A 51,208-nucleotide genomic window follows, 5' to 3' on the forward strand; every position below is an offset into this window, starting at 1 on the left:
CATGAATTAGAAAAACTATTAGTATTCAGAATTACATGTAGTAAAATTGATTTATACAGGAAGCCTCTAGATCAGCCTCGACCATCATGACCATGGTGTCAACAAACGTATATAGGCACTCGATGTAATTGGCGTTCTACGAAAGTAACCTCTAGAGCGATCATATCGTTTCATGCAACCATAAGAACTACTGGCAGTTTTCAGGAGTCATTTTCGTTTAATAATTAATCCGAAAATGTTATTCTGAGAAGGTGCGTGCTTAACGAACGTTCAAAATTACGAACCATTCGTTTTCGGATTAACAAACCTTCGGAATAACGAACACATTTTTTTTTTATTCGAATTAATGAACTTTCAAAATAACGAACAGTATAAATGTATTCTTTATACAGCATGTACAGTGTATTAATCATGTACACTAGTTGATTAGGTTGTAATTATGATAGATCGTAAAGTCATAACGAACAGGCCAATGATGCTGACTCAAAATTTGAAGAGATCATTCATCACAAAAGTGTCTGTTGTATTACACAAGATTTAGTGTGTAATCGTATTCATTGTATTGGATGCACAGATGCTTTATTATGAGACAAATAGCATACAGTGGATTCCCGTTATAACGAAGTCCTCGGGACCGGCTGTTTTCTTTCCTTATATCGAAATTTCGTTATAGATGCCGAACAAATAAACAGTAAATAAAAACATGGATTGTGTTGCGGCCTGAATTTTCTCTTCGTTGTAACCGGAATTTCGTTATAACTGTGTTCGGGAGTGCACTGTATATACCTCAATAAGGAGAGGAAAGGTGTGAGTATGCCTCTCTATAAAGAAGAAATTATGTCAACTGTGAGAACAGTGTTTCTTACTGAATGACGACCTGGTCAGATACTTCATCTTGTCAAGTCGACTTGATGTTCATATGTCGACTTGTCAAGATATGTGATCACCGTGTCGACTTATCAACATTTGAAAAGTCAACATAGCGATACAGATTATCACGCCTAGTCGACTTTTCAAAAAGTGTATGTCGATATGTCAGAATATGTAGGCCTAACTCACCATGTTAACTCATCAACTTTAACAAGTTGGCATGGTGACATACATTATCTTGCCAAGTAGACTTCCTAAAAGTGTATGTCAACATGCCGATATACATTATCTCGCCAAGTCTACGCTAAACAAAATATGTCGGGTCGACATAGCGACAACAAGTCAGCTTCCCCAAAAGTATGTCGACACAGTATGTCGACATAGCGATTGTACATTTATGGGCTTGCGGAAGCTTCTACATTACCGTATGCCCCCCCCCCCTAAAAAAAAAAAAGAAAAGAAATACTAACGGACCCTCCGCCATGATATCTGTAAAAAATCTGAATCAATCTAAATACAAATTCAGGATATGAAACTAACTCATTGTCCACATCTCACAGAAAACCCCATTCGATTTACTTCAGTGGTCAAAGAGAAATGTGGAATTTTGAAGAGGATGTCGGGAATCTCGTCCCTCCAAAAGTGCTAAACTTGGAAGAATCAGACTCATGACATGCTTTACAATTAAATATCCATATTTCTCTGTGACTGCTTGCCCAAATCGAATGGGGTTTTCTGCAAAATAGAGCTAAAATGTTATATCTTAAGACCCTGAAATAGCATTTACACAATATAATCATATTGGGTGTTATCAATGCGAAAATCTGATTGTAATTCTTTTGGGACATACTGTATAGTAGTAAGTGCCATTCGGCTTCAGGCCCGAAACTAGGATTTTTTTCTCTCCTTTGGGTGGGGGGGGGGGGGGGGGGTGGGGTCAGAATTAGAAAAAGTGAACCACTTCCCGGTTTAATCACCTGACAAGCATAAAAAGAAAAAAAAAAAAAAGGTGGAACCCCTGAACACGCCCCCCCCCCCCCCCCCCCCCCGTAGTTACAGGCTTGTTCGATGGTTCGATGTTCCGAAGGTTCGTTATCCGAATAGATCCTACACGACTTTTTGATTCGGATTATATTACATTTTCGATGGTAGGATATCACAGGTCGAGATCACTGGGGTGACAAAGCATACCACCGTGATAAAAACAACGTCTGGGACAGCCCTGGGATCGAGGGCCCTAATAAGAGTAGTAGAGGGGGGGGGGGGGGTGCGTGCGTGGTGGGGTGGTACCGGAACAGTTGTGCCTTTTTAACAGGAAACAGGCGCTGGTCGCTACTTTCCAGCTGATCCAAGCCGGTGTACATCTCACGCCCACCAAATTGGTAAGTCGAAAATATGGCATAATATTGAACCCTCATATACGCAGAGATCTTTTGTAATCACTTGCATCGTGTCACAAACGGTGGCAATTCTATGACTAGCTGAACAGACTTGAAAATTTTGAGACGTGTAGTCCCATACCTAGCAAAAAGTAGATGTATAGTCCCATACCTAGCGATTAGTGTAGGGTAACCAAAAACCCACGAGTCTCGTCTCGATAGTCTCATAATATAAAACCATGATCAAAGTTGTAAATAGTTGATCGTTAATGAAAAGAGTATAAATATCAAAAATATGTGGGGAACACTGAGTTCAACCTGTGATGACAATGTCAATGAATCGGCAATAAGTTCAATACTGCTGGATAGGTAGCCCGACCTGACGGCACGTGACGCTATATGTATGGAAATTTATATGCTGTACGAACAGACTAGATCTACTAGGCTACATACAGCGACTGGGCTGTGTATAGTTAGGCAATAGGTAGATCTAATTTACTACTAGGCCTCTGCAATCTATGTTAGGAATAGGTCCTATTAACCCCGGCGCGGGGCGCTGTATCGACTATCGTTCGGGTTGGGGTCGCTGTATAAGTGTAACTATACACAGCCCAGTCGCTGTATTCGCACAGCGTAATAACACTGACAGCGTCTGGTCGGGCTAGGGTCACTGGTGCGGTTAAGGTCCTATGAAAGTTGGGAAAGAGATTCTTTTGCTCCTGCTAAGTGCTAGGGTGCATATATGTATATTTTTTGTGTGTGTTATGATTTATTTGTAAAATATATATTTGTGTGCATACGTACATGTCGCATGAAATCTATCGTAACCTCTATTCTACATAAATACACACCCACATTGTAATTACATATGTACAGTGTGAAGGAGCACCCCGGGGTTAGTTATCCCAGGCTCGGGATGCTCCTTGTACCAGTATACAGTTTTATGGAATGCTTTGTGTTAGGGCTGGTCGCAGTTAGTATTTATTATGTTTGATTTGTCTTATCATCCCACAACAGTCATTAGACCACAGCACTCTTTAGAAGTCATCACAGCCATGGAGAGATGGGTAGGTAAAGTCGCCTTGGTGACAGGTGCTTCGGTGGGCATCGGAGCAGCAACAGCTAGAGCTCTTGTCAGGCAGGGTATGACAGTCGTTGGATGTGCCCGCAATGTGGACCAGATCAAGGTATGACTTGTTATTTTGCAACAAAGACACAGTGACAACCAAAGCAACCACAAAACCATTAACAACTGCTATAATGCAACCACAGTCAACAAAACAATATTGTAACAACATCATATAATTCTTGGTTTACCAGTTAGCTGGATTCTAAAACCAAAACTTATAGTTTTGAAATGATGTGTAACTTATCAAATTTGGGTGATCCAAACCAAGTGAAAGAAGTGATATAAAGTGTAGATTCTGTAACCCTTGAATGTTTCTTCAGACAAAAAGGGGTTTTGATGTGTCGGGACCAGTTGTTGAACTGCACAGACTAACTCTTTATCTTTGATACAAACTCACACACACTCAAAAGTCATATGAAGCTGTGAATAGCGACTAATGCTGAGAGATTATTAGCTTTGCATAGCCATCGGTGAAAGCTACATTGTTTTTTTATACGACACCTTTGTCGCAATCAGGAAATTGTAGGTGCAAATCCCACCCCATTGCATATGCCCATGGTTTTTGTCATGGCATTTACTGTAAACACTGAATAATTGGTGATTATTTATGCTGATGAAGGGCTATTTGTCAATCAGTTGCAATAAAGGGAACTCAATGCAAAAATGATTATTTTTCAAATTGACACAATTGAATCATATTGAAAGTTTTTTTTTATCATTGTGATTATTATTATTACTTTTATTTTCAAATTAGACAAGTACAACAGACCAAAGAAATTACATAAGCATAAAGGACATTATCTTGGGCATGAAAATAGAATGATACACAACTGTTTAAGATGGTGAATTTTTCTTTTTGGGTGATGTTTTTTCTAGGGGTATCTCAGACATACTTTTTAAGGTTAATATTACGTAAGTGAGTACAGTGCACTCCCGTTACAACGAACATGGTAATAACGAAATTTCGTTATAACGAAGTAAAACTTCTGGTCCAAAAATTATCGCCATTAAAGTTGATGGTTCAAAATTCGCTTATAACGAACACGGTTATATTGTAACAAAGTCTTTTCCGAGCCCCACTGACAAAGAAAAAGAAAAGAAATGCACTTCGTTATAATGAAATGCCGATCGCTTTAGAAAATATGTAGTGGAACAACCATTTTTATAGCGTCTCTGCATGGGAGAACACTTCACATCACCGTGTGTTTGCTCCGTGTGTCACGCACAGTTTTAAATGTAATATTTAAACAAAACTAAAAAGGTACCATGCCATTTCACATTGTTTTCCAGTGTATGATGAGTATTCAACAGACGGAATATACTATGCGTGGTTTCCTTGTTTTTGTTACATATTGTATTTGTTCGGTTATAGCGAAATTTCGTTATAGCGAAAGAACACTGCCGGTCCCGAGCATTTCGTTATAACGGGAGTGCACTGTACTGTAAAACCAGCAACATTTGCGGCATGAAAATTTCGCAAATTGGAGCTGACAGCCTTTTTCGCGTCACAAAACTTTCACAAATTGGCAACTAGAATTCAATGCACTGTGAAGACAAAAACTTTTGCGTACATTGCATTTTCGTGAATATTTGATCCTTGCAAAATTGTGAATATTTTGTGCGCCCGAACATTTCTAGTTTTGCAGTGAAGGCAAATAAATGAGTGTTGAATGTGTCACACTGTCATTCTTTTTGTGCAAACAGGCGATCCAGAAAGAACTGGAGGCGGAGTCTGCCACGGGCCGGTTGCATCCCATCCAATGTGACCTCACCAAAAGGGATCAGATCTCTGCCATGTTTGAGGAAATTCGGCGGGAGCACAAGCTCGTTCATGTTTGCATCAACAATGCTGGTCTGAGTTTTGATGGTTCCCTCATCAGTGGAAGCCCTGAAGATTGGCAGACCATGCTAGATGTATGTCATCTGATCTTGATAGATCCCAAAGCTATTGTCATTGCTAATAGTGTCATTTCACATGCATGTTTTATTTTTTTTATACCAGAGGAAGACTCTGCATCGATTTTTCCCTTTTTAATTTAGCCCTGATTTACCATTTTGCATTAAAAAAGTACTTATTCTCGAGATTGTACATATTTATCATAGAACTTCTTTATTTTTAACTTTAATATTTGGCACATGCAAGTATGTATTATTTTGAAGTGTTTTTGAGCAAACTCAAGCTTACAAGTGAGGTTCGATGATTATCCTTTTCCTGTTGGTTTCATTACAGTACAAAATATATACTAGCATACAAAAAAAATAATCAGTACAAAAGAGTATAACATAGAGGATGGAATAATGACTCCATTCCGTTAATATGCTAGGCACTACAATCGTCCAACAGACAAACATTGACTTGTTTCCTCTTACCACATAAAGTCACACCAGAAATCCTTTCTTTTTCAGGTGTTTATACTTTCTGTGCATGAAGAACTTTGTCAAAGTTGTCTGAAGCATGAACATAATCAAATGAATTAATGTCTATGTGGCTTTGTAGCTGCTCGTTAAAATGAAACCAGAACAGAATTCTAAGTATGTGTGTAAAGACTTGAATGCCTCGTTTGGTTATCTCCCCCTCCCCCTTTTCTTTATGTTAGTGAATAGTCTGTGATCCAAATCGGGTTGTTGCTTTAATACTTAGGTCAATGTCATGGCTCTCTGCATCTGTACTCAAGAATCAATCAAGATGATGAAAGAAAACGGATTCGATGAAGGACACATCATACACCTCAGCAGGTAGAAGTCTTGCCTCATATTTAAGAATTATATTGTCTCCCGAATTAACATGATTTTTAGAAGACACATTTACATGCCACAGCCATCAGTAAATTAGGTGAATGCTCACTTGTTCTTTCGTAGAGTCATTCTCATGAAATTAATACATATCTCAGCTTTCAGGGGTTGTTGTAAACAAAACCTCATATAGCCTGAAAGATTGTTATACACTCAAGTCACATTGTTTTGTTTCTCTTTACGTTGGCATTCATGTTTGAGTCTTTCACAGTGAGACATTTCTGAAATCTCAAACAGACTGATGTCCTGTGAGCAATTAACCATCAAGACTTTCAACCTTATTATGCTGACAGAGTTTAATGGAAATTGACTTCTTTTATGAATGAAACATGATTACAGTCTTTGCCATGCGTTTTCTGAATTACATGTTTATCCTGATGCTAAAGAAATGCATTCAACCAAAAGTAACCTGCCTCTTATATTAACTTGCCTTGATTTCACTCAGTATGTCAGGTCACAGAGTGTCCGGCCAACACTTCTACTCTGGCACCAAGTTCATGGTGAGGGCGTTGACAGAAGGGCTTCGAAAAGATCTGCGAGCGATGAAGAGCAACATTCGTGTCACTGTAAGTGGTGATATGTATTGCGTTTGACATTGCAGAACTACATGTATTTCAAATTGCTACTCAAGATTGTTTTACCAGTGTATTACAGGATCCACAGTATATCACCCTAACACTATTGTTTTTGTATCAGAAGTGCAAAGCAAAATCATCTGAAAAAATAGATAAAAGGGGGGCTAAATAGGCCCCCCTCACATTTTCATAGTACTTTTAAAATGCAAAGTCTTTTGCTGAAATTTCACGATTTTTTTCTTTCACATCTTGTGCATATTTGAGACCCTATTTGCAAAAATCGAGGAATGCTTGCCAACATACAACACATTTTGGTTACCAATTTCACCAAAAATGACAGTTCCAATGATCTGATCATACAATGTATAGGTTTTACAAAAAGTGTTGTCAGATGAATGTTTTCTCCTGGTTTTTCTCAGATACCATCCCTTTTAGTTATTACATGTACAGTCAAACCTGTCTATAGCGGCCACCCAAGGGATATGGAAAAAGTGGCCGTTATAGACAGGTGGCCGCTATAGACACTTAATCCAACTTTGTGTGCATTGCCTACATGTACGTGTACATGTATCATCGTTGTGTACATCTATAAATACTTACATGTACATGTATGTGTGTACGTATGCACACGTATGTATCATGCATAGAACAATGCCGGTGTTTATGAAATTGTTGCACAGTATAGCATGTGCACAGTCATGAAGAAAGCTTAACACTAGTGCATTATTATGACTGAATGAGTGATGAATACAACGGTGGCGATCACTGAACGTTGCCCAGGAATGACTGGCACGGCTAAAAAGCAGAAAAACATGCTGAATTATCGGCTCGGCTACGGCTCCATCGGGTTTTTATCCGCTATAGACAGGTTAAAATCTACCGCGGGAAACAAAATTTGTAGCCGCTGGCCGCGTTAGACAGGTGGCCGCTGCTAAGGCAGGTTTGACTGTATTAGCTTTTCTAGATAAAAAGAAACAATGAAACAACAATACACCAAGAAATATGCAACGAATAATCATGCAAGGATCGAGATCTGTTGGGGTGTGGCTATACAATTTTACAATAGCATGGGCTAATTGCAACCTTATCGATCATTTTATGTGGCATGACATTTCTATTGCAGTCACTGCAGACTGTTTTTCATACATTTAGGAACCAGACACCTTGCTTTGATTGTATGAGATTTTGAATGATTCTGTAATGTCGTCACAGAAAGAGAGAGGGATGAGGCTTCCCTCAACCAAGGACAGGCCTTCTGTCTTTTGAGTGATGAGATTAACATAAAAATTATGTTGAATTGTATCTGACATGACATTCTTCTGACGTGTCAGCCCTGATTTAAAGAATTTAAAGCTCAGTATCAACAGAAGCATTTCAAATGTTATTTTTTTGTGTGTGTGTTAGCTATCTCCTTTGTAGTTTGTGTTAGATGCCTCATCCTTTGTATTTTCCTTGTGCAGGAGATTTCCCCAGGTCTTGTGGAAACGGAATTCAGCCCCCGACTTAGGAGGGAGGACCCGGCAACCGATGACTTTTACAAGAAGTATCCGGTAAAATGTTCAAACAAACACCTGCAATAGTCAGCCTTAGAAAGCACAGTTCATGTGGTGTTAATGTCAGTCAAAGTAAAATAAGTCAGAATATGTTCAACTGTGACAAAATTTTGAACTTGGCATGATTGGCCTATGCTCTTCAGCATCCAGCAAACCACTCTTTATTGATCGTATATTATGTTTTAATGTAGATGGTTTTGTAACTCAAAAATGTTTGTGTTGTCTGGCACATTTGAGTGAGAATGTCTGTGCATCTGACAGGACAGGAAGTGGTCTCAGTATGTGGAGGGTATTGAAAGGAAGAGTTCTTCTCTTCACAGATATGATTGTAATTGTCCTAGAGAACAAAACCAACCATTTAATTGTGCTTAAAGTAATGATACTTGTCTCAGATAGATACTGGTAGTTTCCTTAACCTTTGTTGTTGATGAATACAAGTTGTATTTCAAAGGTACTGGTCATCAAATTGGTTGACAGCATTCATGTTGTACTTGACTGATGACAGTGAAATAGAATTCTTAATTAAAAGGGGTTCAAGAATGTAGCCAATTGGAAGCGCTGAAATGAGTCACGTGTGCGTGCATTAATTTCTTAGTAAATGCACGGCCGGGGCCTGACGTACGTCACAATGTTTACACTAGCAGTGGGCACTCAATCAGTTGTTACAAGTGCGTCACACGCTACTATACGCGCTGTCAATCCTGTAAACAACTTCTAGTTCGGGCTGCCACAACAGCCGGCGGCCTTTCTTGTGCGTAACACGTGGCGTACGTATACTCTTATACGTACGTACAGTACTTATGTGCGGGATTTCCGAGTGCTACGTGCGTAAATGTTTGGGACGAACATCTTCGGACATCTTGACTTTTGAGCGAGTGCTACATGTAGCTGACTGGTATTGACCCACAAAGGTACGTGAATAATGCTGTTAGTTTTCGACCCATTTTATAAAACAAATGATGCACAGGATTATTTCGTGGCGTTAGTGAAGGTGCGGCTCACTCTCGAGTATTGACAACGGTTGCAAACATGCACTCGGCTGCGCCTCGTGCATGTCGCACCATTGTCAATACTCTCGAGCGCGCCGCACCTTCACTAACACACTCTATCCTGTGCATCATTTGTATAACATCAAATGAGAAAAATGAAAATTGAAAGAACTTTGATCTGTCAAAAATATCTTCAGTGCCAATCAAAATAAAATCATAATTTCATTGCTATTGAAAGGCCATTGAAGTTAAGTCATCACTTTGCACTCACTGTAACTTGCAAGTTAATGTTGGTTGAATGTTTTTATTTTTATTTTTCAGTCATTGAAAGCTGAGGACATTGCCGATGAAGTGGTTCATGTCTTGCAGCGACCTCAAAATGTTGAGGTTAGTCACACCAAGGAGGCATTCCTTTTGAATCTACTAATACCCATGACAATCAATCGTCACTCCATGTTCAGTCTGACTGTTTTTGATAATGGTAAAATTAAGCTGACACAATAATGAATTTCTTTATCAAAGAAATATCAAAGAAGTGAGATGGTTTGGAAGCTTCACATTTGTCGCAAAACAGATATTTGCCTTGTACAGATCAGATGCGGTGATATTATTTCCTCATTAGTCCCCATCCACTTATCCACAAATCTCCATCATTTTTATGTCTCCGTCACAAAGTGTTGCTGGAGGCATTTTGTTTTGGGATTATCGGTCTGTCCACCTTGAATTGATTTTGTGGATGCCCGTAACTATGTCTACAAGGAGCAAGATTGCATGCCATGATTATTGTAGGCTACATATTTTGTATCCCTGTATTGATTGATTTTCCCCCTCTTATAGCTTAGTGTAGCGATTTGTTCATGGTGTTTGTTTCGGGTTAGATAAGTTATAGGTATCCATGTCTTAGTGTCTTTTGTTTGTTTTTTTCACTCTTTATGGATATTAGTCAATCAATCATTTAATTTGTTGTATTATGTGTGGGGAGAATGCACCCTACAATCACTGTTTTTTAGCATTCCTCCCCATTTCCAGCATTTCTGTATAGATGTACTTACAATATTGTGTAAACTTATCCTTTATTTTGTATTATGATGAAATTTATGCAATCAATTTCTGTAAAATATTTATATGTTTCTGTTGGAAATGTAAAAATGAATGAATGAATCTTCCTCTTCTCTTCTCTTTCTGTTTTATACTCAGATTCATGATATCCTGATCCGTCCCACCACACAAGTTATGTAACCTGGCTGAGGAGAAAACACCAAAAAGCTCAAATTCCACTTGCCTTAATGTTAATAGCTTCAGCCCCTCATTTGCAGTTGCGATGTTAATGTGGACATTGTCATTTAGACAAAAGGAAGAAATTGCCAAAGCAGCATGACATTATGATGATTAGAATCCTATCAAGCAGGAATATGCTGTGTTTCCTACACAATCCTATATAAGTGCATTATCATCAAACAAGGAATGAAATAGGTGTCTGGGTATTAACCAAAGAGATTATACCACAAGAGGGCGTAGTCCAGTGGCGAAGGCGGCCGCGCAGGAGAGCTGCCATTGCAGGGATCCTGTTTGTTTATTGAACAGTAGATGGCAGCACACTGTTGAAATGCACTCAACCTGAATATTCGACGCTGTAACCTTGCGCTGTTTTATAGTTACATCACAATGGTCAAGTAATCATAATATTCAAACATCATAATGTGAATGATGTTGTTTGATTTTATGGCGTGAGTTGGTATGCACGCGAAACAAAATGTCATAATGCTCAAACTGCTCTTTAGTCTACACTCAAGTTCCCATTGTTTATTTTGTGAATAACAAATAGGTCTGGACTCTATGAAATGGTTCAAATGATATGATATCATCGTAGAAACTTATATCTAAACAATTAACCACATTGCTTTTCTGAAAATTAAGATATGTTATGAAGAATAAATAATAAGTCCAGATATAATATGAGAAGATATGACTTGAACGTAGACTGATTTACATATGCCTGGATGTGAGGGTGTGCTCCCTATTCAATTTTGGATGCCTCATTTGTATGCACGCATACGGCCACTGCCAACTCTATAATAAAAATCTCTTTGATATTAACCAATAAGTCTTCAGAGTGGAATCAAGTAAAAGTAATTTCCAGAATATGATCAATAAAGTTGATGAATTCTATAAGACTGTATTGCTATTCTATGTTATGGTAATTTCAGTTCTATGTGTAATGGATTCTCACCATATACTGTATAACACTGATATATCAAATCTAGTCATAGCAGAGTATATTTGCAGAGTAGTCATAGCAGATTCCATAATTTCACTGTTTTATGCATTTTATTGTTATGCCACCATGATGTAACAAATCGGAACACCATGAACGAAGATTTTCCTCTCATGTTGTTTGTTCCAACAAACTTCCAATGTATAATACTTCATGTATGTATAGTTTTATGCAGGCTTTTCTTTTTGGTAGACTTTTTCAGTAACCCCTTTCATGGATTTTTGTAATGGGTAAGAATTGAGGCGATGCCTGTAAGGAAAACATAGAGTAGATAATATGCTCCGAGTCATCAATTTTCCACATCTGTTGAAAGACTAATTTTTCTTTTCATATGAATAAGCAATAATTTGAGGCGATGGAATGAATATATTAGTTGTTGGATAAGCAGATGAATTAAAGTATCATGGTGATAGTCATACAATAATACCAGTACTGATTCTGATGAAAAATCTAAAGAAATCGTTCATTGCAAAAGTGGATGTCCTATAAAGCAGATTGAGTAAGTGACAATTGTATTTGAATGGACAGATCACTATATCATGTAATATCCAATAGTTATGATTATGTTGACATGGATTTCCAAGAAAATACAATTAACACCCTATGGTACTTGAATCAGCAACAAATAAACATAATCCCTCCCAGAAAAAAAAAAAAAATGCTGCAAGAATATGATGGCAGATAGCACAAAATGCATAGTTGTGTTGGATGTCCCATTTGTGAATTACATCATTTCAAATATCTTATGAAATGACATTCAAGATACAATGTGATTTTTTTAAATGAATTGTCCAAACTTTTTGAACTTTAATATGTGTAAGGAGATTCATCTTTTGAAAAAAAAAACAGTAGATGAAAGTAAGACTGTTTTAAAAATGATTTGTGTACATGTATGTTTTGTGATACAGCTGTCATAGTATTTTCTCATAAAAGGCTTTAAAATAAAACACTTCAAAAGGAAGGAAAAGAAATAAGTATGACTCTAAAGAAAAATTATTTCATTTGTGAGTACAGTGTTTCTGCATTATTTTTGGACAACAATTTAAAATACACAACTTTTAATACAGTGTACATTATGCAGTATAGCCCCTGTAAACTATAAATGCATTGAAGACAATATTATGTCAGGCTACTTTGAAGCACGTCTGTTGGACACAAAACTGTAGGCCATTTCATTTAAGTACCAGAATTGATATGCACATTGTGTTTTATTTTGATTGTGCTTTTATCGTTTTCAGTACATATACAAACCCACACTTGCTTTAACAAAATAATATGAAATCATTAACAAATCACAAACATTGTTGCATATGGAATGAAAACAATAATGTATTGCATTGCATACATTTACAGAGTGCTAAAATATATTTGAAGCAAGCACGTCTTTGAAAAAGTATCATAAATCAGTAGTCAAAACCTTGACGTTCAAAATCAAATAGAGTTGAAAATTAAGTATCAGAAAGGATGAAATTAATTTGAGAGAAGAATGTATGTATGTCTATGCATTGTTCTATTTATGAATCACATGCACACACATAAAACAAATACAGTTCAAACTATTTTTGTTGTTTTTTGTATGTTGTACCTAGCGGTATACAATGTTGCCAACATAACGTGTTTGTGTGATGTGTCTTTACATAAGTCTGTGTTTGTGTATGTGCACAGGCTTGTCTGCGTAACATCTTTTTTTAATGATTTCAACAGCTTACACATGCCTTGTACTGGACGGTTCACATAAATCTCTGTTAAAGGGGATGGCCCCGTCACTGTACACGCATGCTAACCTGGAAACATCAAACTGGACATTACTTGAATATGAGACCATTCTGAAGCAAACAATTTTCACACAACAATAGTTATATAATGTACTCTTGAATGAATCCAACAAGGATTGGAACAATCATCCTCCAGCATTCCCACTGATTCCCACTGATCAGTTACTAGCCATCCCCTTTAAAAGTCTCGGTCGTATGAGGGCACCATGTAAAAGAAAATCAATTCAACCTTCTCTCCTCGTACTGCAATATGTTTTGACAACATAATTCAAAATTTAATTATGATATTATCTTTAGTATGAAGAACTTTGATAGAAGAATGAATACACGCCTGCGGCCTGCATCAATATTGCAACAATATCTTTTTCAAGAAATGACGTACTTGCGATTCAGCTCCTTTGTTTCTACATTGTATTTATTTTTCTTGTTGCCCAATTCCTCTTACACTCGCCCAGTTATTATAATATTATATGAAAATTCATATTCCCCGAGTCCTCAGCAAGCTGCAGCAGGTTATCGTGATTCGTTACCATGGCATCCATTATTCCACGGTGCCCAGGTGACAAACTTGACTGTGACCCGTTGGCACGCTTTCGTGGAGAATAGCTGGCGGAAATCCCGAGGTTATACGGAAGCAGATGCCCTACTGCATTCAGATGAACTTAATATGAAAGCGAGCAGGAGTAAACTGAAAGAGATTTCCTTTTAACAAAAGAGAGAGAGCGAGAGAGAGAAATAATGTATATATATATATATATATATATATATATATATATATATATATATATACGTATATATACATACATACATACATATATATGCATTGACATACATATACATCATTATACCAATTCTAGATGAGCAAGAAGAAGAATTTTAATTCTTATACAAATACAAAGGTCCCTCGCTTGGGAGAGGGATCCCCCTGACACACCCTCCCCTCGCTTGCCTGTTACCTAAAATGTTGAACGTATTCTTGCACTCCCATGAAAACATTTCTGTATAAAAATTGACATAAAAGCGTCTCTCCCCTCCTTCACATTCATGGCCAGGTATAGTGATCAACCTGAAAGATGTGGTTGACATCTCCAGCAACACAAATTCGAGAAGGATGATGCTGAACTGCTATAGATAACATTTAAAAATAATACCGCAGATGCGCGAAGAAGAATAGAAACTGTTTTTGCTTGGCTAGCCTATTTCTATAGCCTAAGTCAGACTAAACTATCAAAGGTTAAAGAAAAGAAATCAATTGATTTCTACATTTGAAAATATAACACTACCAGACCGCACCCCGCAGTGGGGTGGGGTCTGGGAACGGTATGTTTTCACAGAAAGGTCCACTTAATTTCTTTATTTCCAATTTTGACCAACAACAACAACAAATCCTACTACGAGTTTTTGATGTATTACCTGGGCCTTGTGCGCGTGTACGTCTGATATCGACTTAAATGTACATCGACATCTAGCTATGCCACTGTATATACTCGTCTCTTATTATGCAAGGGGGAAAATCGATACAGCCATTTGATGAACTGAATAGCGCTACCCGTGCTTTCCATTAAGCGACCTCGAAACTGAGTGGTCGTTACTAGAGATCAACGCAAATTAAGAGAAACTCGTCATTTTTCGTTAGATCTGGAAAGAATTATTTTGCAGCAACTTTGTATGTCACGTCACTACACACACCCAATCTGCATTTTTCATTAACATGTAGCTGATGAGTAAAAGTTGCAGCCTAAATCAACGGGCCTAAAAATGTATGTCTTTTGGGGGTCTTGGTTTAATGCGTCATTGAGATGGTACTCATTAGGAGGCAGAATTAAGCGATGTGTTTCAGTTTGAGCTCAAAATACGAGATATAATTTTCATATTATGTTATTTTGTTGCCCGTGCATATCGGCGGCACCGCGAGTTGTACGAAAAAGAGACCCTGGCGTCTGTTGCTATGGGAACACGTCAAGCGGACTCGCCGTTTCCTCTCGATCTCCACTATTTTTCCGTGCGCGCACGCACCGACGGTGCTGGCGTACATAGCACGTAACGTACAGCGTCAAGTGTGCGTTCTGTATGTGCTATATGTATGGCCTTTATCACCACAATGCAATGAATGAATCAATACATGCATGCAAAACGTACACAAGTTGTATGCGGAATGCGATGCATGCTAACGAAAATACGGCGATCGATTCAAGATTAACGACCAAAAACTGCTCCGTAATTCCGGCAAGTACTTTGCAAGTGTCATGTTATTTCCTGTAATCAAATAGGCGGCACGAAGATGTAAACTAAGGTGAGTTAACGCATTGCAGACGCGACGGTTAGCGTTAGGTACAACAAATGCAATAATTTTCTAACGTCAAGAGTCGAGTCGCCGGCCGGCTAGCGGCTGTATACACACTACATAGTGTCAATAACTGTCATTGTCGGTGATAACAACTCTAGCCGGCCCACTCTAACGTTGCTAGCTGTTAGATCTAGCTATGTAGTCTTTAATAGTATTCATCTCATAGACTGTGACTGTTGCTGTCACTGTTGAGTGTTGCCTGTTGGCAATCTGTGTGTCTGTTCCTGTCTACTAGCGACTGGTTGCTGTCTAATTTTACCCAAAGTCCCAATATTAAATGTTTTGTTTTAGTCCGATAGCCATTCTGTCAGAGTCTAGACCATGTCTATCCCGGAATAGTCTCTAGAACACTCTAGATATATCTTTTATGCCTAACGGTGTTTCTAACGTTAACTATTGTTACATGTAACAGGTTAGTTAGACCTAACTAGTTAACGTTAGAGTGTCTATATAACTAGCCCAGCCCGACCAGACACTCTCAACTCATGAACGCAAGTCATTCTATTTCTAACCCCATTAGTTAATCAATGGCACAATGCCTATATACGAACCGTTATAAAATAAAATCAGTTTTGTATCAAGTCCAATCGAGGTTGATTTCATCTGTTTTGTTTTAGATCTAACTGGTTAACACTATAAAAGAGCAGAGCCGGCGCCCAGAGGTTCGGTTCTACCGGATCTCTCGCATTTCACAATGACTTACGACGGTTTCTTGTGTAACTTATTTGACAGGGGTTTAGGCCCTAACAAGTTAGTAGGGTGACCTCGTCCTCATCACAGTTTATATTTTGTGCATATTTGAATCACATTTCGTCACTGAATTGTCTGAAATTCTTTGTGTGAAATGCTGAAAATTCCAATGGAATCACAAGTTCACTGATCTATTTTATATCGAAAAATTGCAGCTATCGTCACCAAATGCGAACGATGTGGAATAGTTGTGCGCTAATAAGGAAGGGGCCTGCAACTCGTCACCCATGAGGTTTCCATTAGACAAAGCACGTAGGCCTAAACTAGATCTAAAAGACGTGTGAGGGTGACCGTGATGCCCATAGACATACACGTATTGTGTAAAACATGTGTGCGGGTGACTGTGATGATACTTATGATACATATTCCTCATATAATTTTCAGATTTTCACGAAAAACTTCGGTTTTCACCACAATTTGCTTAGCTGTGGTAGCCCTGTCAAGTTTTTTCAAGCCTACTAGTACTAGACAACTAGTACTGAACACAGCCCTGGGCATAAATTTTTGTTTACCATGCTTGTAACAATTTTAAGCGGAGTGATGGTATTTGGGCCCCTGACGAAGTGCACGCAACTCGCTATACTTTTTAGTAGTTGTAGATATTGTCTATTCTAAACTAATTAACATCCAATTAGTAATTGTTTAAATCAGTAATGTCCACGAAGTCATTATGTTGGACCCTTCAACAGTACCAAGCTCTAATCCCAGAGCCTTACCCCTACACTCCAGAGGTCTCACTAATGAGAGAGACAAACCCCACCTAAAGTACCTTGCGCAGAGCAGAGTTTGTGTTGTTTTGACTGTTGACAGTGACTAAGAATCGTTAGATCTACCATCATCTACATTGTAGATTCTTGTGCATACAGCTGATGAAGATACAGTACGTTGTATGGGGAAAAATTATGCGTTCTAGTTATTGGTTATGTTACTGTAATTAAATACACTGTAACGTTTATAGGACTAGGATCTTATTATTGTACTTCATTACCGACCCATGTAATTGTCCAGGAGTATGTTTTTGTTTCCAAGAATTTATCTGTTCCGTACCACAGCACAGCAGAGTGAACTACACTGTATAAAGGTTGGAGGAGATAGAGGTATTGTCCTCTAGTCTCTGTATACCATGGTACTTGTGACACACTTCAATTATACTCTAATTACATGCATCAACATTCAAATACATACATGTACAATGTACCAGCAATTGCTAGACTAGAGATTGCATTGCAAATAATGTTTTCCTGCTAACACTATCAACAGTGTAACACATCATTTGCCTCAATGTTTTGATATAACATCATGACATTGTGCTTGTTCTGCCTGTTCTTACATTCAGCGTCAAGTGATTGGAATTTATATGACAGAGTAGATGACTACGAGCTGCAGCACAATGTCCTGTTTCAACTTCAAGCGGCGTCACAAGCTTTGAGGAGCCATACCTTGCCAAAGTCAAAGGTCAAACATGGGATCAAATGGGAGACCCTCTTCAATTCTCGATTCCCCTGGAAGGATAGGTATGTTTACATTCAATGTAATGTACAATCTTAACCAGAGTTATCCGTGAGGACTGGAAAAGGTGGTGTTGTTTCTTCTTCTCCTTTAATTAGCGGGTAATCAAATTGTCCAATGCCCCAATAGACTTGCTTGCACTGGACGGTGACATCTGTCCTTATCCGATAATTAGTTGTTGCTATAATTTCAGCACAGTTTGTACTTCTGCAGCTCTCACTATTGCAAGATTGTCTGTATGTTATTGATGTGTTTGTTTAAATTGTTCTTTGATATTTGATTATTGTGCTCTTGCATCGAAATGTCTTTCACGTACTATATGTATTGCTACCTGAAATAACATAAGATTTAAAACAGAGGACTAACAGTGACCGATAAGATATATACAAGACAGTTTGATTTGTCCATTCGAAATTGATAGCATGTTGACAATCAGTGTATGCATGCATATTCTTGCACCAAATATTCAAAGACTTACATTACATAAAATAAAAAAAAAAATGAGAGGAGGTCACAGGTTCATGAGTATGTGTAGCATTTGCCACAGTGTTTGTCATTTATTGTGTTCCATCAGAGAAAGTATTATAAATACATTGTAGCTGTTCAAAATGTTAAAGCCTATCAGAGAAATGGCAATCCTGAACCAAGATTTTCTGTTGCAGTGCTTTACTTTGCTGTTTTGCATCGTAAACAATGATTCCCAGTCTTGTCTTGGCCTACAAGATGGTGTGCTTATAGCTTGTGTTTAACAACAGAAAGATACAGGTACTAGAATCATGCTCCAGTTGTGTGCTTTAAGAGGAGACCAAAATGTAATGATCAGTCCCTTTTTAAATCAGAGTAGGTCATATCAATCAGATCAGATTAATCAGATCAAAGCAGTTTGCTCTGTGCTTTTGACATCTCACATCACTTTGGAAGAAAGATAGAAAGCTAAAATACGAGACTTAATGCCTTCGATGGGACTAGAAGAGATACAGCAGAGCTATTGCCCATCTCAGTGTAATGATGGCAGTGCCCTATCTCACACAGGTGTGCCTACCCCTTCAAGTACCAGGAAGGCGATGTTCAGTGGGTACAGTGAAGAGACACGCCCCACCACAAATGCACGTAAGAAGCGCAGGAAAAAACCCATCAGTCTCAATGTGACTGCCACCAAATATGAAATCGGTAAGTGACCTGTTTCTCTATCCTTTAAGATAAAAAGGTGTTATAAAATGTAAGTGCTGGCATGGCATCTTGTAGGTTGCTAGTATACAAATGATGCAGAGGATAGAGTGCGTTAGTGTAGGCGTATAGTGCACTCGAGGGTATTTACAATTGTGAAACATGCACGAGGCGAAGCCGAGTGCATGTTGCACTACATTGTAAATACCCGAGAGTGAGCTACGCCTCCACTAACGCCACGAAATAATCCTGTGCATCATTTGTTTTATAAAATGGGTCGAAAATTCGAAAACTAACAGCATTTTTCAGCGTTTTCACGTACCTTTGTGGGTCAAGACGTCCGAAGATGTTCGTCCCAAACATTTACGCACGTCGCACTCGGAAATCCCGCACATACAGTATAAGTATGATGGGGGGTTGGGTTTCCGCGGACACTTAAGTTCCCGCATGAAAACTTACTTATTTTACATAGAATATGCACCCTTTACCTTAAAGACTTGATATAGACTCCTCATATAGGCCTACTAGACAACATACTCTGAAAACGGCGTGAGAATTAAACTGCTAAATCGTTGGATTTGCCCTTCAAAGTGACTCCATGTACGCGTCCGATCCCACAACGCTTGGCCTACTGTACTGTACAAAGTGTACGTAAGTAGAATACTAGTATACGTACGCCACACATGTTATGCACAAGGGAAGGCCGGCCGGCCGGCCGGCAGCTCGAACTAGAAGTTGTTTACAGGATTGACAGCGCGTATGCATGCAATTCAAAGGAGCCGCCGCGCGCACAGACAATCGGCAATAGGATTTAACACGCAGTGCAATGGGACTAGAATAAAGGAAGCACACGTCACTCATTTCAGCGCTCCCTATTGGCTACATTCTTGAACCCATTTTATAAATTTTTTTATACCATCAATGTTGCAATTGTTATCACATCTGCAATTTTTGGATCAACTATGTCGTCCTTTTATACATACAGTCTGGTGAATATTTGTAACTTGTGGTTACCTCAAAATTTTGTTGTTGTTCTTGTGGAGAAAAAAAAATGACTGTTGGAATGTGCCATCATTGGCCAAAAAAAAGAAAGAAAAAAAAAAGAACCATCGTGAGAAGACGCTCTCTGAGAAGATTACCTATATTTCAATGTCAGTCATCAGAATACAGTGTGTAATTACCATGCAAATCTCAAGTAAGTAGTTCAAATTCTCCCTTGAAATCAAAGAATAAACTTGTTTGAACAAGGTAGAATGACAATGTCCATCAATACTTTCTCCTCACACAGTGAGGACAGTCGCCCTGCAGTACGGAACACTGACCATCAAGGATGATGACCCAAACTGGTAAGTCTGACCATTGGCAAGCTGACCAAATATTCATCCCATGTCATTTCATTCACCCGAAGTGAATTCATATGATGATAGAGATGTGTTTGTAAGAGAGTGGCCATGAAACAAATCTGGACACATTACCGTAAATGTCGAAAGTTAAGTGGTGAAGAAATTATGCACCCCATTAAAACTAGCATGAGAATTACAACCTGAGATAAGTTTGGATAGATATCAATAAACTGCATCTGAAGATATGCTGTCATTTACAAAATCATAAACAGTGGACCCAATTGATGTTTTCCTTGTGAAAACTTACATATCATCGCTTGGGCGAAAAGACCTCGTATCTACATGTGCAAAATGTCAAATGTTGAGGAGAGCAAAAAAAAAAAAAATCATGGCAGCCATAGCACTGTATCCAATGGGATAGACATTTTTTGGACATGCCGTGGTGGCTTCATTTTTGGGTTAAGACATCTAGGATTTAGACAGGACATCACTTAACCCTAACTTACCTGGGCTATTTAGCAAGCTTGAATTCCTGGGGGGGGGGGGGGGCATTATAACCCCCCCTTCAGATCTCGGCCGTTGATCGCGCGATCGCCGCAAAATTTTGCATGAACATAAAGCCGGATGTAATCTACAAGACTGTTAAGTTAAATTTTCAAAAAAATTGCATTTTCTATTTTAAATTAATTAATTATGCAAATATATGCAAAAAACCTCATTTTCGTCTGTAATTGGCTTATAAAAGCTTATGGAATGCTGATTTTTGGTGTAAATATTTCTAGTGACATTCTGAACATTTGTGCGTAAAAAAAATATGCAGCATCAAAATTAATTTCTTATGTTTTTTATCGTTTTATCATTTTTTTAATGTATTTCTCTGTTTTTTCGAACTTTTGTTTTTGTTGTTTTTTCAGCAGAATTTGTCAAACACATCTTTAAAAGCATGATCATACTAAAATAGATTTATTTCAGCCATTAAAATTAAAAATATGGATCTTTATATGAATTAATTGAAAAAACATAATTTGTATTGACTTTGTACACAAAATCAGTTTTTTGAGCAATTTTGGGGTTGACGAAAATTTTTTGAAGGGGCGTGGCTTCGGAACGGTATGCCCGGGCGCGACAAATTTGGTCTCAAAAGTTGCGCAAGACTTGAAAGTAAAAAGTCAGCGAGCGGCGCGGTCAAAAAATTTTGCGCAGCAGAATGGTCGCGGAATTCGTCGAGGAGGGGGGGGCCATAATGGCCCCCCCCCCCAGGTAAGTTAGGGTTAAACGATTATCTGACCATTAATTTAAAAAAAAAGTCATTTTCACCAAAATTGTAGATACAAGGTCTTGTCATCCCAGCGATGATATGCTTATTTGTTTTGCATTGAGACTCATTTGTTGAATAAATGTGGAATGCGTATCTTTCTTTCCTTTTACTCAGTTTCATGTTTTGGAATGACACAGCCATCCCCCCTGACAGAATTGCAGAATTGAAACCCTATCAGGTGAGTTTTAATCTCCAACAGTTGTACAACAAAATGAGACAATTTCGTAATAGATTATATTTCTCTGCAATATGCACAACCTTCAAAACATTTTGATAGACGGCTGCAGTAAGATAGACAACTGCAGCAAACCTTACTTGGGTTTTGAGTACAACACACTTTGCAGAGGCATCCTAGTCCAAATTGAGTAATCAAATTGTTAGTTTTGACTCATAAATAGCATGACATCTGTTTGTCAAAGATAGTTTGAAAGTTGGAAAGAAGCAAGGGCCTTTGCAAAGTTTTCAATGCTTGTAAGGATGTTGTTGTTTTTGGAAGATCACATTTTGGAGTTCAGCAAACCATGTGGTATGGAATGAATGTAGACAAGTGAAGACAAACCCAAATAAAGATGTTTATGTTGTTATTCATTCCAGTTGAAGTCACAACTTTGTTTTTGCTGTTTACCTGATACAATTTCATGATGATTATCAATATATAGAATCATTCTCCCAGACCAAATGTCTACATAGTCCATGTTACAATTTTGCAGCTGTTATAATAAAAAATAACAAAATGCTGTAAGAGTCATTGATTTCATGGAAGCTAGTTTTCAGTTTCAAGTTGTTTTCTTTAGATGACCTTGTGATAATTTGCTAAAAGCAATGCTAGATGATGGCTTCCATTGCTGTCTTAGTTAGCCCTAGATGGACAGCAAGGGATCTCTTTTGACTTCACAGTAAGATAAACATGAAAGTGTATTGCATGAGGGAGATTTGATAGGGTAGATATCTGTGATGTCACTAACTTCATGTTGTTTTGCACTTGATTACTATGAAAGTGTTTGTTTTTTAATACAGTGTATGACGCATCGTTGCAATGACTGGATTTCATATGATGCTGTTGTTGAGTCATATTTTGAAGTTCTACTCTTTTGTTGTTTGCATCTTGATTGTAGCGAATCAACCATTTCCCAGGAATGGGCGAGATATGCCGAAAAGATTGCTTGGCAAGGAACATGTTGAAGTGAGTAAAATTACGTCCAGGGCAACAGAAGTTTAAAAAAATAAATGTTGCATGAACTTGGCAAAGTAGATCCATTGTAAACATACATGTATGGCATTGTAACTCTCATGGATTCTGAGAGCTCTGTGTGATGTTAGGATGAAGTAAGAAAAACTTGAATATGCATTTGTGTTAAATGCCCATTCCACAATTTGTGTGGAAGTATCATTTTTGCATCTACTGCCCTTTTTGTTCTGATTCATTCTGGTTTATGATTTGGTTTCAATGGTGCAGTCAATATATTCTATTTGTCCATGAATGATAATGAATGCAATTGAATCAGCATTTCTCATTCCAAGGATATACATGTATGCATACTTATGAAAGGATTGCATGAATGCCAATTCAACCTGCACTATTTTTCCTCAATTGACATAATTATGTATCACCCGTTGCATTCAGTCTGTAACAATCCTGAACATGACCTGGTTTTGTTTGGCATTAGATGCTGTCTACACCATTACATCAATGCTTCTACACCTCGAGTCTCTATATCCTTCCAGCACTGCTCGTGGTTGATGTATGTATTGGTATGGTGTGTGGTATATGTTTTATTGTTCATTGTCCTGCACAGAATGTACAAGAGGCACCCAGATGACTTCAGCTTCGTGCCCAAGACCTGGATCTTTCCAGCCGAATATTCCTCTTTCCAGAACCATGTCCACGACCTGAAGAGGAAAAAGAGGTCCAGGACCTACATTGTCAAGCCGGCGAATGGATCCATGGGTCAGGGGTATGTTGTTGAAAAATGAAACTAACATCATGGTGTACCAGTGATAGTTACCCTCTATGGCACACACACAAACTTTTCATATTCTCTCTCTAGACAATGTAGGAAGCTATCAAAAGTGGCATAACTTTAAACAAGTATCAGCTCTGGGCAGCATTTCATAAAACTTATCAGCCACTGACAAGTGTTTTAAGCTACTGAAATCCTTGCATCTGATTGGCCGAGAGCAAATTTGTTGGTGAAGGTCGCTCACAAAACACTTGGTGAAATGCCCCCCAAGGTTAGCTGTGTGACTGTTTCCATCTGTGATGTGTAGAATGCCAGGGCATACTGGTCAATCAAATGTGACTACTAAAACTCGAGCAACTCATGCATGTCCCCATTGCCTTGCTGAGATTATCCTGTCTCACAGTTTCACAGTCCACAGCCTATGGGAGGCCACGTTAGACTTAGCCTCAATATTGTTCACATCTGTCTGTGTCACCCTCTCTGTTTCCAGGATTATGCTGTTCAGGAACGGCGAGAAGATACCCCCTCAGGATCACATGATCGTCCAGGAATACATGGATAAACCCTTCTTGCTGGAGGGCTTCAAGTTTGACCTTCGAGTCTACGTTCTGGTCACCTCGTGTGATCCACTGAGGATCTTCCTCTACCCGGACGGACTGGTACGAATGGGCACAGAGCAATACGTGGCCCCAACGGACAGCAATATCGTGAGTCATTCCTGAGTTGTCGTACACTTTTGAATAGAGCTGAGTTTAACAAAACTTTCTTTTGAACAACAATATAACTTAACAGATATAACTACATAAAACTAGACATAAATGTACTACTAGTCACAGACCACTACACACACAATTATGTGAAATATTTTTGTAGCTTTGTTGGTGAACCACTTTGGTCTCTGCCTATAAATTTTAACTCTTTATGTGCCATAGTGCAGACCCCCTGTGTGCCACATTGTTCTGAGACCACAACGCATATGTGCTTTTGGAAAACTTTCTGTCTTGTAAAGCCATGTAACTTTTTTATGGAAGCGCTCAAACTAGAAATGCAGTCAGCAAATTGTAGACAAATATGTTAGCTGTGCTGCGATGTAATGTGACAAAGCTATAGATATGACGCTTTCAATGAACTGTGGCGTATTGCAATATATCAATCAGTTTGTGGGTGATTGTGCATTTGAGCAAAATATGAAAAGTTGGCAAGTGGTTGACTGAGTCAGGCGTGTGGATGTGACACACAAAGGGTTAAATAAAGCCAAGTGCAGCAGTTTCAGAGACAGAGAGACACACAAATGAGAGATATAACCTGTACGTCTTTGTGAGGCTACCATTTATACACAGCAGGTGTGTCAAGGTTTACATTGCAAATCAGCAACTGGAGACCTTGTATGTATTGAAAATACTTTCTACTTGATCCTTTGGCTCCAAAACTTACACGCTCAAATAAAAGTTAATATCAGAAACAATGCTATAAATGTCAATTTTATTGCAGATTCGGGATTTCTGTGAGGTAGGACACTGGTTGACATGCTCTTTCCAATCCCATGTGCATCCACCAAATGCAATAGTGCAGTGATAGCTAATGGTGAAAGGCATTAGGGGACAGCTTCTTTGAAAAATACATGTAAATTGCATTAATTTCATTATTTCATTCTATGTCTGCAGGACCAGCTCTTTATGCATCTCACCAACTACTCCATCAACAAGAAGAATGCTAATTTCCAGCGCAGTGCTGATGTGAGTACGGGCAGTAAGCGTTCCATCTCCTACCTCACAGACTACCTGAGGCGGAAGGACTACGATGTTGCTGCAATGTGGAAAAATATAGCTGTAAGTCAAACTCTTGTCTTATTATGGCATCCTTGTGAAATTTATAATGATAATTGCAATGATGATGTGATTTATTTAGAGTGGCCTCATTTGCCTGTCTGTAGGTTCCCCCATACATTACCTTATAGCTGACTGACATGCCATTGAAATACCTGATTGACTCTTTGTTTTTTGTTTTTCTTTCAAGGTTTTCTTTTTTTTTCTTCTTCTACTCTGTAATGATGCTCTTTTGGAAGGATCATTTCATTAAAGCGAACTAAGGAAAGGATGAGCATCCCTATTGTGGTTATCAACTTGACTCAAGTTTCAGTTGATAAATAAAGTGATACATGTTTAAGTATTGTTTACCATTGGGAGCAGTAATTTAAAAGATTTTAGATTTATCACATTTGATGCATATGTGTAGGTCAGTTGTATCACAAAACATCCTAGCATATGAAAATATTGCGATAATTCTTAAGATATAAGGAGATATCACTATTTTTCTCAATAAACCATAACTGTAGACTGTTTATTCTAGAAAAAAAAAATTATCATAACTATTGTTCACATTATGTATATTTAACAATACTTAACATTGGTTATTTTGATTAACATTTTCACAGTGGTTGTTTCTATCCCTAACTCACATATTAGAGCTATTTTGAAGCACTAAAGCTGGGTTTTTGTTTCACCTGCAAGTGGTACATAATGTCTTTAACCATTGAACCTTTCTTGTCTTTCAACACACAACAGGACGTGCTGGTGAAGACTATCATCGTCGCGGAGCCGCACGTGCTCCACGCCTACCGCAACTGCCGACCGGGAGTCAACGCAGGTCACGACAGCGTGTGCTTTGAGGTCCTCGGCTTTGATGTGCTGCTTGACAGGAAGTTGAAGCCATGGGTTCTTGAAGTAAGTCACAGGCTCTGTTGTGTTTAGTTTGCTCCATGTGAAAAGGAAGCTGGGAATTTAGATTTGAACGGATGGTGGGGGATTCAGAGGAAGAGATGATATGCTCCTGTCTCGTATTGTTTAACATTAAAGCTGCTGCATAAAACCAAAAATAAGGTGTAAGCTATGTATGACGCAAGATTATTTTACACTGAAAGAGTTGTATCTTTGTAAGAAAGTATTTTGAGGAAGAAAATGCAGTATTTTATTCCTAGCTCCTTTTGTTGTGTATATCATGATGTTCTTAAGACCATTTTCACATAGTCTAATTGGAAGAATTGTGCATGTGTGTGGTGTATTAAATGAGAAAGTTTGTGTTAGCTTTTTGTTTTTGTTTGCTGCATCTATAGATAAAGTGGACATGTTGTTATGTAGCATCCTGCGCTGGGACTTGAAGTGGAATTATATTCACTCTTGTTTCATGTCCCTTTCACCCCTCAGATACTCTTATCCAGCATTTGCATGAAATAATTGAGGACTAATTTGCCCCAGGAGCTTAGATACAAAATGTATATGCAGGATTCTAGATATTCATTTGCCATTCATAATATGCTAAGTTAGACAATGACTGATGATGAAACAGCATTTATATAGCGCCATTTATATGTAGAAACATTCAAAGGTGCCCAGCTCCCACAAAGTGTCACACATCATTCACAAAGTTGCTGGAAAAGATGTCTTCAGTTCAGATTTGAAGGTATTGAGGCTGTGGAACAGACTATGGAACAACTCTGACGATGAAGAATTGATAAACTGAGTTACATCTCGTCTTGCTTCCCCACCCCCCCCCCCCCCCCCCCCCCCACGGTAGGTCAACCGTGCACCAAGCTTTGGCACTGATGAGAAGATTGACCTGGACATCAAGGGAGGCCTCCTGAACGACTCATTCCGACTGGTCAACATGAGGGCCTCGGACAAGAGGCGTGGCATGGCCGCACAGAAGGCGGAGTCTCAGAAGAGGTTACTGCGCCCCACCAAGAGACTGTCCACTGAACAGAGCGTGAGTTCCTCTCCGTGTGGTCTGTGTCTTTATCCCTTTATGTCCTTTGAATGCCAGTTGGTGTAGGAAGCCCCATAGCATTGTGTACACTGTCCAAAGTCCCTGGCACAAAAAGGGTTAAGTCGGTTGCCAAACTTGTCATTGCCGTAGAGTAAACCATGGTGTAGGGTTGTAATGAAGTACTAGTTACCTCCGCCAAGGGAGGAGGTTATGTTTTCATTACCGTTTGTTTGCTTGTTTGTTTGTTAGTTACTGTAGTTAGTTAGTTAGTTAGTTTGTCCGTGTGCAAAATAACTCAAAAAGTAGTCAATTGATTGGGATGAAACTTGCAGGAAAGGTTGAGAATGACACAAGTAATAAACAATTAATTTTTGGTAGTGATCCGACAATTTTGGAGGAATTTATGAAGGATTTTTTATATTTTGACAGGTAGGGTCAATGGACTTGGGAGTTCAGGCTGCGCGTATTTGAGGTTTGCATGCGCACACTAAAGTGCGTGCTCTAGTTTCTGCTAGGGCGAGGCGCGCCGTGCAGCTGAGGGTTTATGACGTAACAAAGGCTTCTATATTGGGAAATCGGGCAACTTTCAGCACACAATGCTATAAGTACGTATAGGTAGAAATCACTGATATCTCTACAGAAGAACAAGATCAGTGGTGGAAATGAGCTGCATGCTCGGCGGAGGTCTGCGCTCTCAGAGTGCTTCTCTAGTTTGGTTCTTTGACAAAGACTGCTTTCCTCTTGACTTAAGTCAGCTACAGTATTACTTGTCATCTATGTATGATGGAAGGAAAATATGATAACTGTGATAAAGAGGAAAAAAACAACATAAAGTCTGTGCTTTCCAATTGACCATCAAATATCTAACAAGTAAACTGTGATGCCCTATTCTGATCAGTGTCTAAATGTTGAACCAAATTTTCAAGTACCATCCTCTAGTGCTTTAGGCAATCTTTGAGAATTGAGGCCACAGGTCATTTTTGTTTTTAGCTTTTTAAAACGAGAGCACAAAGACTTGAAACTCAGTATAGGATTCAGCTAGGTGAGGTTCCCTTGTCTGCTGTGTGGTATTGTAAATGCAGACATTTTTGCGCAACTTTTAGCTGGCGTGAGTTCTAACACCTATGAAAATATCTTCATAATTTTCTCTGCACATTTTGAATGTTTTGACAATTGCGCACTGTTATTAAAAAACCCACGAATATGTTTCTTTAGCCGCTCATTGCGAAATATCAATCGCGCAGTTGTACAATGTATTAATGTTTAGAGTAAGCCACAACTGAGTCCTCAAGTTTACTCACACACCAAATATGTGAGGATGTAATCGAAAGGATCTGTTGTTATGTGTGTCATGTTATGTTTTGAGGAACGTAAAATAAAACCAGCATTAAACAATTATATTTCTCAGCTTCAGGCCAGCATCAGATCATTTTATATAACGCCTGAAGAGATCCTTGTCATTTGATTGGTTGTTTGACATTGATCATTCGGCCCATTTCACTATGACGTCATCATCCGTGCAATTGTGGCTCCATTTACCGTGCAGTTTTGGATCCATACGATTTGCTCCATTGCACGCTCGCTGAGAGTCTGACACACTACGTATTTAAAACGCTTGCATTTGCAGTGTGTGTATGCGACAGTGCACTAGCATAAAGCGCTCAGTGAGCACTCTCGCCATCTCAGATTCTCTCTTGTTTCTAAATTACTAAAACATCAAATGACAAGGATCTATTTTAGGCGTTATATAAAACAAATAATAAATGTTTTTCATTCGTGCAATGGACAGAATATTTCATTCGGTGAAAGATGAAATTTTTGATCCATTCAACTCGGCTGCGCCTCGTTGAACGGATCATTTCATCTTTCACCTCATGAAATATTCTGTCCATTGCACTCATAAACATTCATTATTTGTATACTAATTATCTCGCATAGAACCTGGTGCTTGTGATGGGATGATTTCTTTTAAAACTAATTTGACTACTGTAGCTAGTCCCACAAATTATACCAATCATCAGCTTTCAGATATCATGCACTTCCATTTGTCAATAGAGGGCACCATTTACAAATGTCCTCAAAGTCTCACATGTGTAAATCAAATAGAGCTGCCTGAGTCCCATCATTTTTGTCATACCAAAAATACTCAACTATACTTGTGGAAAAAATTCTGAAAAATTATCGATACAAGCCTGTTAAAAACTAATTAAGTTTGATTGATAAAGGTGAATCCCTGTACAAAATACATTCCATTTGGAGGGTAGATATGCTTTCTTCTAAGTGATTACAGCAGGTTTACATTTGTCTTTGCGTACATACAGGAGACACATTAATTTTTTGACTGATAAAATTGTAGTTTTTCTCAAGTGTTCTCTGCATTGGGTTTGACCGGGTAAACTGCCCTAACAAATTTTAGGACTGGAGTTAGATAGTTGGTCTACTTAGATATTAAAGATTAAAGACACTGTACTTATGTGTATTTCATAAAAAAAAAAAAAAATTGACCTAAAACATGTCTATTGAGAATTATTGACAGGTGTAAGCCCTCAGATGATATGTGTATGCTTTATTTTCATTGATATGTCAATACAGGAAACAGAGAGGCGGAGGCTAGATGTGGAGCAGCGAAAGATTGAGATTCGGGCGAAGCTGGCCCAAGTGCGGCGAGAGAACGCCCGCGAGGACTACGAGAACCGCAACATGGGGCGTTTCCGGCGGATCTACCCGCCCCAGGACCGATTCTTGAAGGAGAAGTATGACCAGCTGATTGCAGACGCCTTTGAGGTCTTCCTATCGGGGCGTGCTGCCACCCTGCAGAGGGATGCCTGCCATCTCATGTCTGGCCAAGTTCAGGTAAACTATGATCAAGTGTATTCAGTAAATAATGAATGAGTATCAGATGCATTATTTTCTGACCATTGTGATGGTCGAAGTCAAAGTATATTGTCCGAAATATTTCCAAAATTACATGAGGATCATAGTGATGCAAAAAATACTGATGATATGACATTTGACAAAAGGTACCAGGAAGAAGCATAAATGCTAATCAGACCTGATAACTGTCAGAGCTTACACTGTTTCACAGTAAGTGAACAGTGATGATGAGATATAATTTGTGTAAATTACACCTACATATCTCAGGAATATAAAAGATCACATTTGACTGCTTTAACAAATTTAGATTCTTACAATAAGAATTACTTGAAGTGTGTATGGTCAGCATGGATAACAGTGATAGTAACCTAGGCAATAATGATGATGATAATGACAGGGTGTACTGATGATGATGGTGGTAATGATGATTGTGATAATGTTGAAGTAAACAGCAATGCTGAGGGTGATGATGACTAAAGCATGTCTTCTCATTTTTGCTATTAAACAAGATGTGTGGAATTGAAAGGAAATTACAATTTTAGAAAGAAGTATGATAACTTGATACACTGTTGCTCTCTCCATACAAGGAAACACTGGAGAAATTATTTCAAATGTTTTGATTTTCATGCAAATCACCCCCCCCCCCCCCCCTTTCATGCACCTACAGGAAGATGAGCTTCTGGACATGTTACACCAATGTGACATCACAGACTCAAGTCCAACTGGAAGTAGCAAGGGCTTCAGAGGACCCAAGGTATGGAACTAAGTCTGGTGTCGTATTCAAGAATTTCGTTAACGTCATTTATGGCTGTCATAATCGCACATGATTACCAATAATCACAAAATCAGTAAATTCTTGCCCAAGATTAGAAATGATAAATGCCGTAGAAACCAAATTAACGAAATACATTTTGATGTAGCAAGAGGTAGAGAGATTGATCATTGACTCTCTTATCTTTACAGCCATTGTCATCCATGCCAACCGTTGTTAGCCATGAGCAGGCTGAAGACGACGATGATGAGGATGATGATGAGGATCACGATGAGGAAGAGGAATACGGAGAGTATTCTCCCCCCGGGACTCCGCCCTCTGTGCAAAACGGCGTTGAGACCAGAGCGAGGGATTCTGTGTCCCTAGACGGTCGACCACCCATCATGCCACATGCCCCGCCCCCAGGAACAAGGCCACCCTCGGCGAGATCACGCCCCGCCTCCCGCACGTCGATGACGTCGTTGTCGCAGAGGCCGCATTCTGCCCAGCGCCCGAGATCCGCCAGACCCCTCTCTGCTTCCAACAGCGGCAGGAACACAGCCTCATCACAGAGATCGAGGTCTCTGACGAGACCCAAATCGTCCACCAATAGAATCCCTTCTTCAGGGCTTAGTGGCTCAATGGTAAGATTTCAGTCACAGATTTCTCTACTTTATGTAGCCTTTCGCATGTGCCCAACCACCCCTTTTCCAAATCATGGAGCCTGTGAGGCATTTATTGTTGTCTCAGAGAATCTCTATGAAAGATTTTAAAAGTCATAGGTCATGTAAAATGTAGGTAACTTTACTCAGAAATTTTGCATTTGGTGGTTGTGTAATTCTTATTTTCTACTACATGAAAAGTTGCTCATGATTACAAAGTGAAAATATCATCTGCAGCTCAAACGTCAAACCTTCAACACTTATGTTTGCACTTCATAACACTTCTGTATTCAAAAGGTTTTAACAAAACTGGAATCATCATTAAAAGGTCTAGTTCCAAAATACATAAATGACTTCCCACATGCTGGCCAAACAATGCACTCAATGACCTTAGATGTTCTTCAAGTTACCAATAGATGGGATGATCCTGTGAAATACAGGACATCCGGTTCATCTGGGCTGGACTCTGTGTCTGCGAGCTGAGCGTTCTTAATGTCTTTAAGCTCTACATATTGTAAATATGCTAAAGCTGGGCAGTGCTTACTCCATTCTTTTGCTTTTTTATTTGTTGTAGGATGAGAATATGCTGTCAGCTGCATTCCAGCAGAAGCAGGAGGACCACACCAAAAAGATGCTGCTATCACTCACAGACATGCGCATCAAGTTTCCCGGAAAGACAGATGAGGAAGCAGCGGTAATCCTCAGCCAGGTCAGTGAACTCTTTTCTAATGAGATGAGTTGCGTTCACAAAGAGTATATCAGTGCTGATTTCAATTCATCCACATAGTGTGATAGCGACATGTAACTAAATCTGCTTGACTGGACATACTGGTGAAAATCACAAAAGAGGACAGCTTCATGGCTTGTCCGAGTCACTTCTGTCTCTGACTGGCTGGCGAGCATTTAGCTGTGATGGATGAGTGGGCAATGTTACTTCCAGTCATAGCTAAAAAGTGACTCTGACAAGTCAGTAAACTTCACTCTGAGATTTTTACTAGTAAGTCCAGTTGAACAGATTGGATTCCATGTTGTTATTCACAAGGATCTACGAGTAAAAAAATAAAAGTTATGTAAAATCTACAAGGAAATTCTAGGTATGAAGCCTAATTACACAAAAAAAAAAATTGTGTCACATGGGCGAGGGAAATTGAGCAAGATATTCATTTAACTAAGTAGAAAGAAAATCAAAGGGATGGAATGGTAGAGGCTTCATCAGAATCAGAAATGAAGTAAACAAGTTTTGGAGTTTCACATGTTTTCACTTCATTTTCATGTTTGCAGTATAACCTGGTCCCCGTTTCATAAAACTTGTTATCAGTGACAACTGCCACATTTCTATGACAAATTTGCTCTAAGTCTATCAGATGCAAGGATTTCTGTAGCTTATAATAACAACTACCACAACTTGTAACTGATAGCAAGCTTTATGAAACGGAGCCCAGATCTGCTGAGTAGCTTTGAGGATGATATTATCAATTCACAAGTCTCCCCTGAATTCGTGCAGGAAAGCATGGTAAAATCTGTTTTTGATGAGATAATTCCCAACTGTTATTTCATTTCATTTCATTTCGTTAATACACCCTATATGTGACCCTGCACCACAAAACCAACAAAAAGGTGCCAGACATGGATTTTTAGTTAAGGGCAGATTCTGAAAGAGCACACTCTAAGCTTTAAAATGATGTATAACTCAATTCAAATGGCCACCCCTAACCTACCTAAATACTGGAAAGAAAGCACACATTCTTGAAAAGTGTGAACTGAGAAAAGAGGCTCTGAAGTACACGGTCTATTCAAGCGCTTAATCTTTACCAAGCCGTGCTAGCTGTGCCATGAAAGGGACAAAACACAGAATGTAAACCACCAGAACAATAACAATGAAGAGATTATCAGATTAAGCTGAAATTGAGCACATTCTATTGACACATTCTGCCCATGATTAATGCTAACTTTCAAAGCAGTAGCGTCATCCTTTCTGAAGTTATCAGACTTGAAAGTGAAGAGTGTGCAAAGGATTTCAAGAGATGAAAAGTGGCCTCTAAGACATACCTGATCATTCTACTCTTACCCCAAAAAGGGTTGTAGAAAAACTGCTAAAAACTCACTTTCCCATTCACGTTTAGATCCCAAACTGAAGAATAATGTAAAAGAAGGATAGCTCTTTCAGAAAATATGAAAAACTCAAGATTGACTTGGTTGAACCATTTCACCTTTTCTGAGTCATTTCGTAAAATCAAGGGGTGCGACTTTTTGTTTGTTTTGTGATGCACGGTCACATTATATCCTTTACTCCCACAACTAGTCAGTGGTTGGATATAGTGGCACAAGAAATGTTACTGATTTCATGTCAAAAAGTGATATTTAATGAAGATTTATGTGTAGGTCACTGGGAGGATTATGAGGATTTTGACATCATCAACTCCCTATATTTGGCTAATTTGTGATTGCAACTTTGATGACTGTTGTGTGAAAACATGTGAGACTATGAAATGCTATGACTTTCTCATACTTGGTCATTTCTCGTGATGAAACCCGATCCATTTAGTTTCATTGTGTTTGACTTTAAAGCCGACTGGAGGATGATGTGGTATTGCACAACTGAGCCAAATGTTTAAATGCTGTTTATCCTCAGGCTATTTTTAGCTTTCCGTTGTTCCTTGATATTTTTCTACATTGTCATCTTTTTGGTGCACAGATCCACGAAAGCTGGAAGTACCACAAACCACGGATAGCCTCTTACTGGCTGGTCAAACTGGATTCCATCAAGCGGCGCAAGGTCATCGACATCGTGCGCTCCAACGTCAAGGCGCTGATCCAGCGCGTCTGGCGCTGCGCAGATGCGGAGAACGTCCGACTCTACCGCATCGTGACCAAGGTCTTTAACCGGCTCCTGTGGAGCCACGGGCAGGGCCTTTGGAACTGTTTTTCTACCTCTGGGTGAGTTGTGGGTGTACAATTGTATGATGGTTACCAAGTGGAGTAAAGTCTTTCCTACCAAATTCACATGAAATCTGAGGTTTGGCCCACAAACTTTTCCACAACCACAACCACAACCCAAGGCTGATACTCCTTTTATAAACAGGACCTGGTCCACTTCACTTTAGAAATTTGAAAACACATTATAAATATTAGCTTGGTTGAACTAGCCAGAACTAGCTGAATTGCGCAAGACTTCCTTTTCGTTCAGAATAACTCACACTGGTCTCTACAAAATGTGAGATTCCATTCTTTAGACCTAGTTTCTCTTCCTCTCTGTTCTTCATTGTTTGTCCTGTGTCAACTAGCATGAGTTCATTGTACTTTATTACTTGGCCAGAGAAAGGGAATCGTGACAGATACCTGGTAATCATAATGATTACACAGATGATTTTCAAGAACACAACCATGGGATTTTTGTAACATAACATATCTGCTTTAAACTGCGTGCTGTAATTTTACATGCACGGTCAAAGTTTACAATGCCTTTTCTGGGTGCTCATGTGTGCACCATTGTTGAACCAGTTCTGGTTGAACATGCTGTTATTCTTTGCTTCCTGTGTATCATTCATGTTTAGTTTCACTCATTGCATTGTATATTCTGTTGACAAAAATGAAAACATAGTAACTGTTTGAATTGAATTGAAGAGAATTTGCAACATTCCTGCAGCCAAGGAATAAAAAAAAACCAATGAGTTCACTGTAGTGGATTATGATTTCATTCTATGGCTGCATTTTTTAATCTCTTTATGTACCCCGACACTTTGCTTCACTTGCCAATTGTTTACGTCAGTATTCAGTAAAGCCTTTCAAGTTTTTGACCTACAAACCTGTTGTAATTGTAGATTAGCAAGCCCACTGAGATGTAACAATATGCCTCAGTCCAATAGCAGGCCATGGTGACACAATAGAGAATAGGAGGATTAGGTAATCTCTGTTCATTGACAATTAGTTTCCAGACATCTGTGCCATGTGGCAAATGGAGCGCTCTAGTGAACATGCCAATCAGCGAACAAAATGATAATGATAGTAATTATAGGGGGTATTTTTGTTTGCCCTTTACCACTCAGGCAGTAAGGATTAAAGCAATGTACAATAACAAATGGTTAACGGAGGATGCAAGCACAATACATGATGTGGATTATACAGAAAGATTTCTCGTCATAACATTGGCTTGATTCATTGATTCTTTTCAAAGAAAAAAAAGGTATATCTTGAGTGATTTGTATGCTCTGTGATGTATAGATTGGAGAACATGTTTCACTTTTCAGTTTCAGTTTGATTGTACTTCTGCATTTTCTGTGAAAATCATGCATTGATTAAAGATACATGTGTGTGACAAATATCTACATAGTATATGTTCACAGTATAATAATCAAGGAAATATTTAAAGTATTCGACCACACATACAATGATATCATTGAAGTCAACAATGCACTTATTTCCAGTTTTGGAGAGAATAGAAATGAATAAAAAATATAGGAGTCTTTAGAATTTTGTCTTAATGTTCATGGAGACAAAAATAGAATTACGCAAGAAGACTTTGTGACTTTTGCATAGACGTGTACATTGTACATGCAGTCCAAACAGATCAACTTGGAGTCATGCCAACTTCCTCAATTCCTCAATTCCTACCCTCACCACACACTAAAAAACAAAACCCCAAAAAAACCATTAAAGAAAAAATGATGTCTCGATAAGAAGAACTCAAGAGGAAGTAGAGATTTGTCATGACAGAAACTAACAGGAGTTATAAGGAAATGTGCTGAAGCTAACACCCCCTTTTATTGCTACACAAGGAAACCATATGTAATAACATGCAACATTGGTGTGGCTTTTTTTAAACAGAAATATAATATGTATCCAGCATGAGGTTTATGTTATGAAAGCTCATGTCATGATCCCTGATCTACATACAATGTTCTTTTTTTCTTCTCTCTCTCTCTCTGTTCAGCTAAAAAAAAAAAAGAAAAAGAGAAAACACTTTCTGTAGTTGGTGAAAGAACAAAGTTAGCAAGTTCAGAAATGACAAGTATTGCCATTACCGGTAAATGGCATTTGATATGTGGTTTTAAAAAAGAATAAACTAGTGACTTTGCGGCATGGAAAGACTAAGGAAAAACATGTGATGTAGAATAAAGCAGCTGTTTAACAAATAGGAAATAGAAATGTTAAAGAAATGGAAGAGAGAGATTGGAAGAAAGTAAAAGAAAGTAGAAGCAGTAGATAGATAGATAGATAGATAGACAGATAAACAAAGAGAAAGAAAGAGAAAGAAAGAGAGGTGAATGTTCATGATATTCTCCCTAATTTCAAAATGTTACATCTTTGATATGCCAAATTCACCTAAACCAAAAATGGGAAAACAAAAATCACTATCTTGCAGGCACACATTTGAAGTATATGTTTAGTTCAGTTGTACCACAAAACACTCTACCATACAAAAATTTTGCAATAAAGCCACCAATACAAACATATAATTAGATGTCACTAATTTTCTCAAATCGTCACGATGGCGGTTTATTCTAGAAACAGTTTTTAATGAAATTGTTGTTCATAGTTTGTTTACTTAACAACACATAACGTGGATTATACTGATTAACATTTTCATGTTGGTTCTTTTTATCCCTAACTCACATTTTAGAACTATTTTGAAGCACTAAAGCTGTGGGTTTTTTTTTTCATCTGCAAATGCTAACAAGAGGCTGTAAGATTGAAGTTTGAAAAAATATTCAAGCCCTGTTGCAAGTTTTGTTGGCTGCTGGAGTAAAGTAATACTATCTTTTCTGCCACGCGGCACCTTTACGTATTTGGTCATATGAAATCTTTAGATGCTTTAGGTTCATTTATCATTGATTGTTTTGTTGTTGTCTTTTAAAACCTGCAGGTCATCATGGGAAACCATCTTCAGCAAGAGCACGGATGCGGTGACCGAGATGGAGCTGGAATGTTGTCGGAGAGTCGTCAAGCTCTGTCAGGACTGCCTGCTCATCGTCTACCAGTTTGCTGCCGAGACCAAGAGTAGCCAGCAGGGAGGTCCGCCGTCGTCAGCTGCGGGAGAGGGCCGGACCCCCCACCAAAGGTAGGCAGTCCCATTCAATCAGACTGGTTTTGTTTTTTCAGGAGAAAAAACAGAGACATATGAACTCCTCTCCAATCTGTGAAGTGTTTCACTGGTAGATATCACTGCTCATTTGATAGGACATTGTTCATGTGTTAGTGCTTGTATTTATAAGAGCTTTTGAGACATTTTGGAATCACATGAGGACTGCTTGAGTCATATCGAGGAATGTTTTCACTATACTAAACTTGTCAGATACACCTCTAATCTCAACGTCCGAGACTAAAAAGAGAACAATAAGATTTCATGCGTGCAATAAAAGATGCAAGAGGGAAGAGTTCAGAATTCTATTCAAATTGTCCATGACCATTCTACCTTCAAGGTCTGGTTCATCGTGGGGCCCACCGACGAAGATTGGAACGTGGAACACATCCAGCCCCACTGCCATGGTCCCCATCAGTCAGCGAATGTCCAGACTCTACCCAAGCAACTCACTGGAGAAACTTTAGAGTTGAAGAAAGGGGGCTGCAAGACCATTTTCTGCGTCGCTTCTGGTTCATGCACACTTTTATAGCGAAAGGGGTGAGATGACTTCTTCCACAGGCAAATTGTGTCTTCATCTTATTTGACTTGGAAGTTCCTGGCCAACTTTGCCCCCCTCCAGATCCTCTCAAACTGCAGATGTAGGATGGGTCACATGTGTGAGTAGGTGTCTGCTTGTACGCACTGCTTGAGTTAATGCTAGATAGAGCTACGGAGGGCAGGCTACATCAACTTACAGTGCCATTCTAGGATATGCAAGATGCCATTACCAAGACATGGCAAGCGACCTACCCCCATCAAAAGGGCGTGGTACACTAACCAGTTGGCCATGAGAATGACCTTTTGCATCTCATGGAAAAAACACAAAGCTGTTAATGTTCCTGCTTTGATGTATTTGTCTTTTCATTCTGTAGCAAAATGTCGTAATTCTAGATAGGAACTGGTAATTCCATGTAAAAAAATGAGGTTTTACATCGCTTTCTAGCATAGTGTCATCGAAGGGGACATCATAATGATCACCACAGTTTTGTTTTTCTTTGCAATGGCGCAATGTGCTCGAAGCTTGCACATTTGATAGCCTGTGTGTTGGAGAGTGGTCGTAAGTCGCTACTGTTGATGTTCTGTTATAAATCTCTATGGCTGGGAATCATTCAGCAACTCATCGTGGCATGATGCCACGGTATCTTCAAAGTATGAAAACAGAAGGGAAAATAGAAGAGGTGCAGATATTTATATCTATTTCCCTTCAAAGTTATCATTTGTAGAATTGAGGTGAATGCTGGGTTCTCGTTTGCTCTAGATGTCTTCTTCGTTTCACCAAAATCAAATCGCGCATTGAATTTTTTATGTGTCTAAAAATTTAGTAGTGGAAGCATTTGTATAGTGCCTAAGTGTGTGTGAGCTCAATCATTTTCAGTCTTTCAGCTGCTCATCAAAATTGTGCTTCCGAAATCAGTAAAAGAAAGGAGAGTTGGGAGGGGAAAGAGAGAGGAGAAATGTATGTGTAGGATGTATGGTAGGAGTGTGAATACTGTTGTTTAGTGCCCAAGCTGTATAAAGATATAGAATGCCAAAGTGTGATGGCATAATTACCATTCATCGCCATGGAAACTGGCTCTAAGCAGCCTCACTTGGCCCGAGTGTTTATGTGTGCAGATGGTTCCAACTCCAAGCTATAACAAAAGACTGTGACGTCCTCACTTTGGTACCCTATAGCAAGAGACATTATCTGTTGAGTCTTGCCTTCATTGTCGTCAAAACAGAGAGCCCAGGTGATATACTGTATGTGTGGTGTTTTCCACAGAAGTTAGTGTTTTTCTTGGGTTTTTTTCCTCAAGTTAATCGTTATTTGTGAAATTAAAGGGTAAATCCAGTCCAAATATAAGTTAAGTCTGATAAAAAGAGTAAAATCTTACGAATTCAACAGTAAAAATTTGACTGAAATCAGATGAAAAATACGGAAGTTATGACATTTTGAAGTTTTGCTAATTTCTGCAAAACAGTTCTTGTACAGTGGATATGAATATGCAGATGAGTGAGCTAACCATGTCATACCCACACAATTTTCCATTGATTGTGTACAAAAAAATAATGAAAATTCAATGTTTTTGTCATTTAAGTCTGAAGTATGGTGTTATTCCTGGTTGAATAACTTCAGAATAGTGATCAGTTAGGTATTTGAGGATTTGATCCTCGGGCATAATTGCGTTCGAATGAAAAACTAAATTTTGAAATTTTATGTACTATTAAACTATATGGTAAGTTGTGAGGGAATGACATGCTCACTTTGCCATTTGCATATTCATATTGACCGTTCAAGAACTGTTTCCCCCTCCCCCCCCCCCCCCCCCAAAAAAAAGCAAAACTTCAAAATGTCATAACTTCCTTATTTTTCATTCGATTTTGATCAAAATTATACCATTGAACTCGTAAGATTTTACTCTTTCTTATCAGACTAACATATATTTGGACTGGATTTCCCCTTTAATAGGACATGAAAACGCTACCTCCCATAGACACAAATCCCTTGCGAATTGTCTCCTAGGTTGGAAACTGCAACCTGATCTTGTGAAAAGAGGTGATGCCTCTTTCTCATTTCATCAGTGTTCTCAGCTGTGCATTCAGCCACTTGAAAGTATCTAAAAGTCACAATTAGCAAAATATTATACTAGCGCAATATATGGAATATGCAGTAGTACCCTAGAATTAGCTGATTCTGTTTCATGATAACTTTATCTTTGTGTTTATTATACTGCACTGCAAAAGTATAATTAGTGTTTGTTTGTTTGTTTGTTTGTTTGTTTGTTTGTTGTTTGTTTGTTTATTTGTTTCTGGTTGTGTGTTGTGTCCTAGATTTGATTTGATTTTGTTTTGCTGGAATGGCTTTTTAGGCAGTAATTTGCATATGTGAGTTTCATGTCCTCAAAGTTTTTAGAAATGTTGGAGGGCTTTGTTTTATTTTCATTTGTACTGAACATTTCTTTGTGATAAACCATTATTATATGAACCGAGCACCTCCAACTTTACAATGCTTAGTCTCATGCGGTCAGGCATATTTCACCTTTCTACTGAAAATCTTTTACCCCCTTGATTTCTAGTGACATAATAAGTTGAATATCCCCACGGTACTGCATTGAAGGAGACTGGTAGAATTATCAATTTTTTAGTGCTATTTGATATAATGCATACAGAGTGCTCCAGTGATATAGGTGTGATCACTGTAGCTTCTTGTGTCACAAGGTCCTGTGTGAAACCGATCACCAATAGACTGGTAACTGAAGAAAATGTGATGTTAACTCTTTATGTCCCATGGTGGAAACCCTGTGTGTGCCACATTATTCTGAGACACCAACATAGTCATGCTTTGTGAAAACAATTAAAAAAAAAAATCTGTGTGCCTTTTATAGATTTCTGTTGCATTGGAGATGTACACCAAACTAGTGAGCAAAGTTGTAGAGAAAATGCCAAGCTTTTCTTTGATGTAAATTGTAGGGCAAATGTATGATTGTTTTTCTTTCAAATGCCCAGGAGCTACATTACTGTAAAGGTATGACTTTTGCACACAAAACAGTGACAGAAACTTAGAATTCACACGCAAATCCAGTAGGGAACACCACTTGCTAGTCAAGCATCACATAAAATGCAAGCAATATGTGAGAGGAAGGGAATCGCAAGAAACACTTTCATTGTGGTGTAGCATTTTGCGATTTATCAATTTGTTTGGGCGGGTTTGTGTATTTGAGCAGAATATGTGAAGTTGGCACGCCATCGATTGGCCGTGCGAACGTGGCACATAAAGAGTTAACGGACCAAGGTGTACCAAGAAAACTAGTGTGTGAGTGAATGGAGTAGGTTGGAACTACTGTATATCAGAGTATAGAGACTCTGGTCATGTTCTCATGTGTCTAAATACTAGTAGCTCTGCTGATTGGAGGTTAATGCGCTTTGTTGGGGTTCTGAGACTTTGCCAGAATGTCTGAAAGAGTTTGGCAGAAGGGGCCAATGTGATGCCCTGAGTACCGGTATGATACATGGTGTATATGAGTGAATGTTACCTCAAGGGAGAAAAGTGAAATCCGAAGTGTGGTGTGGATTCCAGAATCTTTCATACATGATGTAGGTGTGTGAAATCGTCAAGCTCTAACTGTATGGGTTTGATATGCAGTAATTTGGTGATAAAGTGTACCTCAATTTCCGGTGTTTTGCATGAAGATGAGATTCTATAGATTTGTACGTAAACGTCTTTTAACCTGTATGTTAGATTCATATTTATAACATATGCTATTGTGTCATTCTTGTAGAGCAAGAGGTCCCTTCTGTGACTATGCAATATATGTCATTTTAGGTCAGTAATTTTGTGGGCTGATTTGTCGATCTCTTCCAACTTTTGTGAGTTTTTTGTGTGAGTCGTAGTATGTTAGAATCTGGTCATTGCATTCACTTCAGTGTGCAATCTCACACCGTGTTTAAATCGGCTTTGAGGGATCAAAGAACAGCATAAAAAAAAAACTTTGACTAGCAGAGGTTTCATGAACTTAAACCTGAAATAACAAATTAATGTACTTTTAAAGGTTCATGTGTTTTCCAACAATGATTGTAGTAGCTACCACATATCAGGGCCGGCGCAATGGGAGGGGGCTGGCCTGCTCCCCCCCCCCCCCACCCCCGCCCCTGTGACATTTTTGCATAATACATATAAGTCCTTACCACTTGGTCCCCCCCCCCCCACTTTTGCACAAGAAGTGGCACCAGAAAATTGCGGTTGAACTTATTTTATTGTTTTATTTTATTCTTCTTCTTTTTTTTTTGCTTGTCAGCTGATTAAGCCCGGAAGTGGCACGAGAAAAATGTTATCTGAAGTGTCTTTCCCTTCCATCCTCAACATGAATAGATGTCCCTGTTCCAATAAACTGGGCCCCCTCACTTTCAAAAACGTAGCGCCAGCCCTGCATTATATGCAAATGAGATGAGGTAATAATGTCATTGCCTCACAAGTTTCCCTTTGACCTTTTTACAAATCTTCACCAGAGTCCTCTTTCTGACATAAAATCATGAAGGAAAATTTGCATTCATTCCATCGGTTTTTTGGTGGTGTTGCAAATGACTCCGTGATCGTTGCTCCATGGTGGAAAGAGTTGCAGTTGCTAGACTTTTAACCAATAATATGATTTTTGTCATAATTTTGTGGACATACTAGTGGGAGCGTTGATGACTGACCACTGTGTTAGGCCTTACGACTAATATCACAAGATTGTCACATATTGTCCTAACTTCCAGAAGCAATAGGCAGCAGTACGGGGCATGAGGAGGCATGCCATGTGAGGCTAGCGTAAATGTTAAAGCTACCTGATATTTTGTGAATATGAATCAAGTGTGAACAGGGTCTGATTACCTTTGCAATGGATTAGCATAGTCGTGTTGTTTCGGTCTCTGCTGCATATGGATCAGTATTGCAGAAAGTAGCCACCAAGATGATATTATTTGGTCTCTACTGCATACGGATCTGTATTGCAGAAAGCAGCCACCAAGATGATATTTGGTCTGTACTGCTTACCGATCTGTATTGCAGAAAATAGCGACCAAGATGATACAGTCGGAGTAGACAGCAAACACAGTCTTGAGGAAAAGCTTAAAGGTATTAAAAGTCAGTCTTTCACTTTCAATATCACAGAAAGCCAGATGTACAGGACATATTTGTTATTTCTGAAGATTTATCGCTAACTTCACAAAAGAGTTTGGAAAATCCCTACTGCTGGATTTCCATCAGATCCACAGAGTTGTTGTTTTTTCCTTGACGCAGTCAGGCAAACCAAACGTGCCAACATCCCTGTCGTACTGCTGCTCCTATTGCGCAAGCCAGATGCAAGAACGGAGTATAGTGATGCAATGCAAGACCACTTGTCTACAGTGTGGTTATCAGTGTCATGAATTGCAACATCTGAGTGTGCTTTTCCAAGTAGGAAGGATTTTGTGGCATATTGGTCATCTTTTTTTTACCACATTTTGTTTTGTGAAGAGTGTAATTGAGGATGTTTCTCATGATTTTGTTTTTGTTACCTTTTCCTCCATTATTTACAGAGGGTCTGGTTGGTAATAACTCCACAATTCAGGTTAATTTTAGTGGTATAAAAAATGATTCTAATAAAGGATTGTCGCCAAACAATTCTAAAGGTTGCAAATTGCAGAAATGAACGTGAATAAACCAGACGATGGGCAGCAATTTTCGTAAACAAAATGACAGTTGCAACATGGCTGCTTATAAAATATTCCTTTCAGTCAGTATTTAGTTGTATGTAGGTCAGTGAAAGTAACCTAGGAGGCTTTGATGGTAATAGAAAAGGTGTCAGTGAAAACCACATGAAGAGATCAGACCCAATGTCAAAGTTTTTGCTATGAGCAGACTTTGGACATGGATGCTTTGCACGGAGGTGAGCAGACTTTGGACATGGATGCTTTGCACGGAGGTGAGCAGTCAGTCAAGCAGCATGGCAGTGAAAACACTTCAGCCGATGTGAAAATCATGTTGTTGTTGTTTTTTAATTGCTTTCCTTTGTCGGTGCAATAGGAAAAAAAAAAGGAGGAAGGTCAAACATGAAATTGCCGAAGAATTACCGTGTGACATTTAGTAGTAGCTAAACCTGCATTTTTTTTTCATGAAAACAAACTTTAACCCCCAAAAATGTGTAGCAAGCTTCTTGCAGTGTGAGTGTTTTGTTAAAATTGCAATGTTTAGTTGAATGATGCAGGATATGAAGTGGCAAATTGTGCATGTGTTGCACAAAGGTGGTTTTAGTGTTGCTCAGTCCTCCATAGGATTTGCACTGAGTCTCGTATTTGCTTTGAACTTAAAAAAAAAAATGACCTTGTAACCTCTGTACTGCTAATGCTCTATAAATCTGCAAGTACATACACATTTGCCTTGTCACTTTGTTCGTGACAACGCAGTGGAAAGGTATCAAAAATGACATCTAAGCTTGACATACTGGCACAATCCAGGGGTGTACAGGAAAATTTTTGTACCACTACTTCCCGACACAGGAAATGACATTTGCCTCCACAAACCCACAAATGTCAGCAGTGCACACTGGCAAAGTGGTGCAGTGGTGTATCGTACCATGTAGTTGCCACAACCCTCAATCGATGCATTCTCTTTATTCTGCTTTATTCCACGTACAATATTGTTACAAAGCTTTAATACAGTTGTTGAAGCAGAAGTATTATCTATGATAGTAGATGTATACTTTTTTAGCATTTTAATGTGGATGAAAAATTGTTCAACATAGCTTGCCTTTCAGTTTTGATATTCCATATGATGACACATTAGTACTTAAAATCAAAGCTGTGAGGATCTTGTATCAGATTGTGTATAAATAATGTGATATTTCTTTTCCTTTTTATTTGTGCAGCTTGTGTATTTCTTCCACTAACTGAGATAGAGGTGGAAGGAATTCTGCCATTTAGTTCAATTATAGAATTCTTTGCATTTGTCATGGTATTTTGGTAAAACAAGGTACAAGTATATGTAGCTGAACCTATATGATTCTGTTGGAATTAACTTTTAAGAAACTTTTAAGAAAGTGCTTTGTTTGAATATAAGGGTATTTCTTATCAAACTGTTTCATATTTGTGTACTTTGTAAATTAAGATGTGGATAGATTTATATATATATATTGATAGGCTGACTTTAAATTTTTCTGAAATGTGATGTTGAAATTATATTAGATTTTAGGGCCTGTATGATAGCCTACATGAATAATGTGGTAAAATTCCACACTAATAAGATGTTAGACAAGTATTTGGTGATATTTGTTTACTCTTTATAAAGATGTTTTCATATTTTCAATACTGTGTATCTCTGTGGAATTATACTAACTATGCACTGATACGGCTACACAGCGTCAGATAGACTTATGTTGTGATAACTAATGATGCATTGTTATATTGAGAACACCTCTTTGTGCACTGTACACAGGTCAATGTTAAAGCTGCACCATAATTCCCCCCTCTCTCTGTATCCACTTGTTGATTTGTTTTTCTCATTTACGTGGCAGTCTCTTGCCTTTAGATTTACTTTGTAATTTTACTCTGAAAGCAATGTGTATTGTTTTCCTGTAGTATGGTTCTTGATATGTTGAATTATCAGTAATAGGGATATATTCTCATGTCACTCACTGTCAACCTACTTGGAGAAAAAACAAAACCACCAACAATATCGCTTACTTTTTGTAGAAAAAAAAATAGATATGCTGCAATACCATACTTTATCCTCTCTGGTTCCATTCAACATTTTAACCAGTTGTCTTTCTTTCCAATAAAAGCAAGCAAGCTGTTTTATAGAATTTGCCATTACTGCCTACCTGCTGTTGTTTGTTATTGCCTGTGTTTTTCAGCCATGATTTATGGTTCCAGAGTTTCCATACAAAAAAAAAAAAAAAAAATTGTTTCTGCAAGATATGATATACACTCAGCAAAAAAAAAAGAAAGAAAGTAAAGGCCTTTTCAAATTCAGATTTCTCATAGAATATTTGGCTGAAAGCTAATGTATTATATACCATATTGAAGGTAATTTAATTGGCTATCAACCTGGTAGGTCAACAAAAAAGGGAAACTTTACACATGGGTGAACATCATTGTTTTTCTTTTCCAGGGCACAAAAGTAAAAATTGCAAAACTGAACAAGTTGTCATTCATGCGTATGTGCTCTTCCATAGAACAATAAGAACAAACAACAAATTTCACACAAAAGAAGCATAAATTAAGTTGCCAAAATAAACCTTTGATCTCTATATCTTTAAAGCCCAAAAGAACAAGGAAGGCTAAAAATAATGGAGGAAAATAAAACATCTTATGTCAAATCTAAATTCAAATGATATAAGAGAAGAAGTAAAAATTAACAAAAATGGTAGAAATTTAAGCTTTTTTTCAAATTAGGAAATTGTAAATAATGTTTGGTTCTTGAAATTGTCACATGGACTCTTAAATCACTAGATTAAAAGAAATAAATAAAGAGATTCTGCTCATTTAATCACCTTTATGCTTATTATTCCCTATGTCATTTGAAGTTTGACTTGACAGAAAATTCTTATTTTTCCCTTTAGTTTCCCACTTTGTTTTTCTTAGAGGTTATGAAGAAATAGAGAGAACAAAAACTTATTTTTCCTATTCCATTCATGTCTCTCATTGTGTTAAACTGGTCTTTTGTTGTCAATGTTATCGTGAAGGGCATTTGCAAATGAAAGAGAACATGTCAATTTTTGCAATTTTTGATTTCGTGCCTTGGAGGACAAAAACGAATGTGCTCACTCATGCGTAAAAGTTTTCTTTTTAATTAACCTATTAGCTTAATAGCCAATTAAATTACCTCTAACATGGTATATAATACATTGGTTTTCATAAAATTCTTCTATGAAAAATATGAGCTCGAAAAAGTGTTTACTTTCTTTTTTTGCTGAGTGTACAATGTACGTATCTATATCTATATCTATATCTATATCTATATCTATATCTATATATACTGATATTGTATTTTTGAATTTATTTATTTGTTTGCATTTGATACATTTGTGAACATACACACACATACAAATATGTACATTATATTACGTTCCTTTATTCATATGTACATACAGTATAATTATGTATACATAGAGTGCAAGGAAGAGCATGTACCTTGTGCAAATGCAGTGCTGTTTTTTTTTTTTTTTCAGAACAACCATGTACTATAGAGAAGGAAGAAGAAATAGGTGTTACAACTAGATTTTAACAGGTGTTCACACGCCCACGAACACCCAGCTCAGCGGCAACTCAACTCAAGCTATGATCAAGCTAAAGACTGGGCCCTGTTTTATCAAAAGATAAAATCGATTTTGAATTTCCTTATCACACAGTCTGCTATAGATGTAAAGTTGAAATCAACTATATATCACTTTTAACTGTTCATAGAACAGGGCCCTAGGCCCTGTTTTATGAAGAGTTAAAATTGATTATAAAGTTGATTTCAACTGTAAGTCTATGGCAGCCTGTGTATTAAGGAAATCTAAAATCGATTTTATCTTTTGATAAAACAGGGCCCTGGTCCATTAATCTAAATTTAATTAGCCCGAAAGCTTGACCAATAACATGCTTGTTGAAATCTCTGCTGTTACTGTTCCTTCCTTTTTCTCAATAATGTACGTCATACAGAAACTTACAAACATGACATTATTTCAAATTTTGCTACAAGAAAAAATGCTACCCCACCCTTTGGAGAACGTAGTCACGCATAAAATGCCGTCTAGACAAGAGCAAGTGTATTCAACAGATGGCACTGTTTGTAGGTGACATCACATCTACTCTTAGGTCCAAATAGTCCATCATATACATAACTATCATTCAAACTATCATGGCATTTTTTCTTCTTAAGCTCACCAGACTGAGCCAACTTGAAGACTCGTGTGAGCTACGGGGATCATTCATCTTCCAGCGTCCGGCATGCGCTGGGCGTGAACTTTGCTTGTTTGTCTGTGCTACTGAAAACCTCATCACCAATTTTCATCAAACCTGGCAGGGAGCATATATAGGGTGATACAGAATCTTAATTTGTTCAGATTGGCACCATACCCCCCCCCCCCCATACCGAGAGTACTAAGGGTGTCCAAATCCCCCAAATTAACGAATCTTTTTAAAAATCTTCTCTAGAATCAGAGGTGATAGAGCTAAGATACACATGACTGTAGAGTAGTTTCAAGATTCTTCTTGACAGGTCGAGCCCCCCCCCCCCCTCCCCCCACACACACACACACTCACACACACATACACAGTCTGGTCGTCGTTCTGTTGCAAATACTTCTCCAGGTTTCCAGCAATTCACACACAAAAAAAAAAATTGCACACATTAAAAACTTGATGTAACATTATGCACAACACATTTTCACAAGTATTGGACTGTGTGTTGCCATAATGACTGTACATGATTGTCCCATATCAGGAAAAAGCTTTCAGTTGCAAATTGAAATTTTTCTCAGTCGTGGGTGACTGTCATTAGAATTATTGTAAAACGAGGAATGTTCACGTGCATTTAATTTCGCGAATTTCGCGAGAGCGGAAGATTAAAATTCACGTGAAAGTTCTTGTCTACACTGTAAGCATTGAATGTATAGATGCCGTGAAAAGGGCCGTCGGCTCCAATTCGTGAAAATTTCATGCCGTGAAAATATCGTGTTTTTACAGAAGTTCCTTGTTATGGCAACAGTGCATATGGCCCTCGATCAGGAAAGAGCCTTATAGATGATCTTTTTTCAATTTTGTGAGTAGTTCAAATCAACTTTGATACCCTTGTTGAGTTTGATGCAAATTGGAACAGAACAAAGCTGTATTGTACGAGTATTGGAAAGTGCGTTTCCAAGGCAACAGCACAGTAAGGCCCCCACGTCAGGAAAAAAAAAAATCGCCTGTGTCTATGCGTGTAAACTATAGGTTATTGGATACGGAAATTGAATACCGAAATCAGGAAAAGGTTAGGTTATTGGATACAAATGCCAGTCAAAAAAAAAAATGCAACCATGTATTGGCATATACTTGTACTGACAAATGAATAGAGGAAAGAAAACTGTAAGCATGGTAAGGCTCTTGAAAAAATACTTTATGGCATTCGTAGTATTCCCAAATCTCACACACTGCAGACTGCACAAACACACACACACACACCACACACACACACACACACAGCACACACACACACACACACACACACACACACACACACAAATGCACATGAACGCGCTGCACAAAAACAAACAACAGCAAAAAAAAAAAAGCACATAAATCCACACAATCACTAGTAAATCACTGGACCTGGTTTTGTGCAATGATTGTTGCTTTCTCTTACAAATTTTGAATTGTATTTGGTTTGAATAACGTTAATAGATACGAAAGATAACAAACTAATGTGACCAAGAGTATCACGTAACAACATGTTTATCTGGATTGAAATAGGATGTTTATGAACTCGACAACCCAGCACATTCGTGAAACAAAAGGCGTTTTCACATCAGCCCGATGTTTCGAAATAGCGCGCTATTTGATAATGTGAACACAAATTAGCGCGCTATATAATTTCTCGAGAAAATTTCTCGAGTCCAACTCGGGAAATTTTCGAAATAGCAGGATAATTAATGCGAACTAGCTCGCTATTTGATAATGTTCGGGCTGATGTAAATAGGAAATGAAATAGCGCGCTAATTTGGGATCGCGAAAAATATCTCGAGCTTGGATTTTTATCGGGCTGATGTGAAAACGCCTAGTGAGGTCGTTTTCAGTGTCATCTGTAGACCTATTCAGTTTTGAAACACTGTAATTCATGTTCACCGGAATGGGAGGGGGGGGGGGGGGGGCTTCCAAAATGAGAAGAAAGATGATTCAATTGGATATGCAATGGATGACTCATGGGCTTTGCTCTGTCAGTGCACAAATCAGTCACTGTATTGCTTTGTATAGGCATACTGAAGTTGTAATTCTTGAACAGCGCCAACATTGTGTTCAGCTTGCCTGATTGCTTGTGCACGACGCGATTCACGTCGCTCACACTTCAAATATTCGTGTGCTGTTCGTTATTCCGAAGGTTCATTATTCCGAAGCTTCGATAATCCGAAACACACAAATTCCCTATACCTAGAGGTTTGTTAATCCGAAAATGAAAAAGGGTTCGTTAATGCGAACATTAATTGTGGAATCATTCCGAAGGTTCGTTCATCCGAAAATAAAACAGGGTTCGCTATTCCGAAGGCTCGTTTATCCGAAAATGAAATAGGGTTCGTTGTTCCGAAGGTTCGTTAAACCGAAAATGAAAAAGGGTTCGTTATTCCGAAGGTTCGTTGATCCGTCAATGAAATAGGGTCCGTAACGAACCTTCGGAATAACGACCTCTGTTTCATTTTCGGATTAACAAACCTTATTTCATTTTCGGATTAATGAACCTTCGGAAAAACAAACCTTATCACATTTTCGGATTAACGAACCTTCGGTATAACGGATCTTCAGAATAACGAACCTTCGGACTAAAGAACCTTCAGAATAACGAACCTTTGGAATAACGAACTGTAACCAAATATTCTACCTCCATCCATGTGCTAAGAATTTAAAGAAAAACACAATAAAAATTATATGAAACACACGAAAGATTAGATGTCTTTAGTGTTCCTTCTATGTAGACCCACTAATTTCACTCCAGTCCTAAAATTTGCATAGGGTTCTCCTCTCCTCTTCTCTGCCCCCCTCTCTTTCTCTTTCCCTCTATCTCTCTCTCTCTGCTCAAACTACGCTCGGAGGTCTTAAAGGGGAAATCCAGTCCAAATATAAGTTAGTCTGATT

At 38.4% G+C, this 51,208-nt stretch overlaps 2 protein-coding genes across 2 annotated transcripts; both read left to right on the forward strand.

Moving 5' to 3' along the window:
• Nucleotides 1–2,175: 2,175 nt before the first annotated feature.
• Nucleotides 2,176–8,326, forward strand: LOC139716807 (dehydrogenase/reductase SDR family member 11-like). Its single transcript, XM_071628339.1, has 6 exons — nt 2,176–2,252; nt 3,267–3,436; nt 5,083–5,292; nt 6,020–6,114; nt 6,617–6,737; nt 8,207–8,326. Exons 2-6 carry the CDS (start codon nt 3,305–3,307, stop codon nt 8,324–8,326), a joined length of 678 nt encoding a protein of 225 aa, XP_071484440.1. The 5' UTR covers nt 2,176–2,252; nt 3,267–3,304.
• A 7,265-nt stretch (nt 8,327–15,591) lies between these two features.
• On the forward strand, nt 15,592–38,328 carry LOC139716846 (tubulin polyglutamylase TTLL7-like). The gene is made up of 18 exons (XM_071628379.1): nt 15,592–15,631; nt 17,772–17,949; nt 18,977–19,114; nt 20,400–20,457; nt 21,887–21,950; nt 22,888–22,955; nt 23,569–23,727; nt 24,224–24,440; nt 25,398–25,562; nt 26,298–26,456; nt 27,307–27,495; nt 30,088–30,348; nt 31,037–31,123; nt 31,333–31,764; nt 32,363–32,491; nt 34,478–34,719; nt 37,646–37,840; nt 38,202–38,328. The coding sequence occupies exons 2-18, from the start codon at nt 17,898–17,900 to the stop codon at nt 38,326–38,328; spliced, it is 2,742 nt and encodes a 913-aa protein (XP_071484480.1). The 5' UTR covers nt 15,592–15,631; nt 17,772–17,897.
• The last annotated feature ends 12,880 nt before the right edge of the window (nt 38,329–51,208 follow it).

Source organism: Diadema antillarum, unplaced genomic scaffold, assembly GCF_040938485.1.
Source record: "Diadema antillarum isolate AM-2024a unplaced genomic scaffold, OU_Dant_1.0 scf00000070, whole genome shotgun sequence".
Classification (NCBI taxonomy): Eukaryota; Metazoa; Echinodermata; class Echinoidea; order Diadematoida; family Diadematidae; genus Diadema; species Diadema antillarum.

Excerpts from the sequence above, each read along its gene's own strand:
- LOC139716807 (XM_071628339.1), top strand. The coding sequence starts at position 3,305 with ATGGAGAGATGGGTAGGTAAAGTCGCCTTGGTGACAGGTGCTTCGGTG. Across the intron at positions 6,115-6,616 it reads CACATCATACACCTCAGCAG|TATGTCAGGTCACAGAGTGT; the intron begins GTAGAAGTCTTG and ends GATTTCACTCAG. Across the intron at positions 6,738-8,206 it reads AGAGCAACATTCGTGTCACT|GAGATTTCCCCAGGTCTTGT; the intron begins GTAAGTGGTGAT and ends TTCCTTGTGCAG.
- LOC139716846 (XM_071628379.1), top strand. The coding sequence starts at position 17,898 with ATGGGATCAAATGGGAGACCCTCTTCAATTCTCGATTCCCCTGGAAGG. Across the intron at positions 22,956-23,568 it reads TTGGCAAGGAACATGTTGAA|AATGTACAAGAGGCACCCAG; the intron begins GTGAGTAAAATT and ends TGTCCTGCACAG. Across the intron at positions 31,124-31,332 it reads AGGGCTTCAGAGGACCCAAG|CCATTGTCATCCATGCCAAC; the intron begins GTATGGAACTAA and ends TTATCTTTACAG.